The following is a 71,298-nucleotide window of genomic DNA, read 5'->3' as shown; positions in this document are numbered from 1 at the left end:
GGGAATTGGACTCTGGATGGGAGTACTGGGATAGAAAGTATGGCCAAAAAGGCACAAGCCCTACACCCCTACTCATCCAAAGCAGCGGCAGTATCCAGCTCCCATGGAAGATGGCCCAGTTTTCCCAGGTGTACATGAGGTCACCCAAGCAGACCTAGAGCTTTTCTAACTCTCCCCACTCTGGTTCTTAGGGAAATGCCACTGGAGACCCTTCCTGAGGCAATTCCTACTTCTCACATCTGCTGGCTACAGAGTCACAGACAATGAATCTCAGGAGGTGGCTGGTGCACATGTCTTTAAGGATCCAAAATACTGATCTATGAGGTCTAGTCTGAGCCTTGGAGTACTATAGTTGAGACCAGGATGGAGAGTCAAGAAATTTGTATTTTATTTCTGATTCCATGCCCAGAGAGCTGCATCATCTTAGGCAAGTCCCTTCCCATTACTAGACCTCAACTGACACCATTGTAAAATTAGGAGGCTCAATTAGACACTCTTATAATTCCATTCCACTTTTTATGGTCTTAAACAACGAACCATCTCAGTAGAACAGTGTCAGGGCAATCTCACAAGTCACAGAGTCTCCATAGCAAGGGAACAAATGAGGAGAGTGGAGTGAAAGTTTGAGGGAATGACTTTCTGAGCACCTGGTTGGATCAAAATGGAGATATAGTCTCTCCTGCTCTGGAGATTGCTAATGACAGCAGGAACTTTCCTCCCTGTCTGAGTTGGGTTGCCACTTTTCCACTTAAGAACTAGGGGATACAGAGCCCAGGACCCCACTTGTTATTACATGCTGACTGCAAATTGCCAGGGGCTCTTGAGGAATCTCTCCTCATCTCCCCATCTCGCTCCTCTTCCAGGGCCTCCAACACCTGGGGTTGGGGGGTTTGGTTTTGTTTCTCCAGACTTGTTACTATTCCATTCCAAGTTCTTGGTTCAGAGGAGACTCAATTACCGGCTCCTCTCATGAAAATTATCTTCCCCACCCCCCTTCCTGTTTGTGAGCGGTTAACCTTGTGGCTTCTGTTTCAGGCTCTTCTCTTAGAGACAGGTTATCGAGCTAGCCATCTCTCCCTAGGCCCTGGGGGCGAAGAAGCCCTCGGTTCACACTTTTGGCCTTAGTTTCCCCCTTTGTACCTCGTTCTTTGATGCAGAGGGGCATTACTTATCACCGTCACTCCAGCCACGCTAATCTGTTCTACCATTACATCAGAATCTTGCCATTGTTGGATGCCTCCTTCTCACAATTATATCCCTCCTCTTTTTCCAAATCCAGAAGTGTTCCCTTTTCCTAGAATTTTACCCTAAGGCCACTCCCTCCACTGTTTTTTGAGCCTCAGTGGACATCTTTCTTTGTACCTCACTTTCAGTACTTAGACTAGGGCCCTAGACATAATTCTTTGCTATTTCTTGATAGCAAAGAATTCTGAGTCAAACTGAGAGATGGGGCAGCATGAGCCAGAGGAGTGATGGGGTAAGAGATCCTTTATCAATGTCCCTAAATTACCCTGTGACTTACAGGCTCCTGTGGACAATAGCTGATTATGCTGGGCCAGAAGGGAAGGCTGCCATTGCATCATCCACACTTTCAGCTGCCTCCCTCTGCTCTATTGCCCCTGCCACTGGGGCTCTTGATCCTTCTTTCCTTCCTCCTTCCTCTGCCAGGAATCCAACAATAGGGAAAACCCCGACAATTAGGGAGGTAGGAGGGGAGAGATGGGGAAGATACCCAAAGGGGACTTAAACTCCACCCCCATCTCATCATCACTGAAAGTAAGAAAGACTCATACTGTAAAGCTAAAACTCTCCAAGGGCCCCCATGAGGAGAGGAGATATGCTCCATTTCCAAACTAGAAACCACTATCTCTGGAGGAGGAGAACAGGGTTGTGTGTTTGATGCCTTTTTCCATTCCCCTCACATAAGGACAGATTACAAAACCACAGTAAGAAAGAACTGAATTCCAGATCCAATTGATCAATGATGGACAGAATCAGCTACACCCAGAGAAGGAACACTGGGAAATGAGTGTAAACTGTTTGCATTTTTGTTTTTCTTGCCAGGTTATTTTTACCTTCTGAATCCAATTCTTCCTGTGCAACAACAAAAAAAATTTTGGTTCTGCACACATATATTATACCTAGGATATACTATAACAGATTTAACATGTATGGGACTGCCTGCCATCTAGGGAAGGGGGTGGAGGGAAGGAGGGGAAAATTCAGAACAGAAGTGAGTGCAAGGGATAATGTTGAAAAAAATTATCCATGCATATGTACTGTCAAAAACGTTATAAAATTAATTTAAAAAAAGAAAAAAAAAAGAAAAGAAAGAACTGAATGGGCAAATCACTTAACCTTCCAGTTTTCTCAGCTATAAAATGGAGATAACACTTTAAGGATTAATCTTTTAAGGTTCTTGTGAGAAGCAAATGAGATAATAGATTAAAAAAACCTCCAAGCACTATTCCTAGCTTCTTAAATTATGGTTCCAATCCCATATGGAATCTCATAACTGAATGGGGGGGATTGTGAAATTATGATTTATTATCAATGAATTTTTTATTTATATACTTATTTTATATACCTCTATACCCAAGTTCATGTAAAAATTTCTCAGATAGAGAGGGATTGTGGGTGGAAAAATTTATTAACTATTATGATCCAAGTGGTCAGTTTGTTTTACTTTTTTTTTTTTTTTTTTTTTTTTTAGGTTGCCCTTGAAGGAAAAAATAAATCACAAGATGTTGATCTGAGGTGGGAATTGCTAGCTCATCCTCCTCTTGTTCTGGCTTGGTTGTGTGTGTGTGTGTGTGTGTGTGTGTGTGTGTGTGTGTGTGTGTGTGTGAATTATAAATTGATAACATACTTTTGAATCTCATTGCTTTTTGGGCCTCTCTTGGTAGGCCCTTTCTCTTCCCCTGACTATGTTATGAGAAAAGCAGCAAGGGATAGGAAGAAGGGCACTGGCCTGAGGGTCAGTCTGGGAGATGCAGATTTTAATCTTGGCTTTGGTTCCTAGCTGTATGATTTGAGATCAATCATTTTTCTCTAGACTTCTATTTCTTCTTCTATAACAGTCAGTCATTCAATCAGTAAACATTACTAATACTTACTATAGACAAGGCACTATGCTAAGTGTTGGAGATAGAAGATGGAGGCTGTCTTGAATGAGAACATAGTCTAATGGGGGAGACATTGGGGCAAGTTACTTAATCTCATTTTTAAAATCTCAGTTTCCTTACCTATAAAATGAAGGGAATCTATTACATAGCCTCTAAATTTTCTTCTAGCATTATATTCAAACAAGATAGATGAAGAATAAATTGGGAATAATCCACAAAAGGAAAGCATTAGAATTAAGAGGGAATGAGAAAGTTTCCTATAGAAGATAGAATTTTAGCCAGGACTTGAAGGAAACCAGGAGGCCTAGATTAGATGCACTCTAAGCTTCCCCATTTCAGTTGTTCTATGGATCTCCGATTCCCAAGCTTCTAACCTTGATTCCTAAAAGAGATGTATGCACAGGCAAAGTAGAACTTAAATCCACTGATGGAATTTCAGTAGGTTGAGGAGAGGAAGAGAGGGAAAGAGATGATAAGATAAGACTATGCAAAAAAAGCCAGAGAAACCCTTCACTGAAAAGGCCACCTCTCATGCCAGTGGCTCAGTGCTGTGCTGTTCTGCAGCTTCAGGAAGTTTATTGGTGAATAACTATAACTGACATTATACATTTTGTTCAAGTTTGCAAAGTACTTCTCAAACAGGTGTTTGGCTTATATCCGTTACAATTCACTTACATTCTAATCATTTGTTTCTCACAAGACTGTGAAGTAGTTACTGTAAATGTTATTTTCCATTTTCTACTAAGGGAAGTACTTGGATGTCTCATAAAGGATAATATCACAAAGGACTGTCACTGGAGAGCAAAAGTGATCAGTTAAGGTTGGGTTAAGGATGGAGACACTTGGGTAGATAAAGTGCCCGGCATTAGGAATTAGGAAAATTTGACTTCAGAATTTGTCTTCAGAAAATACTAGTTGTATGACTTTGGGCAAGCCACTTAACCCTATTTGCCTCAGTTTCCTCATCTATATAATGGAAATACCTTGCAGGGTTATTGTGAAGATCAAATGAGATAATAATATATTTTTTAAAATTTTAAGTAGCTTTTTATTTTTCCAAATACATACAAAGATAGTTTTCAACATTCACTCCTGCAAAATTTCCACATTTTCTTTCTCTCCCTCCTCCTCCCATACACAGCAAGCAATCCAATATAGATTAAAAATTACAATTCTTCCATATGCACTGTGCTGCACAAGAAAAATCAGATCAAATGTTGGAAAAAAAAACCAAGCAAACAACAAAGTAAAAATATTAAGCTTTATATTCAGTCATTCAGTGTCCATAGGTCTCTCATCTTGTGATGGCATTTTCCATCACAAGTCTATTGAAATTGCTTTGAATCACCTCATTATTGAAAAGAGCCAAGTCCATTGCAGTTTATGAGATAATAATTATAAAGTACTTAGCATATAGTGCTAAATAAATGATTATGATTGGGAGCAACTAGATGACACAGTGGATAAAATGCTGGATCTGGAGTCAGGATGACAAATCTTTCTGAGTTCAAATCTGGCTTGATATACTTACTCTGTTTGCCTTAATTTCTTTATCTGTAAAATGAGCTGGAAAAGGAAATAGTAGACCACTCCAGTATCTTTGCCAAATAAATCTCCAACAAAGTCATGGAGAGCTGGACATGATTGAAAAATGATGTGTATTGATGATGATTATTATTTCAGAAGCCTGGGGAAAGGAATGATTTAATTCTGGGAGATTTGAGGTGGCTTCTTTTGTGGAAGGGCAGCCAGATCCACTCTAGCCCCTCATTTTAACTTTCTCATTGCTATTTTATCACTGCTTGTCACTGAAGTATGGCCTATGTAGTGACTCTGATTCATGATTACTTAACAGTGCATGAGTATCACTTTTGTGTGTGCTTCTGCATGTGTTATATACATGAATATCTGTATAATTCCAGTTGCTCTGAAAATAAGCCATTCCTGAATAAGGCTGAACTCCTAAAATTAAATTCCTTTGAAACAAGACTTATAGTGATAGACATAGAATTTCCAATCCCTCTAATTTTGTCTGCCTGCATTTTGGATTTCCTTCACAGGCTAATTGTACACTATTTCAAAGACTGATTCTTTTTGTACAGCAAAATAATTGTTTGGTCACGTATACATATATTGTATTTAATTTATACTCTAACATATTTAACATATATTTGTGACCTGCCATCTGGGGGGGGGGGAAAGGAGGGGAAAAATTGGAACAAAAGGTTTGGCAATTGTCAATGTTGTAAAAATACCCATGCATATATCTGGTAAATAAAAACTATTAAATTAAAAAAAGATTTATAGTAATAGATATGTAATATATTATATATATATAATGTACATTATATATGGCATATATATACAATATTATATATATATATTTTATATATATATATATATATGTTATATAGTTAGGAAATCAGTCAACTAGCATTTATTAAGAGCTTATTATGTGCCAGGTACTGTGTAAAGCACTGGGCCTACAAAGAAAGGTAAAAAGATTGTTCTTGCCTCCAAGGAGCTCACATTTTAGTGGAGGCAAAAATATACAAACAAAATTGTACATACAAAACAAACAGAATGTAATTTCAGAGGGAAGACCATATGTGATAAGTGATGGGAGAGAGACCCAGAATCAGGGAATTAGAAGAGCAGAAAGTGGGATTTGAGTTGAGTCTTGGGAAAAGCCAGAGATAGAGAGGAAAAGAATTCCAGGCCAAGAGAACAGTCACTGAAAAGTCTGGGACCAAGAGATAGAATAGTCTCGTGGATAGAGGAATATAAAGAAGGCCAGTGCAACTGAGTCAGAGAGGACATGATGGAGGGAAGTAAAGTATAAGATGACTAAAAAATTGTTGTTCATCCTTCATTTTCAAAGAGGATCAGTAACATCATAGATGATATCTTGATTTATGTCTGAAGAGTTTAAGTGAGGGCAGGGCCATACAAAGTCATTTTATCAAAATACAATGGCAGGATAAAAGTTAGAATGACTGGCAATGGTCCAGGATGCACTGGATGACCTTGGCATCTTCAATGTACAGGTAAACTCTAAGAGCTCTACAATACCTACTTCAATCCATTCCAACCATTGGAACAAATTGTACTCATTTGCCCTTTCTGCTAGGGGAAGTCTTCACATGTTTGGAGTAAATTCTAGCCCTAGCCCCAGACCTGTAAACTAATTCACTGATAGGTTTGAAATCTGCCATTTACCCTCAACTTGGTTTAGCTTGGCTGTTGAGACAATTTACTGGGGTGTATTCCCTGAAGGGGACAGATTGTGAAGGGTTTTAAAAGCCAGAGCATTTTCCATTTAATCCTGGAATTGATAGGGAGCCATAAGAGTTTTCTGAATAGTGGGGCTGACAAAGTCAGTACCTCAAAGAGAGAGCATGATTTCATCAATGTGAATATTTTCATCCAATGTAGAATCCTTCTGGACCCTTTCATGAGTTCCACTGTCTCAAAGAATCATTCACCTGGTGGCCATTTTTCAGGAAAGAGGTTTCTTGCCTGAGGCTAGGTAAAATCAACCAGACTATACCTCAGGTGACAGACATACTTGTCCTGAAACTTTGATTAGAAGGCTAGAGCAGTATGTCTGGGAGATAGAATGGTGGGGTTGGAGTCAGAGGAACTAAGTTGAAATTCTGCATCTGCTACTTAATAGCTATGTGCTCCTGGGGAAAGTCATCCCTCTGAGCCTTAGCTTTTGCTTCTTTTTTAATTTGTAAAATGAATTTAAAAAAAAAACAACTTTAGTTTATGATCCTTAAAGTCTTTTCAGACAAGAAGGAGCTGGCAAAGTTTGGACTCCACTGGCCTAGGCTTTGAGAACACAAGCTCATCACTATGCTGTGATTCAAGATGAGAAAAAGACTTTGGAGGAGGATATAGGGAAATAATGACTTTTAGTGCTGTAGGTTTGAATAATTATCTTTTTGTTGCTTTTATTTTTTGTTATTTTTTTTCAATAGTATTTTATTTTTCCAAATAGGTGCAAAGATAGTTTTCAACATTTACCTTTGCAAAGCCTTATGTTCTAAAAATTTCTCTCTCTTTCCCCTCCAGCCTTGTCCCCAAGACAGCAACTCTTCGGAAATGGGTTAAATACCTGCAATTTTTCTAAACTTATTTCCATATTAAACAATTATCTTAAAGAATGATGGAAACTAAAACTGTAATTTCATTGATATAGAAATCTCCTGGATAAAAAAACAAACAAACAAACAAAAAAAACAAAAAACAAACAAAAAAAAAAACAAAAACAAAAACAAAAACAAAATTCCCTTTATTAATGTAGGTCAGCACCTTCTTTGTGATTCATAAATCTTAGAGTATTGCCTAAGGCCTTGTAAGGTTAAGATGACTTGTGTAGGGTCACACAGCTTATGTGTATAAGAGGAGGCACCTGGACCCAGGTCTTCCTGATTCAGATGCCAGATTTGTATTGAGTTTGTTCTGATGGCATCTGGCCAGTTGTCCATTGAATAGAGACATTGAATGTAAGCAAGGTTGCACATTCAGATAAATGAGATCTATTATTGTGTCTGTTACTAAAACCATATGATGCGGAAAAAAAAATAAGGTTCCTAAATGTAGATTTGTATGGGAAAGGTCAAAAAGTACCTGAAGAAAAATCAATGCCATTCTGTTGACTTAAAACTAGTTTCCTCCATTTTCCAATTTTTAAGTATACACTAAAAATTATTATGTAAATTCACTTTACTTAAATAATATCTCTGCAGTAAATTAAAAAAAATTATATTCAAATAAAAAGTTTTATTCATTTCACTGATCTGCATGTGGTTAAGATGAAAAGGAGGGATTATAAAAATGAATAAAGCCACAAATGCAATTATCAGCCTACCTAGATTTCCTACAAGCCAAATTCTAAAGAAAAATGGAATTGGCATTCTGACCATGGTGGTACTCAATTATGTGATAGTATGTGTCTTTGTAGGACTGTATTGAATATTTCTGTGTGTTGATGTTTAAGATTGTGTCCCTAATCTAGATGCTCCAGATTCATCCATGAGCTAATCTTGACCATGACATCCTAGGTTAGGGGATTCATTAAACCATATTTGAGACTTCACAACTCCAAGCAGGAGAAAAAGAATTGACCTGGGCCTGTATACCAAAGATATACTCCACTCTGTCTTCTTCATTCATTTATTTATTCATACAAAGAAATATATGTTAAGTGTCTAGTATATGAAAAACATTCTATCCTCACTTGGAATCCTCATTAGCTTGGTTGTATGCCCAACTGAAGTTCCTCTTCCTCATCCTTTCTCTCTCCAGCATTGTATATTCATAGCATCATAGATGGTTAGAGCTGGAAGGGACATAAGTCCAATCCCTTCATTATACTTATGAATAAACTGAGATTCAGAGAGAATGTCTTGTCTAAGAAAGCACAGGTACTAATGAGCACAGCTAAGATTGGAACTCGGGCTTTCCTTCCCAAAGCTTAGCACCGTGCCTGGCATTTAACAGGTACTTAATAAAGGCTAAGGGCCCTAAGTAGGGAATAGGAAAAGGTCCTATGAGGAAACTTAGAATCCAGGTTGTATTGGACTCATATGAACTGATGCTGGATGAAGTGAGCAGAACCAGGAGAATATTGTACACAGTAACAGCAGCATTGGATCAGCTATGATAGATTTAACTCTTCTTAGCAATGCAGTGATTCAAGACAGTTTCAAAAGACTCATGATGGAAAATGCTAAGCACATCTAGAGAAAAAAATTATGATGTTTGAATGCAGATTGAAATTACTATTTCTTTTCTTTTTTTCTTTTTTTGTGGCTTTTCCTTTTGCTCTGTTTCTTTTTTCACAATGTGACTAATGTGGAAATGTGTTTACATGATTGCACATTATAATCTACATCAGATTGCATGGGAGGGAGAGAGAAAAAATTTGGAACTCAAAAACTTTACAAAAAATGAATGTTGTAAACTATTTTAACATGTAATTGGTAAAAATAATTGGATCTCTAAAAAGAAAGAAAAAAATGAGAGAGAAAGAAAGAAAGAAGGGAAAGAAGAAAGGGAAGAAAGAAGAAAGGAAGGGAGGAAGAAAGAAAGAAACAAACAAATAAAAACAGAAAAAGAACCTGGCTTTTGGTGGGTCCCTTACTGACCAATTTCCTTTTCATTCTTAGTCTCCCATAGAGACAACATGGTAAAATTCCTAACAAAGCCAAGGAAGGGTGTGGGGAACTTCTGCAGGGAAAGCAAGCCTCAGTTGGATCCGTCCTCAGAAAATATGCCCAAGGTGGGGAAGTAGAGTAGTGAGAACTATAAAGTGATGTGTATATTGAAGAGTCAATGTCTCTTCCCCCATCCCAAAACAACCCAGTGCCTATATTCACCCTGGTGATGTTGTAGGACATCAGAAGTGAAGATAGAGAGTAAGGATGATCCCTGAAAATTAGTGAATGTTAGAGGAAATTTAGACTTCAGGAGAAGGGAACTGTTCTAGATCACACAAACTAATCAGTGTCAGAGCCAAGATTAGAATCCAGAATCCCATAAAAGTTTTTACATAGATTTCCGGATATCCAAGAGCTGTGATTTTATCCGTTAGAGTCTTTCTTAGACAACTTTGTGAGTTGAAGTTGGAAAAAATTGTGCATTTGATGGCTGTTCTTTGATAGTTGGCCAAGCCTTGGCCATCAGACAAACCTAAGGATCTGTCCTTGAAGTTAGTTCTACTTTGTGGAACCTGCTGCAGCAAATTGGGCTAGGTTACTCTTGAAGTCTCTATGTCTTCACCACATTTCTCTAATAGAGGAAGAGAAATTGAATAGAAGCAAAAAGAGTCAAGTTGCAAAGAGAATATTACAGTGGAAAGAATGCTGAGTTGGTAAGTCTCTAGAAGTTAAGTCAATAAGCAGGGATGTTCTGGTAAATGTTTAACAACCAGCTTGGGGGGTAGAAGAGTGGGAAATGTGATACAGGAAACACTTTAATCTGCATTATTAGCATTTTCTTCATCACATTAAGTCTAGACAATCAACAACCACAAAAATAAAATAAGCTCTGATTTGAACTGTTTGGAAATTTCCAAAAAGTAAATAATCACACTGAAAATTTAACAACCACCTCTCCAGAGCTCCATCATACCAGGTTAACAAGCTTGTTGTCTCTAGAATTGTGTTTGAATTTTGACTCCTGCTAATTAGTGTATGAATTTAGACAAGTCTCTGACTCTTACCGGATCTTTGCTGTTTTTGTCTGTAAAGTGGAGGGGTTGGACTAGATTATTCCTAAAATAGATATCTCCCAATTCTGGCTTCCTATGGGACTCCTAGACCTGTGCCTCACTTCAACTTTTTTGGGGACCCCGTCTAAGGCAGTACTTGGGGTGGAGGGAAGCACTCTTTGGAGAGGAACAAGAAGTTTTGTTGAGGGGAGCTGAGGTGATTCCCTGAGGAAAAGAGATGCTTCAGAGAAAGAGTATCTAAGGGGGGTGGGAGTGCAGAAACCCAGGTTACTGTGCAAACATGATACTCTTATCCCCCCTTATCACTCCTTGCAGCCACTTCCCCTCCACCCAGGATCTGGAGTAGGGAGTGAGAACTTTGGAGAGGGGGTCTCTTAAAGGAGCTTTGCCCTTTTTCTGCATATCTGATTTTCATTCGTGATCTACTAGCCTTACATTTTTTTTTCTTCTTTCTCACCATCATCCTTTCCCTTGGCTTGCAAGACCGGAGCTGACCTCTGTCCAATTAAGAGATGGCTAGATGGAATGGTGGAGTCAGGAAGAGTTGGTTCAAATACTGCTTCAGATACTTACTAGAGCTATGTAATATGGGGAAAATAATTTGACCTTTCTAGAGCCTCAATTTCCTCATCTATAAAACGAGATTGACCTCAGTGATGTCCAAGGTCACCTTTAGATCTAAATCTGTGATTCTGTGATCCTTCCATGTCTTAATTCCTCTTCTTCTCTATCCTGCTGTCTTGTTCTTTCACCTTAGGCCTCAGGAAAGGGGTGATGCCATAGATATAGTGACTGTGGGGTAGGGTCATCGAGCTGGTCGATTCTCTCAGCTATATGTGTGAATGAGAAACCTCTCAGGAAAAGGAAGTGGGGACTATGAAGCTGACAGCTGAGGTGGAGAGGCTCTGTGGAGCTGGCAACCCAAAGCGTGGCCCTATGGACCCTTGTGCAAAGTAGCACTTGATCTTTCTAGGGCTCCCCCATTTCTCTGGATCCTTAGGGACTCCTACTTTTTCTTGAAGATCTCCCCAGGATTGATTCCTCCCAATTCCACAGATGCCCACATCTTAAACTTAAGTGTTTTGAGACACCTGGGATAGTCCAGGTAGCCTTTGTCAGCATGGTGGCTGGGTCCCTTGCTCAGCTAAGATCCCCATCTCCTTCCCCCTTCCTGCTCTCCCCACGCTTTGGGGGGCCCTGCACTGGGGCTGTTTCCTGCCTCCTGTACTCTTCCCCACCCCCCACCCCTTCCTTGAGAGAAGGGGGTGGAGTGAACAGGTGGGCGGGCCCTCCAACTTGGTGCCCACATCCGCAGTTTTGCCCCTCCTCCACCTGCTGCTCCCCTGAGCTCACTCAGGAGTCTCTTCCTCTCTGCTTTCTTGGGGATGGGGAATGGGGAGTCTTCTCACTTTAGTGACCCCAAACCTTCACCTACCTTCCCTCTTGCCCACTTTCCCCTTTAAGCACTTCATCTTTACTACATTTGCCTTATAGACCCCTTAGAAGGCCAGTTAGAACTGGGAGCTATAGGGAAGGAAAGGAGGTAACAAATTCAACCATGTGCTGTCCACAGGGAAAATGGTGCTATTTTTAAGCCCAGTCTTCTACCCCACACCTGTCTCAGATATCTATGCCGACCCTCATCCTCTTTCAGCAACAACTTGGATCATTCCTCCTAAAGGGGAAAAGATGTACACTGGACTGGCTTGGGAAGGGGTGCTTTGGGTAGGAGATGTTCCTAAGCTAAGATTCCTCTGGTTCCAGATCTAGTCAAAAGGGATTGATCCCCCAGAAGTTACAAAATTAGAGACTCTTGATCTGTACCTCACACTTTCCCAAGAGCTTCCAGTCACCCTTCCTGCTCAGGACCTATCCTGGTCCTATTCCAACTATAATTTGACTCATCTGGCTCTCTTCTTCCCTATTCCCTCGAAATGGGGTAATCTGTCCTTTCTTTCCCCCACCCACCTCAGGCACCAGTATGATTGCTGGGAGACACCGAAACCCAGAGTGCTGAATCCTTTGCTTAAGGTTGCCTGGCAGACCTAGAATTAGACTTCTGGCTACTCAGTCAAACCTTGGCTCTGATTGTCAACTGGCCTGGAGAAGTGAGAGATCTCTCTGGTATCAAGGCTGGAGAAGCCTGTGTAAGAGAGGCATCTTCTCTTACTGGGGGCCAAGATTTCTATCCCACTCTAGGATTCATTCCACCATGAGAACATGTGCCTTCTGGTACCCTTTCTCCAGCTATATATATATATATATATATATATATATATATATATATATATATGCAATACAGAGAAAAAACTAAGTCCCTGGGTGCTGGCCAGATCCCATGAAGGGAAGGAGCAGGGTCCAGCAGTCTGGGGTCTTTTGATGCCATCTACCCAGAATATGTTGCATCCTTTGCTACCCTCCCCCTCTCTTTCCTTGTTCTCTCTAGGACCAAGCATTGCTACTGGTTTCCTGTCAGTCTGTCTTGCCAACCCTGGGACTAGGGTGGGGGTGGGGGAAGAGTTCTCTAATCTCCTGGGGCCGCCTGCTTGGTTGAGGGGTGGAGTGGACTGAAGCGGGGGTGGAGCCAGTAGCCCTGTGGGGTGTTTGATCACTCTGTGGTCAGCCCCACGTGGTATCACGTAGGGTTATAAGCTGTGCCCGCTTAGTAGAGGACCCCATTTCAGCGCTTGGAGCACACCAGCGGACTCCTAACCCACTCCATCATGGTAGTACTACCCGGTAAGTGTCAACATATAGCCCCTTCTCTTCCTTCTCCCTATCTCTCAAACATTGGGAAGAGATGACAGGGACAGGCCTTGAGGAGAGAAGGAAAGATCTGGGGAAGGAGGAGTAAGGGGGGAGAGATGATAGAGTGTAGCACCTGGAGGTGCTAGAAGTTAGGGCCGAGAGAGGGTGCAAGTCAGGCTGGCAAGAAGAAAAGAAAAGGTGGGCAGTCTTGGCTCCAGAGAAAGGGGGCCTGGGAAAAAAGATTTCACACTAAGACCTGCAGTTTTGAATTCTGGCTCTAACTTTTGGGGGAGGAAGAAAAGATTAGAGGAGGAGTTATCCCTTGTGTCCAGAGCTTTTGCTTTTTTACTGCTTTGGACAAGGATGGGAAAATTCCTCAGCCCTTTTCAGCAGAAAGAGGTGACAGAGACCTTTTATCGAAGAGACCCACTGAGGCCCAGGACCTGGTGCCAGAAAAAGGCTTTGAGATGGGAATTGGAAACAGCAGAAGGGTACATGGTCCCTCATGGGACAGACCCCTCCATTACCATCTCCACCCAAGATGGCCACCACCCTGACACCCAGGATTCACCATTAGTGGGAGGGCCCATGGGGGAGCCACAGGGGATAAGGGACAATGCGCTTCCTTTGGATTGGGATTTGAACTATAGAGCCAGACAGGGAGGTCTGGTTGAGGAGGAGGCCTTGAAGAGAAGGCTGTACCCTTCATACTGATTAAGGGAGGATAGGTGGAAGGGGAATGTTCTTGGGGAAAGGGACAAGTCAGTAAGAACTACAGAAATGGGGTGGAAATTTGTTGAGATTGGGGTATATTGTTATAGGATCCACTGTCCACACCTGTTTCTGCCAGAAAATGGCTGAGGCTGTTAGGGGTGGGGGTTGCTTTGGAGGACAAGAGATGTGCCCAAAGAGGAAGTGGCGGGTGAGGTTGAGAGGAGGGGAGGATGAGCGCCATGCTGAGTCACCGCCCATGAGGTTCAGGGCGGGTCCCCTCACTGTCCCTGCTTTACTTCAGGGGGAGTCCCAGAAATCTGGAGGTAGGGTAGGGAGACTGGAAATAGGAAGGTCTAATTGGAAGAGGGAAAAAAAGGGTTGGGGTAGTGGTGGGATCTCTCTCAAAGCAGGTGGCAGAAGGAGGAAGTGGGCAGACCCACCATCTGGACAAACACAGACAGACAGACAGTGCAGTCACCCATAAAGTAGAAAGCACTACTAACAGCAATGTAGGGTGTAGTGTTTCCTACTTTATGGATGAGTGTACTGTGGGCTTCGGAGACACGCCATCCGTCACCTTCACCATCCGTCTTCTGGACTCTTAGCCCTAGTGGCACCAAGGATCAGGTAAACTGCTTCCCCAATGACCACCACTGTCCCTAGACCATTCTGTGCTCCAACCTGGTTCCCCAATGGCAACATCTACTAAGGGTTGAATAAGAAACTCAGCCCCTGCTTTTGCTGTCAACTGAATAATAACTCCTTGGGGGGCAGAAGAGAGCCCCTAAATTTTAGGAGTCCTTTCCTTTTACCTCTGGCAGTACTTTGTGATCCCTTTAACAGCATTGTGGGGGGAGAGGAATAAGAGCTGGGAGGATGGGACAGATCTGAAATTTGGAGACAATTGCCAGAAACTCGGAAATGTAATTCTCCTGGATCTGAGGCCCAATGGAGTCAGAAGCCTCAAGAATCAAGAAGGAAGAAGGGATGAGGGGGGTGGGGAAGGAATCAATGATTGTGTCAATGACTTGCAACTAATAAAGAGCTGATTTCCCTTTTCCTTGTCATCTGAGAATTTTTTTACTGGTAGTTCAATGATAAGTGGTTGAATGGTTGGGGATTGGGGAAAGGGGGGTAGTCCAGAGAAGTGGAAGCAACATGCATAGAGGACATTTTAGGGTCTTTGATTATATTGGGGCTGGGACCTAGAAGGAAGGGCAGAGATGAGGGCAGTTGACACCATGGATGCCCAGCAGTACCTCACTTTCTCTCTGCCGACTCTAAAGAGAGTGGTGATCACTGAGTGGGGTTGGGGAGGGAGCTAGGGGACCCTGGCCTGAGCCAGCCCCTTGCAAGGACAGAGTCTATACTGGCTAGGTACAAGTGAAAAGCTCAGGACAGTAGGGCAAGCAGAAGAGCGGGAAAGGGACAAGGCCTAGAATTCAAAAGGTCTATGTCTTCCTGCATGCTAGCACATCACTTCCCCCCAACGCCTTACCCAATACCTGACCACCCAGGGTCTAGGGCTACAATGGCAAGTGAAAGCATCCACCCCCGCTAGGGGTTGCTAGTTCCCTTTCTACCTTCTCTGCCCTCCCCCCACCTCCAGCCCCTAGCTTTCATGGCAGATCCCCAAAGGAAATAATAAAATACTGGAAGCTCATGTTCAGAAATGAAACTCTGGGGTTAAGAGAGAGAGGCCTCAGAGAGCATCTGGTCCTCCCTCATTCCCTTTATTATACAAATGAAGAAATTAGAGGGGGAAGCCCCTGCTCTGTGCTGTACCAGGACATTTCTGCATATACACGGACACACATGTACACATTGACCCATACACAGATAACCATTGACACACACGAATAATATGCTGACACATGTGTCCACTGGCCCTTTAACACACATGGATACATATGATGATTCATGTAGCCAGGGCTCTGTTGATACACATAGATACATGTTTTGACACATGTATCCACTGGCCCTTTAACACACATGGATACATATGCTGATCCATGTATCCAGTGCCTTGTTGATAACCATGGATACATATAATGACACATGTGTCCACTGGCCCTTTAATGCACATGGATACCTATGCTGACGCATATCCAGTGCCCTGTTAACACACATGCTGATGTTCTCACACACGCAGACCCTCTTTCCCAGGGACCCTGACATTAGTTGGTCAGAATCACTCATTCTGAAAGGCTCCCCCCAGCTGGTCATTGTCTGTGCCTCTGAATGCCACAGGAGGCGCTTGAAAAGGGAGGAGAAGAGGAGACCCAGGGCACAGGGTTGTCCCCATTATAGGGGATACTCTTCTAGACCCCCAAGGACCCCCTGCTGCTCTGAACCCTGCAGCCCTGGCTAGGTACTCGCCTACTCTCCTGCCAGATCACTACAAGTGATATGCTCCTCATTCCACATATGGGAAGAAATATATTCCCGGGTCCCTGACCTACCGGGACTTCTACCCTGAGAAAGATGGAGAACAAATAAGAGGGGAGACTTCCTGGAGTAGGAGGTGAAAAGGGCATGAACTGAGGAGCATGTGGGCTTTCTCCAAGAAATGTAAGGGATCTAGGAGAGGGGCACAGACACAGGGAGCTGTGAAGCTTCCTGGGTGACTCTTTCTCCCTCTCTCTATCTCTCTATTTCTATTTCCTTTTCTCTGATAGTTTCTCAGCCTCTTTGTCTGCCTTTTCATTTCTCCATCCCTCCTCTCATCTCTCTCTCTCTCTTTCTGTGTCTCTGTTTCTCTGTCTCTCTTGCCCTCTCTCTTCTCTTGCTTTCTCTGTCTCTCCCCATTTCCTTGTTTCCTCCCTCATTTTCTCCAGCCTTCTTTATCCCTTTCCATCTCTCTCTGTCTGTTTCTCTGTCTCTCCTACCCTCTCTCTTCTCTGGCTTTCTCTGTCTCTCCCCATTTCCTTGTTTCCTCCCTCATTTTCTCCAGCCTTCTTTATCTCTTTCCATCTCTCTCTGTCTGTTTCTCTGTCTCTCCTACCCTCTCTCTTCTCTGGCTTTCTCTGTCTCTCCCCATTTCCTTGTTTCCTCCCTCATTTTCTCCAGCCTTCTTTATCTCTTTCCATCTCTCTCTGTCTGTTTCTCTGTCTCTCCTACCCTCTCTCTTCTCTGGCTTTCTCTGTCTCTCCCCATTTCCTTGTTTCCTCCCTCATTTTCTCCAGCCTTCTTTATCTCTTTCCATCTCTCTCTGTCTGTTTCTCTGTCTCTCCTGCCCTCTCTCTTCTCTTGCTTTCTCTGTCTCTCCTCATTTCCTTGCTTCTTCCCTCATTCTCTATAGCCTTCTTTATCTCTTTCCATCTTGCTGCTGTCTCTCAGACCTCTCTGCTAGGAGGGAGGAGAGAAGGAATAGGTATGTGGTCACATTCCAATTCCTTCCTCATGCCATCTCATCCTTCTCCTTCTGTGTGCTCTGGAAGCAGCATTGTGAATGTATGTTATATGTGTCCTAGGCAGCGCATCCCAGGAGGAATGGACTGCCCAGTCCCCCAACCCCCGATCCTGCCCATCTATCCTGCCTACCATTGCAGCGCCATCACCATGGAAACCAGCAGCTGGCTTTCCATTGGCTGACTTGTGAGGAGGGGAGAAGGGCGGGGGAGGGGGGAGCATTCTTTATCCCCTATCTCCATGCACACCCCAATGCTTGGACCCTCTTCCATACCAAGAGCCTTGGGGCACAGGAAGCTGTTGGGAAACCCAAGATTTCTTAGAGCTGAACCATTGACTTCTAAGCGAGAGACTATGAGGAAGGCGGCACATCGTCCCAGGCCTCCTTAGGACCCAGAAGAGCAGAGCCGAGACAGACTGGGAGAGTGAAGGGGGCCGGGCAGGCAACCAGCGACACCCCCGCCCCCAACCCAAAACAGAGCCTGGTCTGTGCTATGGAGAAGGGATGGAAGCTTATTCAGATGGATGACCAGCTAGAGCCAAAGACACTGAACTACATACATGGAAGGGGATACATGAACACTGTCATGCAGAGACACTGACACATAACAAATACAATTAATGATAGCGACATCCACCTACTAATCCATACCAACAAGACAGATGCACACACACACACACATACACACACACAAAGACACCCCCTCCCACATACTCCCCCCCAACATCTCCTGTCACTTATCTGCACACAGAGATCTATGCTTTCATTTAGTTAAAACTGACTCTGGCCTCCTCACATTGCCCCCACAGGGACACCCTCTCTTGCTCACACACGGCAACTGGCGCACACTCACGCGCAAACCCCAGCATCGGTGCTAGCAGCTCGGCTTGTCTTTGTAGGCAGGAAAGCTCTCTTGCTGCCGACCTTGGATGGAGTGAGCCGGAAGGCTGACCGGAGAAGTGATTCTGGCCCAATATGACCCTATGCTGTGTCCTCGTTTGGGGAGGTGATGCCCCTGGTTTTTGGCCCTGGGATGCTTCAGCGCCACAGATGATCTGAGCCCCGCCTCCCCATCAAGGGAGAAAGGGAAGCAAGGAGCAATGGAACCACAGGCATTGCCTACCTGGCCTGACTGGGCCCCGAGCCCAGGGGGTGTGCCAGGGAGCACAGCTCCAATGTGGGGTGATGTCCTGGTGGCTTTGGATGCTGAAGAGCTGGACCCTGGGGAGAACCTAGAGCCTGGGGAATCTGGGAGCCCTGGACAGATGGAGGATGCTCCATCTGGAGGGGAAGGGGCTGTGTCGCCCAAAACAAACAGCCTCCTGAGTGCCACCCAGCTCTCAGAGAGTCCTGGATCCATCAGGAGGATGCTACAGTGTTGGGATTCTGAGAACTCCCCTCAGGTAAGAAGCTCATTTGGAGGGTCTGGGATTAGAGGGACTCATAGCGGGTAGAGAGGGTGAAGGTTTGGGACCCCTAACTGATGCCCATTCAGTCTCAGCACATGGCATTAGCCAGAGCTGCAGCCCCGCTGCGTCTCCTTCTCCTTCTCCTTCCTTGAACGGGAACCTGGTTCTGCATCTGTCATTCCTTCTCTGCCTTAGGCCCTATCTCTCTGGGACTCTGTCAGTCTAGCTCTGTGCCTGACGAGGTGACGCTATCTGTCCATCGCTGCCTTTCTTGATGTCAGCCTGTCTCTTTGGGTTTGACCCTTTCCCTGACTGACACTGTCTCTGCCTCATTCTTTCTTTGCAACCCTCACATTCCCTACACTTCCTGCCTTCTTCTCTTTAGGGGTGCTTTGCTTTTGGAGGGAGGAAGAAGAAATGGGGAGGGAAGCTTACATGGAGTTGGTCTTGTGGGGTGTGTGTGTGTGTGTGTGTGTGTGTGTGTGTGTGTGTGTGTGTGATGAAGTATAGGAAGCAGTAGGGTATGGAGGTAGATCTAATAGAAGGCAGAGAAAGCCACGGAGTCTGGGACTGGGGGCATCAGGAGGTTGGGAGGAAGGGCTGGAGTTTGTCAAATACTAGCAGTGTGTGAGAGAGCCATGAAAAAAATAGAGGTTGGATTCCCCATGCCCACCCCAATTCTCACATTTTTGGCCTTCCCAGGAAGGTGGAAGTGAGCATGAGATAATAATGGAAGGAAGGACCCGGGAACAGAAGGGGCCAGTACTGGACCAGGAGGATAGAGTAACTAACCTCTTTCTTTTCACATGTGCTCCTCTCTTGAATTCTCCTGAGAGGTCAGGATTCTTGGGGAGAAGGACCCACTCCTGCCCCCTATTTCTCTAACTCCACGTGAGGAGTTCTTAACCATTTTTGTATCATGGACCCTCTTGGCAGTCTGCTAAAACTTAAGGGCTCTTCAGAATCATGTTTTGAAAGAATTGAAGGAAATGCTAAATTTTATTGGAGATTAGTAAAAATAGAAATGCATTCCCTTCATCCTATTTCACAGACACCCCCCCCCCCTATCCATTCACAACAAGGTTAAAAACTCTTATTCCACAAGTAAAAGGTGGTGGTGGTGTTTGGAATGGGGAACAACCTGGCTGCTAAGGGAGGGGCTCTCTCTGAGGCTTGCATGCCTTCTCCTCTCCCTCTGTCAGACCTGGTTGGATTCAGATTGTGGGGTGAGGCCTAATATGGAGCTGCTGAGGGCTCTGGGTGAAATGCAGCGACAATGTGCCATCTTGAAGGAAGAGAACCAACAGCTGGTGAGAGGTTGGAGGAACCTGAGCATGGGGCAGCACTGGGGAGGAAGGAAAAGGCTTTGAGGGGGGAATGGGTGGCAGGGAGTAGTGGTGGTGGGAAATCAAGAATAGGCTTTTTAGAATAGAACTTTTTAGTCCCCATCTTTTGGAGGGATGTCTCCCTTTTGAGACAGTTGTTTCTTCCTTCTTTTAAGGCCCAGAGAGAGTGAGCTGTTGACTCTAACTCCCACAGAGCCTTGGAGCTGGAGGTGGGAAACTAGGGGATTAGTATAGGAGTCAGTTGGCAAGTCTGGATGGTCAGAGACCTCTCCATTCTATTCAATCTTGGATCTATTCCCAGCGAAAGAGCAGCTTCCCTGAGACAGAGGAGAAGGTGAGGAGATTGAAGAGGAAGAATGCAGAACTGGCAGTCATTGCCAAACGTCTAGAAGAGAGGGCTCACAAGCTTCAGGAGGCCAACCTACTCATGGTGAGGGCAAGTGGCTGGAGGAATAAGACAGTGGATGGCTGGGGAGCTGGGCATAGGAGTGGTCTTAACCCTGGAGATTGGAGGACTAATAGAAAAATACAGGCATTAGGACTGGGGGATACTAGAGAAACCCAGATAATGAGAAGTAACAAAACTGAACAGTGATACTGTAGTGTCAGGGGGCTGGGGGCATGGAGGATGGCCTAAGGGATCAAAGAGAATCTCTTCCCCCATACAAGACTTGGAAGTAGGGTGCCCAGATTCTCATGTGAGTTGGTTCTGATGCCGAGGCCTGCTGAGTACTCCTCCTGAATATGTGTGTGTATTTGTGTAATGGGGTGCCCATCAGTGTGGCAGTCCTATTTTAGCTGTTCTAGCTTCCCAGCTGTTCTCAAGCTCAGTTATTGCTTCATTAACTCTTTTGATCCTGCTTAGCATGTGGGGAAATTCTCATCCTTAACATGGAATTTGAGTATTATCCTTCTGGGAATTCCACACACAACACACAACAATAAGAATTCATTCTGGGGGAGCCCGTGGGGCAGCATTCTCATATTGCCTCTACCTTTTCTCTTATTTGGGGCTTGGGGGTGGCAAGCCCCAGGGCAAGGGAGAGAAGGAGCCAGATTCTAACATGAAAATTCTTGGCCATATGCCTTGCTCCTGCACAGGTGAATGCTCCCATGCCCCGTTCAGGTGCCAGCCTGGAGCTGGCCAGGAAGGCCCTGGCCAGCCAACGAGCCCGTGACCTCAGTGAGACAGCTAGTGCCCTCTTGGCCAAGGACAAGCAAATTGCTCACCTGCAGAGAAAGTGTCAGGAGCTTCAAGCACGACTCAGCTCTGAGGGCAAGGTATAGTGGGCATGGGTGGGATGAGCACAGAATAGACCCTACTCCCCTGACTGGCTCTTCAGCCTTTTACTGTCATGTTCCCACTAAGAAATGTCCTCTCTTTCCCTTAACTCTGCTTAGGGTCTATTTTATAATTAGGATGCTGATGAGATGCTAATGAGATGCAAAGGTTGGTAGAAGATGGAGAATGCTGGGGAGGGGGTTCTCCCAGCAACAATCCAAGTGGAAGGGGAGAAAAGGAGGGCCTTGAACCATGAGGGAATAATGAGCCTCGCTCCTGGGGGGTTGATAAGCATTAAATTTTCTGGATACATGAGTATAAATTCATGCATATGTGTATTTTGCAGATGCCTATATATGAATGTTGCCAATGTAGCTAAAAACAGAATGTACATGCAAATACATGTATATAATTAGGACAAAATTATAGCTATACATTTATACACATACAAAAGCATGGATAAATACACATATATGCATATATATATATGTGACTATATTTACATATATGGATGTGGAGGAAGCTATATGTAGATGTGAACTTAAGAACACTCCTTCCCCTCATTGGGCAGAATTCTGGATCACCTGCCAAGCTTTCCTGTCTTATATGGCTTGTGAAAATCAGAGTGGGGCTCTCAGCTGTGAGAATCCTTCCTGAGACTGGGGAGTGTCAGTTGAATTGAGATGCCTAAAGGAAGGCAGAGTCTTAGGGTATGGGGATAAGTGAGACAATGGACTGTGGTGTCTGGCAACTGGAGTAGAATTCATGAGAAATGAAGGTTTGGAGGGTGAGGGGTGGGCAGGCCTGAGACTTGGTCTGCTCACTCTGCTGATGGTACCTGGATTCTGTGTGACAGGAGGGCCCAAAGTGGCTGAATGTGTGGGACTTTGACCGTCTTCTGCGGGAGTCCCAGCAGGAAGTTCTGAGGCTGCAGCGGCAGATCGCCCTGAGAAATCTGCAGGCGGTCCCCCTGACAGGATCTCCCAGCCCCGTGGACACTGCTGTGCTGCCCCCTGCCCCTGGGGCCCCTGGGGAGGTGAGAACCCTGAGCAGGAGGCGGATCCTGGGGTGGGATGTCAATAATCTCCTCAGGTAAGAAGACCAGGTGGAAGAAGGGGAGAGCCCTGGGATCCTGCCAGCCTCCCACTTTGGAGGCAAGAAGAGATGACATCAGCTCCCTTAAGGAAATGGAGGAGGATTACAAAACAGGACAGAGTACATGCTCCAATGCAACAATACCCTGTTCACTCCCTCCTGTCCCCCTTTCCCCCAGGCCACCTCCAATATCCTCAAAGGACTCTGGTTTTCATTCTCTGATATCTTCCCTGCTTCTATGTGGTCCAACCTTATAATTCCAGCTAGATCTTCTTTTTCCATCTTCCCATTCCTAGTTACTCCAAGATTATTTGCTCTAATGAACCCCTCTGCGGCTAGCTTTACACCAGGTGGGGAGAAATCCCAGACATCCTCCAGCCTAGATTCTCCCAGTTCAGCCATGGTTAGAAGTTGCTCATTCCCAGCCTTCCAGTAGCGGAGCTGAATTGTACCAGTCAGGCCTCTGTCCTTCTTCCTCCTCCCTCCCCCCCTCACCCCCAGCTGAGTGGTATAACCCAGTAAATCCCTCTGGTTGCCGTGGTAGCCACTCTCCGGGGCTGAGCCCGCTGCCTTGGACGCTTCCTTCAGCACCAGTGGCCTGGCTCCCTGCAGTTGCCCAGGCATCTTTGGCACAAGTGCCCCGAGGGGCATTCGCCCTGTGCCCCATCCTATCCTCAGTCGCAGCTCCAGGTAGGAGCCGATCTCCCAGGAACAATGATACCAGCTCCCCCGCAGATTCAGGAGCCTGTGGGGCAGGTCCAGTTGTATGGGGCTAGGGCTAGGCAAACGTGAAGGGTACGAGATAGTGATAGGGAAGGAGCTAGAGAGGTTAAGGGGTAGCTTGAGGGGGCTGGAGCAGGGCCTGAAGCCCCATATCAGATTCTAGCCCTTTTTAAAAGCTTGAGGGTTTCCCCTGCTTCCATGCCCCACGGGAGCTGAGGGGCAAGAAAGGGACATAGTTAGGACCAAAATCTTTGGGGACCTGATGGAAGCTAAAGGGAGGGGATGTTGCAGGCTCCCCAAAGAAAAAGTCCAACTCTGTTTACTCTCATCTTCTTACCGAGTTAGACTTGGCATATCATTAACCCCATGGTGATCAAGCTGGGTGAAGATAAAATAGATGCTTAACCCAGCTCTTCACTCCCTGGGTGTTTGATTAGGACTGGACCTGTACTCTGGGGAAGTAGGGTAGTGGTCCTGAATGAGGGGAGATCTGATTCAGGAAGGGATGTGGAGTGAGGGGGAAAAAGAAGTTGTGGTGGAAGGCAAGGATTGGAAAGTGAGCAAGTCTAGCTATGTCTTGGATAGAATATGGGACCATAATCAGAGTGACCTGAACTTGAGTTCTGATTCAGACAGTTACTATCAATGTGACTTCAAGCAGGTAACTTCTGTAGCCTCAGTTTATTCATCTGTAAAATTAATAATAATAATAATACCTACCTCTAAGGCTTGTTGTGAGGATCAGATAAATTAACATATATAAAGCACTTTGCAAGCCTTAAAATGCTACATAAATGGTAGCTGTCACTATTAATTGACCTTTCCATTTGCTGTCTGAATGATCGATCTCCTTCAACCAGGGTCCCAAAGCTTTGAAATGGCAAGTGAATCATCCTCCAAATTCTCTATTGTTTGCTGAAGGGCACTTAGGAGAGGACAGAATCCTATTTAATACAGGTTAGGGGGCGGGGACAAGAAAAAAACAGCTAAAATGGGAAACAGTGGCCTGGATAGCAAGAATGGTCTCTCAGGACCCAAAGTACTTTTCAGGATCTCAAAGCACTTATGCCTCCTCCTACTTGATCTGGGAGAAAGAGTAGGACATCCTATTCCGGGGAGGTGGGGAATATGATATCCAAAGAAGAAATGTGTCTCATTGGAGGTCACACAAACAGTAATGGATGAAAACTAGGAGAGGATGAGGTTTTCTTCACTTTCTCTAATCCCAAAAGGATGATCTCATGTTGCCTTTAGGATCTGGTCAGAACTTTCCAGGTTCAGGCTGGACATGGACAGGACAGACTGGTTAAAAGACCAGCCTGCTCTGCAGGAAGGGTCAAATTCTTCTGGCCATTTCCAGGCAGTGCCTTTGGCTAGACCTCAGGATGACGTCGATATCCTGCTGGAGGGGGTCTCATTAGCAGAGCCAGAAAGCCAGCAGAGAGTCAAGCAATTGGTGAGCTTTGTGGGACCCTTGTGAACTTTGGGGGTGACTCAGGTGGTCGGGTCTAGTTATATTGATTTTTTGAGTATTGGGAACAGAGCTCTGACTTTGTTTTTCCAATCCCAATTCATTTGGGGTTGGAAGTTTAGAGAGGCACTTGTAATAGGGGATAGAGTGTCTCAGAATTTTGATCCTGGGTGCTATGTCCTGCTTCTGACATGCTGACTGTGTGATCTTTGAAAATCACTTAACATTTCAGGGTCCCTGAGAGCGTATCTATTTATCTGAATAATGGTATAGTGATATGGGGTCCATCATGGACCTCATACTTTTTCTTGTCTATGGCAACATGAATGCCCACAAGCATCTGAAGCAGGGCCCAAAGGGGACAACTGTATATTCATTCAATCGGGATTTTAGAAAGAAAGACTCAGCTGTCATCCATTTGATAATCTTGCGTGGCCAACTTTCTCTGAGGTCCCTGCTCTTCTCCTTACCTCTGTTATATCTTTTCTCTACTCCAACCTAAAAAATGACCTTAAACAGAAATAGGACCAGTCTCTAGTCCCAGTCTTAGATCATTTACCATACCTGCTGTTAGAAGTGGGAAGAAAAAACCGTTGTTCCAGTGAATCTGAGGTTTGGTCCTTTTAGGTAATAAGGGAAACATCAAGGAGAGTAGCAAATACTTTTGGCTTATTGTGTGAGGTTCAAATTAATTTATTATTTTGGTAGAGGACTATGTAGTTTATTTGTTCAAAGTTATGAGGTACCAATCAATGTCAGGAAGTTTCCACACTAGGAGTTCCTTATGAGGTCTAGACTCTTTTTCTCTCAGCTCTGTTCATTCCTTCTTTCCCCTAAAAAGGAAAGAGCAGAATTCAATATGAAGTTTGTGTCAGCGGTCTTAGGTTCAAATTCTGCTACAAATTTGAGTTATGCTATGCTGCTTACTTATCTACGTGGCCCTGGGAAGTTATTCAGTTTCCATTTCTCTAAGAGAGATGGGTAGACTCAAAGCCTTTGAAAGTTTTTTCTAACTCCAAACAACCTCTGATACTATTTGAGAGAAGGCAGATTGGTATATTGGAATAGGTGATAAAAATCAGGAGCCTGAGTTGGAATACTGCCCCAGACTCCCAGTAACTATGTGAACACGAGCACATTATACAGCTTCTCAAAATCTCAGGTCCTTACCTGAGGATGCAAGATGAGGATTGTCATGATAGTCCTAAAATTCAGTTCTTATGGACTTACTCTTCTCAAAAAGCTTCACTGACTCAGATTAGCCTGTAGAGTAATAAAGCAAAATCAAGTTTGATGTTAGAAGCTACCCCACTCTGGCCCCTATATTTCCAGACTGATTTCACATTAAGGTAACAGGATTGTTGTGAGGGAAGTGTTTTACAAAGCTTAAATTGCTATAAAAGCCCACATATAATTTTTATGATCAGAATTCCAAATGGGACATCTACAATTGTAGAATTGGTAAGTACAATTGTGTACAGTTATCCCTTCCATATCATGAGGGGTTGCGGTATTCCTGCAATCTGGAAAATCCATACAAATTTTTTTGGCATTCCTTTTATATTAGAGAATAATTCTGAATCATTAAAAAATAAAATATGTTGATATTATACAATTCTATACTATATTATGCATTTCTGAATTCTAAACTTTTTTTCTGTACTATTTGATCTTTATGTGTCATTTGCAACTTCTGCAAAAGTCTTTAAAAAATTCCCATTTAAATTCTTATGTTGAACCACAATATATTGAAACTGCTACATGGAAAGTTGCAATGTGGAAAAGATAACTATAGTAGCTGGTTTGGCTGAAGTAGGTCTAAATACTACAAGTCAAGATTCTGTGGAGAGAAAAGGGACCATGATGGAAACGTCCATTATGGACATCTAAGTTTCATTTAAACCAGGAATTTTTTTTACCTTTTCTGTGTCATGTACTCTTCTGGCCATCTAGCAAAGTTTGTGAGCCCCTTCTCAGAACCATATTTTATTGTCTACATTCATAACTGAAGGAAATGATTACTGGTCAGTTATAAATTAGTGAAAATAAAGATGTAATGGATTTCCTGAAATCTATCCATAGACTCTAGGTTAAGAATCCCATCTTACCTATATTGCAAGAGTCTAATGACCCTTAGATCTTTCAGTGTTGGCAAGAGTCTTTGTAGCTTACACACAACAACTCACACAGGTTTTCTTTGAAAACAGGAGTGTGTTTATTTTTCGAGACTGGGCTTGTGATTTCCCTGCCTATAAGGAACTCCAGGTGAGGTAACTCCCTCCACTAAAACAGATCAGCAACTAGCCTCTAATAGAGTCTGAGAAAGTTGCCCTGGGTGGCTCTTGGGAGGTTAACTGTTTGTCAGGATCATGCAGCCAGTATGTGTTAGAGAAGGTACTTGAATAAAGGATCAGAGCTTTGAGACTTCTGTAAATTTGTTAGACAGAGGGAATAAAAATATACATCATCATATTGGGGAAATTTTAGGCAAGTATGCAAACTATTCTCCAAAATGAGACTTAGATCTTCTTCCTTTTAATAGCTTTTAATAGAAAATGAAGCAGATCTCAAGTTAAAAGAAGACAAGAGACATGGGGCAGATGAATAGGATTCATCAAAGGGAGAGAATACACAAAGAATATTGGGACAGATATGGGATACTATAGTTGGCTGTCTAAGTACCTTGTGGAAGATAAAGGGTAGATCTGGTTTTTTTTGTTTTTTGTTTTTTGGTATAGAGATTTTGCTAGAGGAAATTCCTTCCACCAATACAGATCTTAAGACTGTTGCTTGGGGCCCATGCCCAGAGGTTAAGTGATGAGGAAGGTCATACAGCCAGTATGTACAAATAGAAGCTAAATGGAACTTTTGTCTTTTTGGCTTTGTATTTAAACACTATACCATAATGTCTCTCAGCAGAACAGAGGACAAAGCAAGGAAGATATTTATCTAAGGGCCCCTCTAGCCCATTCTTGCTGATCACATTCAGCTTTGGAGATCCTATTCAAGGGGGAGAAAAACAGCAAGAAAGTTTCATAGCTTTAGAAAAAGTAAGAAACTGTTGAGAAAAAGAAAGACTGTTGGGGGGGATAAAAAGAAAAGAAAAAGAGAGAAAGAGAGAGGGAGCAAGAGACAGAGACACAGAAAGAGAGACAGAGAAGTAGAGAAAATGAAACAAAGGCAGGGACAAGACACACACACACAAAAAGGAGGAAAACAGAGACAAAGACAGACATGGAGAGATACACATACACATAGACAGACAGACAGACAGGGAGAGGGAGAGAAAAAGGGGGAGAAGGAAAAGGAGAGAGAGAACAAAAATCACACACGAATGTGTCCCCCCCCCCAAACAAGAAATAGCAACAAAGAGAGCAGGAAAGAAATAAACCCTGTAAAACATAAAATCATCCTTCTCAAAACAAGAAATATCAGCAAGAGAAAGGAAACTGATTCTATTCAATGTATGTTGACTGCAGAAAACATAGATGTCATTGTCCCTTTATTGTAGTAGAGATGTATACAAGAATTCTTGGCAGAGACTATCTCTTTTAGGTACAGTATATTTGGCCTGGACAGTTTGTTACTTCCCTATGTACTCATTAGCTGTACAAAAGATCATTATAGAGCACTTGGGTATTTTCAAGAAGAATTTACATTTAGTTTGGAAAAGGACATGAAATAGGGTTGAACAACTATTCAAATAACAGCTCTACTATGAGACTCTGTTTTGCCAAATTCATGGTCTGGGATTAGACCAATCTCAGAGATTTTTTTTCCCTCCTTGTCTAATTTATATTATAATATATATTATTATGTCGTTTAATTCTAGGTGAAACTTGGTTTTAAAGTTGTTAATTTGTCCATTGTATCTTCATAGTAACTAAAGGGAAAAATAGTCAGGCTAATTAGGCTGCTCATTTCAAGGTAGGAAGAACTATAATAGCATTTTCAGCAAAGACCAACTGCTGCCTTCAGAGGCCTGCTTTTCCACTGCCCTTATATACAGATATTCCTTAGTAAAATGAGAGTTTGGATTAGGTGGCCCTGCTATCCCTTTTAAGCCTTCATTTATGATCCTATGATCCATCTGGGACAGGTCGATAGTTAAAGATGCCATTCAGGGCTATTATCATAGCTTTGATATGGCTCCTTTTCAGAGAAAGGGAGCATGGGAATATTGGATTGAGGAGCAATCTTAAAATCAGGAAGAGCTGGGTTGGGGTCTTGCCTCTGACTCATGACGATTCTGGGGAATGGTTTAATGTCTTAGGGGCTCAGGAAACTCTCTGTAAGAGACAGAGCAGGTACTGACCTGAATTAGTAGATGGTATTAGTAGAGGATATTCTTAATGGGAAAAAAAATCCCAACACAAAATTAACAACACAATGTCTTTCCTGACTATGCTAGTAAGTAATCTGCTAATGAAAGAAGAAACCTGATATCCCAGGTCTCATCCCAAGTTGGGTGCTTCTTTATAGTAAGGGTATAGTAGGAGTATTAGGAGGTAGGACTAACCCTAAGCTTATGGTCAGTGCTAATGTCCTCCAGGGATATTAATCAGAGGGATAGGTCAACACAGAATGTATCAGGGTGGGGTCAGAACCTCAATGTTTCAGACTGTTCAATCAAAACCGAGGTGGCCAGGGCTAGGGGTGATCAGTGAGAAAGTGGGTACTATCTGAGACCCTCAGGCGGGAGGTTTCCAGGTGCTGCTGGAGGTAGAGCCTATTTTTGATTTCTACAGGAATTAGAACTTGGCAAGAAGCGGAAGAAATGGGAGACCCTTGAGCATGAAGTGAGGAAGAAGCAGAGGCGATGTGAGGAGTTGGTGAGCAGGACAACAAGGCAGGGCAGCCTGTCCTAGCCAGTACATGGGAATAAGTATTTTTAGTGGGAAAGTCTTCAGCCCATCTATCCCCTGCTTCCTCTAAACCATCTTCATCTTTGGATGTAGAATCAGAACTCTGAGTTTGAGTCTTGCTTCTTATCTGCTTCTCTGGATTTCAGTTCCCTTCTTTCTAGATCTGTCGGGCTGTGGGTGTGGGGTGGGTGGAGTGGAGTGGACAAGAACTGAACTGGAATGGGGTGGGGGTGGGGGGGAATTTTACTCATGAGAGTTCATTAGTGAGAGAAGACTAATGCAAATGTGTTTGGGGTGGGTGGGTGGCTAGAAGCCCCAACGGGTGGCCATGGTTCTTTGTCTTCACTTCTACTAGGAACTCCAGCTGCGGAAGGCACAGAGTGAGAATGCCCGCCTGGTGGAGGAGAATTCTAGGCTCAGTGGAAGAGCCTCGGCAAAGGAGGAGGTGCCAGCCTTACATAGGGGAAACTGGGGAGGCCTGAGCGTCTTTCCCCTTCCTCTCCATGTCTCCTTCCAGGCTAGGCTGTTGAGCCATGGGAGAATAAAGCTGGGGTGTTGGGAGAATTGGGAGACTATAGAAGCCATCACCTTACTTCTGATTTGGCCTCCCTGGATTCCTACCTCCACTGAAGGCTCAGGGTCTTTCTGTCTCCCCCTCCATTCAGGTGGAATCTGAGAATGCAGAGCTGAGGGGCCAGCTCCAGGGGGTGACAGAAGAGAGGGACTCAGCCCTTCGGAAGAGCCAGGGACTCCAGAGCAAGCTGGAGAGCCTAGAGCAGGTGCTGAAGGTAAGCTGAGGAAAATAATAGAGGAGCAGGAGAAGAGGGAAAGCAGAAGTATAGGGAGTGAGGAAAGGAAGAGCTGGGGAACAAGAGGAGTATTGGTGTTCAGGGAGTTTGAGAAGATGGTGGTAGATTTTTTGTAAGGGGAAAAAAGCCTAGGGCTGAGGGGGATTGAGGATTGGCAAAGATGGTAGAGTAGGAGGAAGCAGTACCATGGTTTCATCTGAAGTAGTCAAAGAAGGACAGAACATACACACACAAACACAAACACACACACACACACACACACACACACACACACGGGTTTGGTGTAGAATTGAGTCAATTCAGAGAAACAGTGAGAATAGAGACAGAAGAAGGGAAAGGAAGAAGACTTATTTAGGGAAAGATTAGTCATAATTTAAAAAAAACACTTTTAAAGATTTTAAAATGAATGGGGATTTTTTTTGTCCATAAATTGAAGTTATTTAATAAACTTAATGCAGAGTTCATTTAAAAAAAATTTCAATTGGTACAGGCACATACCCATAAGGCTGCATACTCCAATAGCAGTCAATTTTATATGCAATTTCTCTTTTAGTTTTCAACATTTATCTTTATATGATTTTGATTTCTATTTTTTTCTCCCTCCTCTCCTCCTCTTCCTCCAAGAAGGCAAGAAATTTGATATATGTTATACACAAGCAATCATATTAACCATTTCCACTAAAATGAGGTTTTAAAAGTAAAAAGAAAAGACACTAAGAAGCTATGAATGGATGAGGAGAAGAGAGAAGATGGGACATACATAAAAGCAGATTATATAAAGAATAGAGCACAGTAGCTAAGCTCATTCTTCTCTCGCCACTTTCTTCTTGGTCAAAGTGGGGGTGGTGGTAAGAGATGAGAGATTTCTGGAGAACAGGATGGAGGTAAATAGTACCATAAATAAGTAAAACTGTGAATGTGAATGGGATGAACTAACCCATAAAATGGAAGTGGATGGTAGATTGAATTAGAAAGCAGAATTCAATGAGATATATTGTTAAGAAATACATCTGAAACAGATTCACACAGATTTAAACTAAGGTGCTGCTCTTTGTTGTTTGGCCTTCCTTCTCAAAGAGGAAAAATTTATTTTGCTTCAGTTAAACTAAAAAAATGGGGCATGGGGCTGGGGGCCAACAGGGATGAACTTGGTCATGGGGGCTCTGTGTGTTTCAGCATATGCGAGAGGTGGCCCAGAGGAGGCAGCAGCTGGAATTGGAGCATGAGCAGGCCCGGATAGGTTTGCAGGAGAAGCAAGAAGAGGTCTTGAGGCTGCAGCAGGTAAGGAGAAGGACCTCTATGATGAAGACTGAGGCTAGACTGGTTAAAAAGCATCACTTAGGAAGAAGGGAATGAGGAAAAGAGAAAGCTAGGGCTAGGAAGGAAGGAAACAGTATCAGATTGTGCCATAGAGCTTTGATGTATTTCCTCCATCAAGCAAAGGGGAAAGAGCAATTATCTCCCTCTGTACCAACCTCAGGTGTCCAAGAAGAACTTTACCCCTTGGGATGGGGTTAATATAGGTAAAGTTGGGGTCCTGGACCTGGTTATTAGATTATGCCCTTCCATCTTCTGGAGAGGATATGTGGGTGATATTAATTTTCTTCAGACTATCCTTTTCCTCTCTTCCCCCTTCCTGACTTATTCTCTCTTTTCCCCAGTTCCCTGTTTCTCCCACTCTGTGCCTCCTTTCTCCTTGGTTCCCCCCTCCATTCTCCTTTTCTCTTCTTTTTCCCTTGCTCCCTTTCCCTAACACCTCTATAACCTGTGACTCCTATCCACAGGCCCAAGCCCAGGCCAAGAGAGAACATGAAGGGGCTGTGCAGCTCTTGGAGGTAATGGGCATCTCAGGGACTGTGGCTGGGAGTGTAGGGGAAGGGCAGGGAGAACTATGGGAATTCCCTGGTAGGATACTGACTATCAATTCTAGGAAATAATGTTTCTGTCCACTGGGGCCTGAGGCAGGGGTCAGACACAGAAATATGCTATCTGATGTATGGGGGGGGTTGTACTGGGGTGAGGAGGGAAAGTCACCTGATGGGAGGCTCAAGGATCCATAGGCTTCTCAGAGGAGGGAGATGGATGTTAGCTCCCACCTGCAAGAAGAGAGAGCTCCTACTACAGTCTCACCTGAGGTGCCTGGAGGGTTCCAAGCTGCCTCCCCTCAGGGCTATAATTCTTCCACCTCCCCTTATGGGGCTACCCTCACCTCTGGGCATCTCCTTTCCTTTTAGGAGTTGCTCTCTCAGTCCTGGGAGTTGCCCTGCCTGGAATTGCAGTCTGGCCGATTCCTTTCCATTCTCCCCTTTTCTTTCTCCCTCCTCCTCCTTTCTCTTCCTGCCCCATGGGGCTAATTAAAAAACGTGTGGGCCAGAGGGGTTCTAACCTCTCTTCTGCTCTTTCTTTTGCTGCCTCAGTCTACCTTGGATTCTATGCAGGTATGCCTTTTTCTCACCTGCTGGCTCCCACCTTACCCTGGAAATTTTCCCTATTCATTTACCACAAGCTGACTTTGAGCATGTTCTCTCGGGGTTCAGAGAACAGGTCATAATAGTAATCAGAGGTGGGGGTGGGATTACACAAATCATCAGAGAATCTACTGACTCCCTCTTCCTTATCTGAAGAAGAAGCTACTTGGTTCCATCCTATTCCCCCCAACTCCTCCCTCAAAATCTCCCTCCCTTCCCCCCACCAAAAAACAAAACCCAAGACATCCTGTTTTTTAAGACTGGTTGTCAAAAAGTTCATGCATGATATCTCATTATTGGATTTGGAAGCAAATCTTGCTAGGCAGTGTGCTATGCTTTGAAAAATGTGTTGGACAGGCAGTCAAGGGACTTGGTCTTAATCCCCAATCTCTGTTTTCTCATCTATAAAATGAGAAAGTTGGACTAAGTGGTCTCTAATTCTTTCCAGTTCCAGAGGTCTTGATTCTATGCTACAGGCTGTAGTCCTCCAAGGGGAAATTTAGGAGTAGCATTTGGTTTATTATGATCTTTATGAGTCATCTTGAAGATGGAATTCCCCACCCCTCACCCCCAGGTCTCCAGTCTCTCTCTTCCCTCTCCCCTTTCTGTGGAAGGGGATTTGGGTCAGTAACAGTAGGAAGGTGAAAAGCTGAGAAAAATCCAGAATTAACACTGATTGGGATGAGGGAGATGCAGGGAAGGTGGTAACAGTCCCCAAGAACAGAAGGCACAAATGTATGTACAAAGTATCATTACCGTTTCCTAGGGTAGCAGCATGAGGATTGTGAATAAAGGCGCCATAAGATTTTTTATTTTCTTTTTTTATTATTAAAGCTTTTTATTTTCAAAACATATGAATAGATAATTTTCAACATTCACTCTTGCAAAATCTTGTATTTCAAAATTTTCTTCCTCCCTTGCTTCTATCTCTTCCCTTAGATGGCAAATAATCCAATATGTGTTAAATATGTGCAATTCTTATATATATATATATATATATATATATATATATATATATATATATATATATATATTTCCACAATTATGCTGCACAAGAAAAAAATCAGATTAAAAAAGAAAAAAAAATGAGAAAGAAAACAAAATGCAGGCAAACATGTTGTGATCTGCATTCATCCCCATAGTCTCTCTCTGGGTGCAGCTGGATGCCATAAAATTTTAAGATAAGATAAGATAAGTTTTTAAATCTAGAACTGGAAGTCTTAGGAGGTCATGAAATCCAAATTCCTCATTGTACAGATGGGGAAACTGAGGCCCAGAGAGGTTATGTGCTCAAAGTCACACAAGTAGTAAGCAGCAGAGATAAGATTTGAAACACGATTCTTTGACACCAGAGTGTGTACTCTCCCCTCCCTCCCCCAGTACATCATTCTACTAAAAGTCTAGAGCCCCCAAATTCTACCCCCAGCCCTCATTCCTTGGTATCTGACCCTGAAGGGAAAAATGGCATTTAATCCTTTGAGGAACAGTTTTGGGGAGGGATATCATCTTAACTCTGGGGGAGAGGAGACAAGAAAAGGAAGGGATATTCCTCTTTGGGGGTGAGGCAAGGGAACAGAGGCTGCCCTTCCCCTCTGGGGACTGGGGGCTCATGACCTGTGCTTCCCAGGCCCGGGTGAGGGAGCTGGAGGAGCAGTGCCGCAGCCAGACAGAACGCTTCAGTCTCTTGGCTCAGGAGCTCCAGGCTTTCCGAATGCATCCAGGCCCCTTGGATCTGCTTAGCTCAACCCTGGGTACCAGCAGCACTGAACTACCTCCTGTTCCTTGCTGCTGCTCCACCCCACAGCCCTTCAGGGGGCCCAGCCCCAAAGGTACAGGACTGAAATCATGGTATGAACTACCCCATTGCTTATTTTGGAATGTTTGAGACTCCGTGGCACAGTGGTTAAGGGCTGCGCTTGCCCTCTAAGCCAGACAACTCTGTGAGACTATAAGTTGCTCTAGAGAAGATGGTGATTTCCTCACCAAGTGCTTGCTACATCCAAGGAAACCACAGGTTCCTTCATCCTTCTTCAGGGTTAACAATATGATCTCCTTATAATAGCTCTATGAAGATATATTCGATGGGCATTCTACCCATTGTAAAGATGAAGCTGAGACCCAGGACAGTTGAAACTTGGCCTCTATCACTGGCACAAATCTCTCACTTGTTCTTTTGCAATACCCTACTCTTTTGCATAAGGGAAGTTATGGAGCTTGTGGTGTGTATAGATAGATAATTTGTTAAAAATCACTATTGGGAGTTAAAGAGGAATCATTGGATGAATAGGCAGCGTGGGAGAGCTAAGCCACTTCCTCCCCTCTCCCAGTAAATGTGGGAGAGGGAAGGAGCAGGAGAGTTTGGATTGAGAGGGAAGAATTTTCTCAAATGCAGCCTGGGAATTCTGGTAAATATTCAGGCCACAGGAAAGTTGTGAACACAGACTTCTTAGCTCATAGAGCCACACTGAAGGGAAAGTGTGGGGCAGATAGGCTATTTTCTTCTCCCCAGCTCATCTCATTGCTTTTTGGGGGAATCCTGAAGTGGTTGCCGCTTTCTTGGATGGGAGTCCCAGGGTGTGGAGAGACCACAGCCTGCCAACTGTCTTCTCTCTCTCAAATCTCCTATCTCTCCTCCAGATGCAGACCTCCTGCCCGGTTCTCCCAGGCGTGGTGCCCCAAGAGCTCCAGATGCAGTTTCTATCGCTCACTCTGGGGCCCCACGAAGGGCTGCCAAAAAAGCAGAATCTCTCTCCAACTCTTCCCGCTCTGAATCTATTCACAACAGCCCCAAGTCATGTCCTACGCCAGAGGTCAGTGTCCATCCCACCCCAAGTTGATACTCAGGAGAGGGAATTTAGCCTGGCTACCTCAGTCTGGCATCTAGCCCTAGTTCTGTGAAGGAGACCCTGTGAAGGGTCCCCTATGATTGTTCTTCTTCTGGGGGTTCCCTGAAGGATAGGTTGTATACTGCCCCTTGATGCACTGCCAGAGGGCTGGGGACAGAAGCCTTCTATGTCCTCAGGGTATGAGAGAGGAGCTGAGCAGAGCTCCCTGTCCTCAGAGGTTGGTTGTAGCCCTGCCTCAGGTTGCTTTTTGCCCTGATCCTTGGGGGACCCCCTGAGACCTCAGGGGACTACACTGGATAGAGACACGTTGGCGCCAGGAATACTTGCAGAGAGACTATTAATAAGAATAGCTATGCACATAGAGGGGCATCTCCCTGTTCCTAGGACGAGAGTAAGTAGAAAACTAGGTCTGGGATGGAGATGAGACCTAAACTTCTGGCTTCTTTGTTCTGAGCTCCGAAATTCCCTCTTGGTGCAGACTGTCCATTCATGGCAGTTATCCTATCTGTTCATTCCATTTGCTGCTTCCTTTGTCTTCCCAACATACAGTCCTTTTCCCCTCAGGGCTTTTAGTAGAAGACAAAAGTTTCCCAGTTACCAATCTCATGCCAAGCTCAGGAATAGGTGGCAACATCCTACTGTGGAATGGTGGGGCTTATGGAGCCATGGCAAGCCAAAATCACTTCTCTCCCGCTTGATTTTTCTGCTCACCACATCTATGTCCACCCAGTCCTGTTTCACACAGAGAGAAATATTGTATAACTCCAACTATGTCTCTTGTCAATATGCAGCCTCTCATTTCATCCTTTCCCTTTTGAGCCAGGTTCTTTAAAATAGGTTTTATAACCTAGGATCCATGGACCTCCCCCTTTCCCACATACATAGAAGGAGTCTGTGGATAGTGAAAAAAGTTACATTTTTATTTTCAGTAGTCTGTAATTAGGGTTTCTAAAACTTGGAATTTGTGAACTTGTTTTTAAAAAAATAATTATACTTCATAATTATTTTTAATAATTAGATATTTAAAATAAATTATATTTTTTATAAATTATATAAAAGTAATAAAATAATTATATATATATATTATATTTTTCATAATTATATGATTGGTTTCTTTTGAGATCCTGTGTATTCTATTTTATACATAGGAAAGGAGTCTGTAGGTTTTACTAGACCATCAAAGGGAAGTCCATGACACAAAAAAGATTAAGAACCTTTTGGAATGGGATGGTCCCATTTAAAATCCACACCCAAATTGTCAATGAAAATGTGTTCCCACATCGGGTCTTGTCCCTGTTACTTCCAGTCCTTTCTTCCTAAACTCAGTTCTCTACTCTCATGCTCCCAGCTTGGTCTAGTTCCCTATAACCTCCCACCTATATTATAACACGAGTCTCCTAATTGAGTTTAATTCCTTAAGTCTCTTTCCTTTCTGAATCGATATGCATATTTGCCAAAGTGATATACCCAAAGCCATTGGTGCATCTGGTATCACATATAAAGTCCTCCACTTGACATTTAAAGCCCTTCATGACCTGGATCCACCCTACATTTTCAGCCAGATATTATTCCCCTTCAGTGACTCTACAGTTGAGCCAAATTGTCTTCTGTTTTTCACACATGACATACCTTTGCACACCCATCTCTATTCTTCCATGCCTATAATGCACACTTTGTTCCTCATAAAGCTTAGCTGGACCATCCCCTTCTACATGTCTTTTCTTTAAAAAAAAATTTCCCTCCCTGCATTGTGGTGCCTTCCCCTCTCAAGTGCCTTCCTTTGTTTATATTTGGTATCTAGAACATAAATGCTGAATAAATTCTTATCGATTGATTGGTTGGAGAGGAACTCCCTCTGCTGGAAAGATGATGGAACAGGTCAAGCTGAACATTGACTAGGAAGCAGGACCTCAGGACTGTGATTGACCCAGAACGCTCCAGCTATTGTTACAGAAAACAAAACAAAAAAACACCCCCCCCAAAAAAAACCCAAAAGCATAGGATGCATTTGAATCATGCTATGTGCATATTTTAAAATGTTTGAGGCAAAACGTTTCATGCAGTCTGGGAAAAGCTTCTAATTAGGTTTGGCCTTGGGTTTATTCTCCTTCTCTGCCTTCACCGAATCCTAAAGCAGCTGATTTTTCTGTCTGTTTCCTCCTGTCATCCATTTAGGTAGATACAGCCAGTGAGGTGGAGGAACTGGAGGCAGACAGCATGTCCCTACTTCCAGAGACCGAAGGTGTCTTCAGAGGAGCCAAACTGCAGGTTTTCCTAGCTCGGTACAGGTGAGCATCCTTCCTGCCTCTCTTGCCACATCCTCTGCCTCTCCCCTCCTCCCTTCAAATGATCACTAACCCCTTCCTACCAGGCAAAGATACTGAGAAGAGGTGAGCAGGGAAGGCTCTGGAAGTGGGGCAAGCTCAGGAGGGTTGGGCAGAGAGACCTGAGCTGAGGTGTCCTCTGTGCTCTCTAAGCATTTAATACGCTTGATCATGTGTGTGTGTGTGTATGTGTGTGTGTGTGTGTGTGTGTGTGTGTGTGTGTGTGTGTGTGAGGGGGGAGGGGATTAAGGGAAGCAAACCTTTGTCTCTATTACAGGGAAGAATTTAGTTGTCTAAGATGGAGTGGAAGGTCAGAAATAAGGGAGAGGGAAGGAAAGAAGTGGGAGTGGGGAGGTAGTGCCCCCCTTTCTTATCTAGTGACCTTGCCTCTCCTACCACTCCTACCAGCTACAACCCCTTTGAAGGTCCCAATGAGAACCCAGAGGCAGAGCTGCCATTGACTGCAGGCGAGTACATCTATATCTATGGCAACATGGATGAGGATGGCTTTTTTGAAGGTAAATAGAGCAGGAAGATATTTTCTCCTGCTTGCCTTTAAAAGACCCCCTGTTCCTGAAGATTTTTCAGCAGCTGATCCCTCTTTTTAGATCAACCCACTTCTGTCTAGTTAGCACCATGGTGGCTAGAGCACTGGACGTGATGTCAGGAAGAACGGAGTTCAAATTATTTAGAAGTTCAGTGACATTGGACAAGTCACTGTTTTAGTTTCCTCAGTTATAAAATGGGAATAATAATATCTACTTCTCAGTTTTGTTGGGAGGATTGAGATAATATTTGTAAAGTGCTTGTCAGTCATCCAATCCACAAGTATACGCACTATGTGCGGTCTGGTGCTGCCCATTGGCCTTTCCAGTATTTAGAAATGGATGGCGTATTACACCCAGCGTCAACATACCCAGTCTTTTAACCGATCCCATCTGAAAAGGCACATGGAGAGAATTCCAGTTCCCTTAGCATTATAACTGCAGTTTGTCCAACTTCTCACCACCGCTTTTGGGGCTTTCTTGGTAGAGACACTGGAGCGGTTTGCTATTTCCCTCTCCAATCCACTTGACAGATGAGGAAACTGGATCAACAGGGTTAAGTGACTTGCCCAGGCTCACACACAGCTTTTCTGACTTCAGGCCTGGCATTGTGCGCACTATGGCATCCCCCAGCTGTCCTATGGTGGATTAAATTGCTTCAGATAAAATGCTTCAAATTCTCCATTGTTAGGACATTTAAGCAGTAATTTTCAGCTAGGGTGAGCCATTGGAGTCTCATAGTTCCCCTTCTTCGTTTCTCTGCTCAGGGGAGCTGATGGATGGCCGTCGGGGCTTGGTCCCCTCCAACTTTGTGGAGCGAGTCTCCGACGACGACCTCATGTCCTCGGTGCCCCCAGAGCTGATGGACCTGTCTCACAGCTCAGGCCCTGAGCTCAGCTTCCTCAGCGGGGGTGGGGCCGGTAGCAGCGGGGGTCAGAGCAGTGGAGGGGGCAGCCAGGCCAGGCCTGAGGAGGAGAGGAACGACCTCAGCCCCAGCCCCCTGCTGGAGCCCCCTGCTGTGCCTTATCCCCGACACCTGGCTGTCCTAAAACAACTGGCCCACAGCGTGGTGCTGACCTGGGAGCCTCCTTCGGAGGGGGCTGATGTTCAGGGCTACCATGTCTGCGTGGATGGGAAGCTGCATCAGACCCTGGGCCCAGGGAAACCCCGAAAAGCTGTGCTGGAGCATCTAGACCTGCAGTCAGGGTCCTGCTGGGTGGCTGTTCAGGCTCTGACCAGCCAAGGCAGCTCGGACCCGCTGCGCTGCTGTGTTATGGTAGGGGCAGGGGCTGGGCTGGCCCCCAGCCAGCTGCGGGTGCGCCGGCTGACTGCCACATCCGCAGAAATCACCTGGGTGCCCAGCAATAGCAACCTTGCCCATGCTGTCTACCTCAATGGGGAGGAGTGCCCACCTGCACGTCCGGGTACCTACTGGGGCACCTTCTGCCACCTGCGTCCTGGCACACCCTACCAGGCCAGGGTGGAAGCCCGGCCCATCTCACTTGGGCCCTCGGAGCCAAGCTGGGAGAAACTACAAAATCGAGCAGCTGTCATACATTTCACCACATTGGCAGCAGGTAGGAAGGCCGAGGAATGGCTCAGGGCTGGGCAACTTGGGGATTGCAGGGCAGATTGAGTTGTTCCCAGGAGAGAAGAGAGCCAGAGGCTTGGAACGACTCCCCCTTCCCTGGCAATGAACAGCGGAGCTCTTTGTCTCTTCAGGAGGTCCTAAGCTTAGATATGGTGGGACCTTAGATAGCACTCAGTTTACAGATAAGGAAACTGAGACTCAGAGAAACGACTTTGTCCAAGGTCACAGGTAAATGGCAGAAACAGGATCTGAATCCAGGTCTTTTATTCCAAACCTCGTGCTCACTGTTCCCTCTTTCCAAGGATTGTGTGTGTGTGTATGTGTGTGTGTGTGTGTGTCTGTGTGTGTGTGTGTGTGTGTGTGTGTGTGTACCCCTGACTGTCTATTCCCTCCCTCCCTCTAGGTCCCCCAGATGCCCCCCTGGATGTGCAGATTGAACAAGGCCCCTCTCCAGGGATCTTGGTCATTAGCTGGCTGCCAGTGACCATCGATGCTGCTGGATCGTCCAATGGCGTCCGGGTCACAGGTTATGCCATTTATGCTGATGGACAGAAGGTATCCCATTGGGATTCTGGGAGTTACAGCCATATTCTAGACTCTCCTAGGGAGGGAAAGGTCACTGACCCCTATTGCAAATGAAGGAGAAGACCCTCATCCCTCCCTTTCTAGTAACTCACAAACAGCCGACTATCCCGTACCTCATATAGTGATGTTGCAGTGGATTCTGGGGAGTCATTGTTGCTTCCTTGTGCCTAGGGATTTCCTTCCTTCCTTCCCCTGGCATTGTGTACTCTATAATGCTCTCCCCCCCCCCCCCCAGCTCTCCTATGGTTGGATTAAGTTGTTTCAAATAAAATGCTTCAGATTCTCCATTTTAAAATGGATTAGGAGATTTGGAGAGGGGACCTGGTGATGAGAACATGTGCTTAGGATGGTTTTTGTTATACCTCAGATTATGGAGGTTGCCTCCCCAACAGCAGGCAGTGTGCTGGTAGATCTGTCTCAGCTCCAGCTGCTACGGGTATGTCGGGAGGTGGTGGTACGTACCATGTCCCCGCACGGAGAATCGGTCGATTCCATCCCAGCCCAGCTTCCTCCAGCCTTGGCTCTGGCTTGCCCATCCCCTCTGGTTCTCAGAACGTCTGCTGCTGCCTTGTTGCCTTCCACAAGCCCAGAGGCCAAATCCCCTCCTTGCCCTGCCTCTCTGGGCCCTGGGGATCCAAGTCCCGTCCCTCAGCACCATGATCCTCCTGGAAGCCGAGACGTTTCAGGAGACCTCCCCGACAGCCCCTCAAAGACAGCAGAGAGAATCCCCCAAGAGGACTCCGCCCAGGACAACATGCAGGTGGATATTCTTCTGCCAGGCCGAGATCTTGGGCAGTTCGGAGTGATGCTGAGTCTCAAGCTTCTCCCTACTCATGGCTTCCTTTTTCAGGAGGAGACTGGAGCCCTTGCAGCAGCAGGGTTGGCCGCTGGAGGCAAGAGAAGTCAGAGCCCAGGGCTCTCTCTGTTGGGGAAGAAGGAGGAGGAGGAGGCAGCAGTGGTGGCAGTGAAGGGACCGGGAGAAAGTCCTGCCCCAGGAGCCCCAGCTGAGAGGATGCTGGGGGCAGAGGCTGGGCGAGGAGAAATTGGTCCTGGACCCCGAGCCAGAATCGAGGTGAGCACAGGAGGGTCATAGCAACTTTAAACTAAGGAGCTCTAGTTCCTCGTGTGGGACTCTTGCCCACCTTCTGTGGCAGACTAGTACCCTCTCTTTCTCTTTGTCTGTATGGCAGAATCTGACTTTTTCTCCCCCATTATTTAGATAGTGGAGCCCTATACCTATATGTGATTTCATTTTTGTCTCTCACAGTAACCCTGTAAGGTAGGAGGAGTGAGACAGTAGAATCTCAAGAAGGAAGAACACTGGCTTCCAAGACTTCCTTCTCCCTGCTTTACTCCATCAGTTAGTGCTTGAGACATGTTTTCATTCATCAACACTTTTGATGAGCTTCAACAATATTCTCCAACCTGTTTCTCTCTGGGGTCACCCACATTCTATGAAAAGGGGAAAAAGTTCAAGAAAGGAGGAATGGCTTACTCTACTGAAGATTACTGTGCAAAAGTTGGCGCTTACTATTGGCAGTGTGCTTATTTTTACTCTTTACTCAGAATAGGGGTTGAGTTTTCCTTAAAAGACTTTATTAATCTCATGGGGGAGAAGGGAGAATAAAAATCAGCAGAAGACAAGAGTGGATGAGTTCCAGAGTGCTAGGGTGGGACCCAAAAAGATTTATCTCTTTTATTCTTCTTATTAACTAGCTTATTTCTGATCCCTGAAGAAAACAGCAAGAACTTTGGGGGGGGAGGTGGTAATTAGAGTGGGGGACCCAGATCCTGTTGGGGGAGAGATCCTGAGACTTGAGTAGAGACTTCAGGATATCCCAAGACCTGGCAGTGTAGGCTGCCATGATTAGAGTGAGAAAGGCAGAGGTAGAAAGAAGCCATTTGGGGAACTTCCAATTTTATTTAATTCTTGCTAACTAGGTGCTAAACTCATGAACTTTCCTGCTAAAGGAACACTACTGTTGTCTATGCTTTCTAAATTCTGGCTCCCTAAATACTGGTTATTCTGTATCCAGCTATCAGTTATGTCTGCCACCATGATGGGGAAGAAGGTAGGAGGAATAGGGAATGGAGAGAAGGGCAGAAGAGGGAGGGACAGAGGGGAAGAGGAGAAGGAGAGGGAAAGATATAAGAGAGACAGAAACAGAAAGAGACAGAGACCACGAAAGAGAATGTTTACCTCCTTCCCCACAAGTTCTGGGTGCTTTCCTACCCCTACTTTCTTTCACATCTAGTACCACCTTCTGATGTCTGAGTCAAACTGACTGTCGTCAGTTCTTTCAGAAATCATTGTTAATCTGTCATAATTGCAAAGTTCTTCCCAGCCATAGAAAGGAAAAGACTATTTCTTCTTGGCTGAGATTATTATTCTGATTATCTCAGAAGAAGAAACTGAGTCCCAGAGAAGTAACATGGAAAAAATGCTGGCTTTGGAGTAAAATGAGGCAAAAATAGCTGAAATTTGGTGAAAATTCAAGCCTTAGCACTGACATTTAACTAGATAAAGTGACTCTAAGCCATTCATCTACCTTCTTTGAGCCCCAGTTTCTTCCTCTGTAAAATGAGAATAATATATATTCATACTACTTGCCTCACAGTGCTATTATGAGGAAAACATCTTGTTAATCTTAAAAAATACTATGTAAATGTGAATTATTCTTAATCTTATTGCTACTAATGTAAGTAGCAAATGCCACTCACTGCACTGGGACTCCATATCCCTTTCCCCTCCCTCTTCTTAGTTCTTTCTCCTTCTCTTCTAATCTCTTTCCTCAATTTCCTTCTTGTCCTCTCCTCATTTTCTTTCTTTCTCTTTCTCCCATCCACACCTTTCCCTATTTCATTTCTCTTTTTTTCTCTTTTTTCCCAATACTTTTAAATTTTTTTCTGCCTTTTCCCAACATCTTCCTATTTCTATTTTCTTTTTCTTCTTTTCCTCCATTTTCCCCCTTTTGCTGTCTTGCCCCTTTCTCTCCTTTCCCTTTTTCTTTCTTCATTCTTTTCCCTAAGTTTCTTGGGGGGGGGGGGGGGAGGAACTCCTTCCCATTTCATACATTTATGTTTCCTCTCCTTTCCTTTTTTCTCCTTCTTCATTCTTTTCCCTAAATATCTTGGATGGAGGGAAGGAACTCCTTCCCATTTCATAAACTTGTGTCTTCTCTCCCTTCTTTCCTTCTTCTTTCTTTCCCCTAAGTATCTTGGCTGGGGGAAGGAACTCCTTCCCATTTCATACATTTATGCCTGCTCTCCCATCCCTTTTCTGCTGCAGAGGGAGGATGCCAGCGAGGTTGGGGCCCGCCTGACAAACTCTCTGATGGACCACGGTCGAAGCTCCGACCTGTCAGACATCCAAGAGGAAGAGGAGGAGGAGGAGGAGGAGGAGGAGCCAGGTGCAGAGTGTCTCTCTCCCCTCCAACATGAGCAGACCATCACCAGGGAGACTGGTGCCAAGGTAATGGGTGTGAGGGAGTATAACATTGAGAATGGTTTTTCCTGGGCTACTTCTATTCCTATTCACCAACAGTTACTCCAGCATCTCTTGACCTAGTCACCTTGTTGAGCTTTAGGCAAAGAAGACCAGTTGGGTGAGATTAACTTCATGACTCCTCTTGGGAGTTTTTATTGCTTCATCAAGGAATGGTGTCTGGAAGAGGTCTTTTAGGATTGAAAATACTCTAGAGAGGGTAGACACAAAGCGCAGACTAAATGGCAGAAGGATAGGGAGGGGTACTCAGTGAATCTGGACTTGGATAAACAGAGTCGGATATCCTCAAGCTGGGGACTGGTGGTAAGGGGATAGAAGGAAGGAAGCATTCTTATTCAACCTCCATTAAGATATATCTATCACTCAACCTCACTTTCCCATTCTGGGGCTCAAATATCCAGTGAAGCCCAAGGATTGGAATGTGAGGAATCTCCTCCTGGCTCTGCCTTCCACGTGCTGTGATCTTCGGGAGGTCACTGACATTCTCTGGACATCTTCTCTCCTTTGATAGAACAGGGAGTGGTGTTCAGAGTACTTTAGAGGAAGCTGAGGGAGGGATATGTGATTGTCCCATTGCCGCCCTTGTAGCCCCAACTTCTGGATGGTGTTAACCCCTTTCTCCTCTTTCCCAATGATTCCTGCCTATTGCCCATGTCTTCTCCCGTATCCACACCCCAGCTGGACTCTTGTGAGACAGACAGTGATGAAGAGATCCTAGAGCACATTCTAGAGCTCCCTCTTCAGCAGTTTTGCAGCAAGAAGCTCTTTAGCATCCCTGAAGAGGAAGAAGATGAGGTGGAAGAAGAGAAGGAAGAAAAAGAGGAGGAAAAGAAGGGGGCAGGTGGCTCCTTGACTTATGCCCGCTTGCCAGAACCCCAGGGGGTGGGACTAAATCGCTCTGGCAATAGCCTCTGGGAGCTGAGGCCTCCCCTCTCAACCCCTGACTCTTCCCTTGGAAGAGACCCCTCAGAAGAACTTATTCCCTCTCAAGCTGGAGGGAGCCCCCTGGGGAGCCGGCGGAGGGGAGGGGGTTCTCCTGAGAAGTTATCTGCCCGCAAGAGACCATCTGACCTCCGAGAGCAGTGCAGTCGTCTCCTTGGCAGTAGCGGAACCCAGGGGTCTGGAAAGTCTGCTTCTTCTTGGGATAGGGGTGCACCCTCCTCCAGTGAGGGAGTGAAATGTGGAACAGAGACTAGTGGGAAGGGGTGGCCTGGCTTATCCCGGAGATGTTCCAGGGGCCTTGCACCTGACTCAAGTCTTGCCAGCTGTTTTGCCCCAAAGTGCTTGGAGATCAGCATCGAATATGACTCTGAAGATGAACAGGAATCTGTGGGCAGTGGCAATAGCATCTCCTCTTCCTCCTGCTGCCCTCGAGACGGGGGAGGCCGGGGCACTGAACCAGAAGGTGTCCCCTTAGGAGGGAGGCGTGGGGCACCCGGGGCAAACCCTGCCCCCAGCCACTGCCTTCGCCTCTCCAGCTGTGAGAAAGGGGAGCTTGAAAGGAAAGGCCGAAGTCTGAACTGTCGCGTGAAGGAGCCATGCCTTCGGGTCTGTGTCTGCCTGCCTTGGGCTTCTGCTGTGGTAGCTGCTGTTGTGCCTCCCTTCCCTGCTTCCTGCTGTGCCAGAGTGCTTTGTGGGCTCCACTGCTCATCTGCCAGGAGGTCCCATTCCATGCCATCTCCATCTGCAGGGCTGGGAGGCAGGCCCTCCCTCCCACCTGCCTCCACCCCACATGCCCTCTGTAGCTTCCCTGCTTCTGCTGGCTAGGACCCTCTTATTCTCCTGTCACTTGGAGGCTGGTATCAGGCTCTTCCCTGCTAGAGATCATACCAGACACCTGTGGCCTCTTGGCAAGGTGGCCGCTTGCCTTTGGACAAGGTAGCAGAGCACCCAGCTGGGAGGGGTTCACCAAACAAAATCTGAGGGGAGGAGTCTTTCTGAATGTTTATTCTCAGCCCTCAGGGCTGCAACTCCAATTCATTTATTTAGAGGAGTTTTAGAGGTCAAGGGCTGCAGAAGTGAGATAAGACTCTAGATCCAATTCTAGGATCCATCTTGCCTGACTCAAACAAAGTATTGGTGCAACTTAGAGGGAATTAGGAGAAGGTTCGAGGGAGAAGCATGTTGTGTCTGGCTTTTTTTGTAGTGTGCTTGGCTGCTGGGAAAGACAAGGGTGGTGAGAGGGAAGGGGGCTGTGTCAGGCCTAAGATGGCCTCCTGGGCACCAGTGGAATGGGGGATGATTTCTGACCCTTTTGTCTACAGACACCAGAGCCTAGAGAGCTCAGGGGCCAGGATGCTGCTGGACAGAGGGGCCCCCCCAGGAAAGGAAGTCGGCCTTCCAAGCTCGGGGCAGCTGAGCTGGGTGAGTGACTAAGAAGAGACAGAGATGGAGGAATGTTGGTTGGTGTGGGGGTAAATCCTTCCTTTCCCATTTTCCCAAAGCTGATCTTGTTGACCATGAGAATCATCAGGGCAGCAAGGGAAATAGGCTGGATTTGGATTTCAAAGGCCTGGATTCACATCCTGATTCTTCCAATTGCTCTTGTGCAAGGTGGAGTGAGGTTGGACTAGTTGACCTTAAAGCTCTTGATGGATGCTCTTTTGTCCCTTAGCCTTTCCAAGAAACCAGGCAAACCCTCCAAATGAATCTGTTCGAATCTTTGTGGCTCTTTTTGACTATGACCCTGTGTCCATGTCACCCAACCCTGATGCTATGGAGGAGGAGCTCCCATTTCGGGAGGGTCAGCTCTTGAAGGTAAGCCAGAAAGCTCTGCTAGCTGGTCCCTAGACAGCCCTAGTGGGTACTAGTACAAGAGGGGATCCCGGGGGTTTCTCCCAGGCCTGATCTCACTGTCAAACTCATCTGTGGAATGATTTGTGTAGATACATTTAGTGTTCACATACACACACACACACAGAATCTGTCCGTCTGAGCTCTTCTATGCTTCGATAATGAGATCATTGAGGGTTTCATTTAAGCTCTCCCTCCTTTTGGTAACAAATGGCTTTTCCCTACTGTCAATGTACATTTTATGTGGGTGTAACTTTACCCATGCTCTAGGTGGGGGTGGCAGTGGAAACTGTGAGGGGGAGTTGAACTAAATAGCAAGCAGCCTGAAGCCGGAGAGGTGGGTGGAACCCAGCAGACAGCCTGGTAAGGTGGAAAGGGCACCAAATTTGGAATGCAAGGACCTGGGTTTAAAGCCAAGCTCGGCCACTTGCTGCCTCTGTGACTCTAGGGAAATCTCTTAGCCTCCCCAGATCTTAGTTATTTGTAAAATGAGAAGGGAGGGTTTGGATTAGATCATGGATTCTTAGCCTGGAGTCTCAGAGGGGTGGGGTGAGGGGAAGGATAGTCTGTGAACTTGGATGGAAAATCAAATATTTTCACTGACCTTTAACTGATATTTAGCATTTCTGTTACATATGAGTTTAGGAAACAAACATTATGAAGAGAAGGGGCCCACCAGATTTCCCAAGGGGATTGTGACACAAAAAGATTGGCTTTTAAAAAGAATACCTCGGAGAGCCAAGCTCTGTCATTTGATAGTGTATTTTTTTTTAATCCACAAAGCAAAAATAAATAAATGAAAAGATGAATTTTTTTCCCCTGAAGTACATAATAACATTTTTGTATCAATTGATGTACTTGCTCTTCTAGCATTTAAGGTGCAATTCTAAATTCTAGAATTCTTTGAAAAAACTCAATCTTTGCCTTAGGAAACTTTGAGGGGAAGGAAGTCAGGAGAGCCTAAAGAATATGGGGAATTGAGAATATCCTGGAGATCTAGGCATGAACTGGTTCCTTTTACTCTAGTATGGGGTGCCAGTCACTGAAGGTCAAGTAGGGCAGAGAAGAGGAAATGATTGCTTTTGCATGAAGGGAGACTGAGTTAGTCCAGTTTTTTTGAAGTCTGGGGACCCATTTATTCATACATCACATCACACACATTTCTTCTCTTTTCCCCCATTTCCTCATCATTTAAACCCCCCTTCTATCCACTGTTCCAAAGATGTCGTGCTAGTCCTACAGTATGGGATGGGGGAGGCTGTGTTTGGCTAGCTACTAAGATGGATATGGTCTTTGTCCTCAGGTGTGTGGAGAAAAGGATGCTGATGGTTTCTATCGGGGAGAATGTGGAGGTCGAGTTGGTTATGTTCCCTGCAATATGGTGGCTGAGGTAGCCCGTGGGCAGCCCTGCGGTGAAAAGGCAGCTGCTCCAAAGGGGCTACATCCATCCTGACAGCCCTAAGGAGGGCTTAGGTATGATTTTCATCCTATTTCACACCACCAGAGAGCTGGCTAGGAGGTAATGGAGTTAGGGTCATAAAGAGGATATGCTTATTATTTTGGCAGGAGGTAGACAAGGGACCCTTAGCATCAGGCATTTGAAAATACACCCAGAGTTTCATTATCTAGAACATTCAGATGTTCCCAGCATGATTTAGTTAGGTAGGAGGGAAAGCCTCTGTGCCTTAACCACTCAGGTCCAGTTTAATTCCACAGTGGCCATAGAATCCCCAATGAGGAACTCAAAATGGCCTTTGGGCTATTTCCTCTCCTTTTCTGTCTCACTTTTTATCTCATGCATCATCTTCTCTGGCTTTGTTTAGGGAATGGCTCCTTCCCACTACTTGCTCCCCATCCAGCTGGGCCACCTCCCAAACCCCGGAGGTCCAAGAAAGGTAGGCAGTTGTTTTGGTACCCAATGAAAGGGGGCGTCAAGAATAAAGGCACTGTCTGACTTCCCAGGAGCTACTTGGAAGCCCAGAGGTCAACCCTCGCTGGGAGTAGTATCTGGAAAGAGAATTCGGACTGAGAATTAGGCATTCTTGATCCTGATAATAGTAAGCTCAATGATGTTTGGCAAATCATTTGACTACTTTTAGTATCAGCTCCTTCATCTATACAATAAGGAGATGGGCTAGATAGTCTCTAAGGTTTATTCTCATTCTATGATTTTCTACTAATTCTTTTTTTAAATGATATTTTATTTTTTCCCCAATAGCATGTAAATTTTTGTATGGTTTTTTTTTTTAAAGTTTTGAATTCCAAATTTTCTTTCTCCCTCCATACCTTTCCCCATATAGTAAGCAATTGTTAATGTTTTATACACACACACACACACACACACACACACACACACACAATCATGCAAAACATATTTCCATATTAGTTTTATTGTTAAAGAAAACACAGACAAAAACATGAAAAAGTAAAACAAAACATATACTTTGATCTAAATTCAGACTCCAACAGTTGTTTTTTTTTTCCTCTGAACGTGAATAGCATTTTTTTCATGATGAGTCCTTTTGGAATTGTCTCAGATTGTTATTGCATTGCTGAGAATAGTGGAGTCATTCACAGTTGATCTTCATATGATATTGCTGTTATTGTGTATAGTGTTCTCCTGGTTCTGTTCTGTATTAGTTCATGATGATGCTTTTAAAAAATATCTGTATAGTATATTCTTTTTTCCAATGACATGTAAAGATGATTTTTAACATTCATTTTTATAAGATTTTGAGTTCCAATTTTTTTCTTCCTTTCTTCTTTACTTCCTTCCTCCCCAAACTTGCAAACAATCTGATATAGATTGTATATGTACATTCATTTTTAACATCTTTCCATATATGTCATGTTGGGAAAGAAAAATCAGGACAAAAGGTGAAAACAGTATGCTTTGATCTGCATTTAGTCTCCTAGTTCTTTTCTTTGAATGTGGATGGCATTTTCCATCCAAAGTTTATTGGAATTCTCTTGGATCACTGTATAGAGCCAAGTCTATCATAGTTGATCATCTCACAACTTTGCTGTTACTGTGTATAGGGTTTTCTTCATCATGAGAATCTTTTTAAAAAAAATTAATTTTATATATATATATATATATATATATATATATATATACATATATATATATTTATTTTTTAAATCACCTAAATTTCCCATTGTATCTTTCCCTGTCAAGGAAAAGCCATTACATATAATAGAGAAATTGTTTTTTGATTCTGATCTAGGAGAGGTGGGGTCAGTATCCTACCTGAGCCTGAGGGAGGAGGGAGAAGGAAGAAAAGAAGGGACTAGAGAAACCTAGGAATCTTGCTTATGGCTGAGCCAGAGGTGGGCCTAGCCCTATCCTGGTTAAGGGTCCTAATGAAGCAAATATTCAAGCTTTGCTATCTAATAGCAAAGGAGATGGAGTGAAGGACAAAATGATACAACCCAATATGCAGTAGGTAGAATACTGGGCTTGGAGTTATGACAATCTTGAGTTCCGCTCCTGTCTGCAGACACTAACATGACACATTGCATGTAATTTTTAGCCAATGCCAGCCTGTTTCCTCATCTATAAAAATGGGGGTAACAATAACACCTACCTACATCACAGAATTTTTATAAGAATCAAATGAAATGTAATTGTAAAGTGTTGGCAAATCTTAAAGTTCCATATTAATGCTGTTATTATTGTCATTATTATAACACCTCTATGATGGACCTTAAATATAAAAATGAGGGATATATTTTTGGACATGGTCAATGTAGAAACTTGCTTTGCTTATTTGTTATGAGAATTTTCTTTCTTTCAATTACTCAATGCAAGTCAGGAGTGGGAGGAAGAGAAAATAAATTTTTGTTAGTTGAAAAAAGAAAGTTAAATTTAAAAAATTGTTATGCTCTAACCTCCCCTTAAGGAATAATGCCTTGTAGAGAAGGCCAATCTAAGCTTCTGATCACCAGCTAACGGGATGGGAGGAGGGGAAGGGGTAAGGGAGCTTCAGGTAAAAAGAAGAAAGGATTTGTACTTTGTTCCTCTTCAGGCTCCTCTTCTCAGCCAGAAGCCAGGGCTAGCCCCAGCACACCCCGTTCTATGGTGGCTGCCTTTGATTATAACCCTAGAGAGAATTCTCCCAATGTGGATGTGGAGGTAAGGTATCTTTCCTGCAGAGAAAAACCCCTGGTTGGAATTCTCCTAAGGTGGGTTCCCTGGGCACTGCCTTCGCCCAGGCCTCTGGAGTTTACCTGGGCATTTCTTCTACAGGCTGAGCTGTCCTTCAAAGCTGGGGACATCATCACAGTGTTCGGGGCTATGGATGATGATGGCTTCTACTATGTGAGGGGTGGCAGATAAGGACTTTATCTTTCTCTCTCTCTGCTCTCTAGTTTCTGGTTCCTTCAGGGTTGGGCATATGGGGTAGGGGGAGATACCAGGGAAAGGTGGGGAAGGGGAATCCCTGAAAACTGGGAGGGTCAGGGCAGGAGAGATCTAGCTTTAGACTCTTATTTACCTCCAGCAGTATTTTACTGATAAAGTAGCCAAGGTGGTTGGTGTGGGCCACATGCCCTGCTCCTGGGAAACTTAGTTAAAGGGAGAGAGATTTGGGATTTAGGGAAGGGGTCTCAGAAATCTGGTCCACTAGGAGAGAAGGTTCCCTGTGATACTGCATGGCGCCCCCTCCAACATCCTTGGCGTATTTCTTACAGGGAGAGCTGAATGGACAAAGGGGCCTTGTCCCATCCAATTTTCTGGAGGGTGTAGTCACTGGGGAAGACAAGAGGGTAGCTGGACCACCCAAGGAAAAGGATTCTGGGGTCCATACAGCTGAGAACCAGGTAAGCACAGAACCAGTATATCAGCCTCCTCTATCTCCCCTTAGACATACAGAAGGAGACAGGGTACCTCAGTTGTTGGGGCAGCAAGACTAGCCCCCAGACCACAGTCTGCTATCACAGGGTGAATGGTCAGGGCCCTGGACAGTCTAAAGCGGAGAGCCTGACCCCAATCTAGGGGAGGGGAGGGCAGAAACTATTGTGACATAAATGACCAGTAAATTGGAAGAGATGGGTAATAAGGAGTCTGGGTAACTAACAAAGTGGAGAGTGAATCCTTAGATATTCCAGTCATCCATATGGGGTTCAGGCTCTCCAGATCTCTGGTACCAACCATGACTCACCCCTACTTGGGCACTGGCTGAGGGCGGAAGCTGGATTAGCGGGTAATCCCACTGTTGTGGGAGGGTAGGTTGAGCTCATGTCCCAAGGACTGTTTACCCTCTGTATTCTGCTGCCTGCTCTGCTGGGCCAGCATCCCTCAGGAGGAAGATCTGGTCAGATCTCCACTTCGTCTCCTAGGACCTCCTGAGAGGAGACCCTTTGAGTGAGAAGATACCTATTTTAGCCCTTTGCCAAGCAGGCCCCCATTTCTTCCTTTTATCTCCATGGGACCTTTTTGGGGGACATGGCATTAGCTGCATGAATCTGAGGGAGTGAATGAAGGGCATGATGTGCAAATCAGGAGCAGCCTCAGGACCGGGTGGGCTGGGTTTGTGCGTCTGCCAGTAGTAACCCACCGCCTCTGTTTATTCTCGGCTCTTCAGAGAATGAGGAAGAGAAGAGTCCAGTGCTAGATGGACATAGATATGTAGAGTGACATGTAAGTGGGGGAACATGTCCATCTCCCCCAATCTCCCTCCATTCCATGTACCTTTCCAGATACTTCACTTCTCACCCACTCTTCTCTTGTCCCTAGCCTCTTTCATTCAATAGAATAGCTCCCCTAGGTCAATACTGTATGTTTTTAATCCCTAGTCCCTTCATGATTGTTGGTAGTAATAGTGACCATAATATATGTCATCCATATTATTAATTAATGATTTGTTTAATTCTATCAAATCAATCATGTTATGACATCACATATATGACAATGTATTATGACATTGCATATATGACATAATATATTATGACATAACATATATGACATAATATATCCTGTATCAAGAACATTTTATGATATAGGATTCTAGTATTATAACAATGTGCTTGATAATAACTAGAAGAACCATGAATACCAATTATGGATTCATCTCTCCAGTCACAAATACCATTCTTATTAGCAATCTCATTATAATCTTATAGCCGGTGAAAATGACTGAGCTTTTTTTTATAGCCAACTCTCAACCTTGAGGGATATCCTGAATATTTAGATCATGTATAACCTCAAAGCTTTTCAACTGAAGAGGGTTTACTTCTGTCTCATCTTAGTTTAGGATTCCTTTAGTTTAAAAAAAATCCTTTTAAAAAAGTCTAAATATTGATGCCCTCTGATTTTTTTCCTCCTCTCACTCCTGCCCCTAAATAGCACCCTCCTTTGTAATTAACCATGGAGCATAATTAAGCATAAACAAATCACCTGTTGGCTGATTGTGACAATGTAGCTGCATTTCTTACCTATTATCCACCAAGTATCTGGTCAAGAGGCAGGAGCCTTGCTTGGCCATCCTATTTCATTGCCCTTGGTCTCTGTCTTTCCTGTAATTTCTTTAGCAGTTTCCTCCTTCTCTTCCTCCTCCTTCCTCCCCTCATAGGGAAGCAGGAAAGATGAGAAACAAAGAGTCTGAGTGATCTCAGATGAGTTTATCTACCTCTGGGTAACTGAGAGTTGGCTTCCTAGAATACCTAGTCTGAATCGGGTAACCCAGAATATGGTATTAGTTCCTATTCCATGTCACACCATCTGGGGCCATAATGCCATGGGAGTGGGGCATGATGGTGGGAACTGGGGCCAGGTCATATGAGGGGATGAACTTGTTGGGATTGGATTTGTTTTAGGGTGGTGGGTATAGATGTTGGAAGGAAAAAAAAAAAAAACCTTTGAAGGAGAGAAGAGTGAAAAGGAGCCTGGGGCCAACAGGAACAAAGGGGCTGGTAAAGCAATACTACATGTTGTAAAAAAAAAAAAAAAGTCAGAGGGTGAATCAAAGGATATAGATTAAAGCTGGAAAGAATCTCAGAGGACATGTAGCCCAGTTCCTTTACATACATCTGGAGAAACTGAGAGCCAGAGCAGATAAGCCCGAAGTCACACAGGGAACAAATGACAGAAATGGCATTTGAATCCCAATTCCTCTGAATCCATTCCTCCTCCATCGCTTTTGCAAGATTGTGTGTGTGTGTGTGTGTGTGTGTGTGTGTGTGTGTGTCTGTGCCAGATTTGGCAGTTCCTTTGTTCTCTCTCCTTTCCATGTATCCCTTATGAATTCTGTCTCCCAGGGATGAGGCATGACATACAGGGCTAATGTTACAGAAGAAGGAAATTTAGAGAGGGAAGTTAAGTTTTAAGTATCAGTAAAGGTTTAAGTATCACAGAACTGAATTGGGAGTAACTGTATCCTGCTCGAGGGGACTGGATTGAATGATCTCTTATAGTCTTTTCCTAGTGGAAAGAGTCCAGTTTGGACATTCCTGGTTATTTCCAAGACGCCTTTTTAGTGATTTGAAGAGCAAAATAACTTCCTAAAGCTGTGCTGAGATGGTCTCCCCTTTGTCTTTTGGGGCGAGGGCGATCCTACTTCTTTCCTCTCAGCCTCTGGACCAGGTTCTTTGGGCAGAAGAGAAAGGTTCTTCTTGGAGACTCCTCACTTACAAGGAAACCCAAGAGGAGCAGGTGGAGAGGGGGGTCAGTCACCTGTCGAATGACTCTTCCCATGTTTAACTAGCCAGGAATTTGTCCCAGTCAGCACAGTTTCCCTGCATTGGCTCTTTCAAGAATGGGGAAGATGGGGTGACCAGCTTAAATGTTAGAGCAGGCATTAGAGATCTTACTTATGTGGAGGAGAAACCTTAGGAATAATTCATAGAGGAATGGGAATAAAATTGAGGATCCAGGTCTCTTTCCTCTATTCACTCTTTTACCTCCTCTTCACAGGTGGAAGGGGTCTGGCCTGGGCAACCAGATGGGGCAAGAATTGGGATGGGAATCACCACCCCTACCATTGCCTCCTTTTGTAGTTGTAGGGTGGGCAGAAAAAGGGGAAGAGGCTTTAGGGGGCTGGAGCTGGGGGTGGCAGGGATAGCTAAAGGAAGGGGCCTAATTTAATTTCCGTTCTTCTTCTCCTAACCTCCAGCTCCAGTCTGCCACTGCCCAGGATCTGACTGGAGCCCTGCCATGCCCTCCCTGCGATCTGTGCCCATCTCATCCCCATTCCCTTAGGCCTGGGAGCACCCTTCAGACCAAGTCGGGGGAATCATTGGCTCCGGCCAAGAAGATGCGGGGCCTCATCTCCAAAGGAAAGCACCTCCTTCAAAAACTGGGCTCGGGGAAGAAGGAGTGAATGCTGCTGTTCCTGCTTGGCTGACCGGCCCTCCGTCTCCCCGACTGCACCCTGTCTTTCTCAGATGCTCCGGAGAGAGCCCCCGGGGAGGGGACCCACGCCGGAGCCGGGCTCTCGGACCTCCAATTGCTTTCTGAGCATCACTGGTGCTGTGATACCTGGATGGGAATTAATTTTGGCCACCCCCACCCTCCACCACTCCAAGCTCTGGGACTCGGGGTCTTTATGCGTGAGGTGGGAGTGGGAGAAGGAGAAGCTTTTTGGGCTTCCTGTTAACATCCTTTGTTCCCCCCAGGTCCCAGGTCTTCCTTCCCTTAAGGGAAAAAAAGTTTGCACTGAAGTCTCCTTGTGGCCCCTCCCTCACACCCACTCCCCACGGCCCTCTCCGAGGTGGGGGGTGGGATCCTTGTATATATGTATATAAGCAGCCGTGCCTCTGTAGTGACTCTCCAGTTCCATCTTGCTTCCTCTGCACAGACCCCCGCTTTCCCAGCCCCCCCAAGGGGAAAGGTCATGCCAAAGTGTGTCCCCCACCTCCCCCTCCCCCCCAACCAGGGCCACCTCAACCCCCTCTCCCATACCTGCCACTCTCCCTCCCCCAGCAGGCAAAGGTTGGGGGTTAGAGGTCAGGGGTTGAGTTTGCCTTATTTGCATCATTGGATTTGATTTTTGTACCATCTCTAACCTCTCCAGGTTTTGGGCTTGGGGCTGGGACAAGGACAGAATTCTGCACTTATTTTCATACATGCCATGGTTAGCACACAGCAGGGGTCCCATCCCTGCCATCCTTCCAACCCATAGTGTTCCATCCCTTCCTCCCTTTGACCCCAGACAGCTAGGTGGGCCTTTCTGCATGCTTCCTCATGTGTGTTGGGGGTTGGTTGGCTGACCACCCCCCATGCCCGCCTCCACTTCCCTGAGCTGTCCTTGGGTCACAGTAAGGGGTGTATGTGTGTGTGTGTGTGTGTGTGTGTGTGTGTGTGTGTGTGTGTGTGTGTGAGAGAGAGAGAGAGGGAGAGAGATAAATTGTTTAAAAAGACATTTTATTATAATAAAGTCTATTTTTATAAAATCTTTACCAGATTCAGCTTGGGGAGGGGAATGGGAGAATTTATCTTCCTCAAGTTAATTAACTTCTCCTGAAATCTTTCTCTGATGTCACATGGAAGCAATCTTGGATTCCTGATAGCTAAGCAGTAGAGCTGGAAAGGCTTACACCATAGTGGGCTCACTACCCGAGGACCAACTATAGTTAATTTCTGAAACGTTGGTTATAGGACGACATTTTTTCAGCCACAGTTACTTTTTAAAAAAACAGACTTTATCGATATTATTGGATTGCATATTGCCTAGAATTCACCTTGTATTCCTTCAAAGACACAATTCTTTTTTAATGGTATTTTTCCCAATTACATATCAAGACAATTTTTAGTATTTGTTTTGACAAAATTTTGAATTTCAAATTTTTCTCCCCCCTCCTGAAAATGGTAGGCAATTTGATATATATTATACATGTGTTATCATGTAAAATATATGCCCCTATGGGTCACAGGAATACTACAACAATGCTTGAGGAGATTGGCTGAATTGCAATCTGAATTGGTGGAGGGATTCTTTACTCTGAAAAAAATCCAAGTATCTTGAAAGATTTAAGTTGCATCAGTAAGTTCAAACTCTAGGCATCCAGACTCTGAACTTTGTGGTCCTGGTTCTGCCTGAAAGAGCTGGATCATTTTCCCAGAAACTTCAGAAAGGGGGTGAGAAGGAGTTTTCATTTGGATCTTTTTTCATAGGTGAATTCCCTTCCACTTTCCACTTAGTTCTGTGACTTGTCCTCCATGTAATCGTAGCATTACAGCCAGGCTGTAAAGAGCTAGAAAAGTGACTGGGAAGGATACTCATGGGGTCAAGTGGGCTCCTGGATGAGGAAACAAGATAGCTTTCTGGGGCCTTTGGGTTCATAGGGCCTAGGGATGGGAGAAATTAAGAACTTGGAGGGATTACAGCTTTATTTTCACTAACATTTAATTAAAGTTTAGCATTTCCTTAATTAGTTAAAAACATTCTTCTGGAGAGTCCATAGATTTTTGCCAAAGGGGTCCATGACACAAAAAAAGATTAAGAACCTCAAACTAGTCCAACTGCTTCATTTTCACTTTTAAATTTATTTTTAAAATTCTCTTTGATATTTATGTTCTTACATCATTCCCCCCCATTTCCAAATATATCCCTTCACAGCAAGCTATCTTTTATGTCAAAGAATAAAAAAGAGAAGAAAAGCAGTTCAGCAAAGCTAACCAGCACATTAAAAGACACTGACAGTTCCACATCCATAGATATCACCAGCTCTGCAAATAAGGGAGGATAATACATTTTCTTATCTGTTCTCTTGGGCCAGATTTAGTCATTATAATTGCACAATGCTCTGTTACATGATTTTATTGCTGATGATGATGTTGATTTTCCCTATTTTCATTTCTGCAGTAATTTTCCAAACATTTATTTTACAGATGAGGAAACACTTAAGTGAATTGACTTGCTTAGGATCACAGGAGAAAAATAAGCAGAGCTGGAATTTGAGTTCAGGTCTTCTAATACCTTATCTCCTGTTCTTTCCACACAGTCTGGCAAGATAACTCTGGGTTGGGGTGAGAGGTATTGAGAAAGTGGGGGAAGAAAAGAGATGGTAAAAAGATCGGTAAAGCTGGAGCCTCAATTTCCCTTTTTGTTTCTCTTCCTCCCTAGCAGTGGTGGGCTCAGTTATAATTCCTGCTCCCTCAGCCTCCAGTGCATGAAATCCCCTCAGGAAGCTGTGTGTAATTCTAACTGAACTCAAGGATTCGATGTGTTGAAATTATCTCTGGTGAAGGCTGTTAGCCCAAGAGGCAGATGGGCTGGCATCTGTGAGGGAGGAGGAAGGAAGGAGGTACTGGCTCAGCCTGGGGCTCGCTAATCTCAAATCCCTCAACTGAAGTGCTCTGGAACAAAATGACTCTAGAAATCTCAGTGTCATGTTATCCTGGGTCAGGGAAGGAGCCGGAGGATCTGGATTCAGATCCCATCTTTTGACTCACAATTTGTGTAAGTTTGGGCAAGTCACTTATGCTTGCTTTCCACACTGATAAAATGAGAGTTCCAATTCTCATTTTTATGTGGCCTCTCAAGGGCCTCCCAGCTTCAGATCCAAGATCTTATGATTGGGAAAATAGATGTGGGAGAAATGAAGGCAATGAAGGAGTTAATAATTCTGAGCCTTAGGTTTCATAGACCTGAACCAGTTTTGCATTTAAAAAAAATTTTTTTGGGGGGGAATCTGAGTCTCTGTCTTGCCTGGATTGGCAGTGCAGCAGCTACCCAGAACTTTGATCTCACTGTGATTGATTTGACCTGTTTATTTCCAACCTGGGCCATTTTGCTGCTCTTTAGGTAACCTGGTAGACTTGCTCTCCATCTCGGGGCTCACTCTATTAATGCAGACGTCTGATCTGCTTGAGCCTGATTGTAGCTCCTGAGCTCAGGAAGTCCACTAGCCTTAACCTCCCTGAATTGTGTTGGTTACAGGTGTGTACAATCTGACTTTGTTATTTTTGAAACTGCCACTGTTGCCGTTACTAGATAAGCTTTGTCCCCTCCCTCTTGTCCATGATCCCTTGTGCTGACATACTTTAAATGGAAAATTGCAAATTCCAGAACTCTTATGTTCTCAAAGTCTATTCCGGTGGAGAGCCAGTTCTATGATCTGGAAAAATTTGGTACTGGCGACGGGACCGTGGTTGCCATCCAAGGAATGCCTAACTAAACGAAGCTCAGCAACTTCCAAGATGTGAAAAATATTTACTGGTTAATAGCATTTAATTTTATGTGTATATACATATTTTATACATATATAATACACACATGTATATGCATCTATCTGTATAGCTCAACATTAAGTTCAAAATATCATCCTCAGAGGGGGAAAAGGAGGGAGTTCTCTCTTCATTCTTCCAAGAAGCTTTTCCAAGACCAGAAAAATAATAAATGATTTAACTTTTTGACCATGTAAATTATGAAACATATTCTTTGCAGACAAGACCTGTGACTACTTTGTCTTATAGAGGTAGCTAGTTGACTCACAGGATAAAATGTGAACTTGGGGTCAGAAAGATCTGAGTTCCAGTTCCAGACACTTAGGAGCTGTGTGATCCTGGGCAAATCACCTAACACCTCTGTGCCTCAGTTTTTTCATCTATAAATTGGGAATAAAAATAACATCTACAAGGTTGTTTGGACCAAGTGAGATAATATTTGCCAACCTTAAAGACTTGCTATTGTTATTACACTTACTGCTATGGATTCCTAAGAAAGGATTTATTATAAGCAATTGCATCTTGCTCCAACCTGACCTGGTACTGGTATTGTACTGTTGGTGGATCTGTCAGCTGGTTCAACCATTCTGGAGAACAATTTGGAATTATGCCCAAGAGGTTGTAAAAGTGTCCATACCAGTTTAAGCAACAATACCATTACTAAGTCTGTACCCCAGACAATTTTTAAAAATAAATAACCATAACATTTTATTACCTTTAAGACTAAACTTGTATTGAAAGGTAACAAGAACAAGAAAATCAATAACCAATTTAACTATCAACTAGATTATGTTTCTATTACCCAGGGAAGAGCATGGAGCCTTCTGTTGTTCGGTTGTTTTTCCTGTTTTCTGTTTTAAATCTAGAGCCATACAAATGTATTCTGTGGATGGTCAGTGCATGGGGACTGGGAGAGCCCTCCCCACCTCACTCCCTCCCCCAGAAGTTTTTGTTTCCTTTGCTCTGAATTTGTATGTGGGTTTGTTTCTCCCTGATCTGATTTTATAGGAAAAGAAAGATCCAGGGATAATGATGTTTTCCTTCTACTGTGCAGTAAGAAAAAAATATTCACAGCAAATATGACAATAGAGCAAAGGCTATTTCTACATAAATTACTTGATACCTTTGTCACTTAAGTATAAGAAAACATTTTAAGGACATATACCAACAAAACTAGCCAAATGCTACAACTTAGATTAACCCAAAGGAAAAATAATTTTATATATATGAATATACACATTTTATATATATACATACAGGCACAATGAAATGACACAATAACATGCTTCTTCCCGTAGTTTAAATGAACAGAAGTAAAACTAGCTAGATTTGATTTTGGCCCATATGTGTCATTCACCTTGGCAAGTAATAAGTGATTCAAGCAGAAGCCAAAAATATTTCCAATGTACTGACATAGCCCAATTCTATCAGTGTGGGTGATAAAGCCAGACAAATTTTAAAAAAAGGAAAAGAGACCCATATGTACAAAAATATTTGTAACAACTCTTAATTATGATGGCAGAGAGTTAGAAACTGAGGGAGGCCTGTCAATTGGGGAATATATCAATTTGTGATATATGAATGTGATTTCCAGCTGTCTTGTAAGAAATGATGAAGGGGATAGCTTCAGAAAATACCAAGGAAGATCTATATGAACCGAAACTGACTGAGGTGAACAAAACCAAGAGAAAAATCTACATAGTAAGCAGCAATATTGCAAATACATGAACTCTGAAAGACTTAGTAATTTTGATCATCACAATGACTCAATACAATTCCAAAAGACTCATGATGAAATGTTATATATCTACAGATATATAGCTGATGGACTCAGAATACAGATTGAAGCATATTTTTTTTCCTCTTTTGTTTTCCAATCCCCTGACCACGACTAATGCAGAAATATGTTTTGTATGATTTCAAATGCGTAATGGCCATTGTGTTCCTTTCCTTCTCAATGGTCAAGGACAGGGTAAAGGGATGACGAGAATTTGGAATTGAAAATAAAACAAAATTGAATTAAAAAAAGAAACTCTGGACACCAAGAAATGGATAAAGAAAGATATCATCATAGACAAACAGCAATTTGTAGCACAGTTTAACACGTGTAAAGCAACTGCAGCAGTGAGGATACAAAACCACCTCACTAGCAAATATTTGTTCTCCACTAATGCAGACACATGGCAACCATTGGCAATAACAATTTAGACTACAGAGTAATTTTCAAAATCCTGCGGAACAGGATAGTAGGAAATTTGGGGACAGTATCACTTGCTTAAAAAATGGAGTGAAGAATGCTTGGTTTAAGACACAATTAAGCCAGCATTTAAAGATGGAAAAGGAAAGTAAACAGCAAATAGATGAAAGATGTAAATCAGTAAGCATTTCTACAACCCCTCTTTTCACCCTTATTGACTGTAGATCCCCCATATGCTATATGATAAAGTGGGAAGATGAAGATGGAAAGAACAGTTGGATCTGATCAAGATCAATAGAAGATTAGATCAATAGAATTTTTGGTTGGATCTAGAATAAACCAAGTTCTGATATTCCAAGGGGAAACTTCAGAATAACATGAGCCACAAAGATAACTGACAGAGAAACTTTCAAGATCCAAGTTGGTCAATGCCAAGACAAAATTTTGGGATAACACAATCTTGAAAGCAGAGGGAGATTGTCAATATACATGTAAACAGCAAGATATTAATCAGAATTATAAAGATAGGCAATTGAAAAGACTTCTTAGAATTGAGAAGACATCTACTAATCTTAGATTGCTACTTCATCTCTGTAAAATATTTACAAGAATGATCTATACATGTTTTGGGGAGTTTAATTTTTTAGTAATTTATTTTTAACTTTCATTAAAATTTTTTTGAATTCTGAATTTCTTCTCCCACCCAATGAGAAGCAAAAAATATGGTATCAGTTATACATACAAAATCATGCAAAGACATATTTCCTATTAGTGATGTCACAAAAAAAGCAAGAAAAAAGTGGAAAATATATCTGCACTCAGATTCCATTGCTTCTGGTTTCAGAGGTGAATAGAACTTTTTATCATAAGTTCTTTAGAATTATCTTCGATTATTGTATTAATCAGAATAGCTAAGTCATTCACAATAGATTTTTGTTATAATATTACTGTTTCTGTGTACTTCTGGTTTTGCTTACTTCATTTTGTATAAGTTTATTAAAAAAATCGTCTTAAGTTTTCCTAAAACCATTCTGCTCATCATTTCTTATAGCACAATAATATTCTATCACAATCATATACCACAACTTGTTTAGTCAGTTCCCAAGTGATAAACATTCTCTAAATCTCCAGTTCTTTGCCGTTACAAAAGACATATAGGTCTTTTTCTTTTCTTTTTTTATCTCTTTGGGCTACAGCTCTAATAAAGGTATTGCTGGATCAAAGAGTATGTTGTTTATTAGCTCTTTGGGCATAGTTCCAAATTGCTCTCCAGAATAGTTGGATCAGTTTACAACTCCACCAACAAAATATTTTTCTTATTTTTCTGTATCCCTTCCATCATTTGCCATTCTTCTTTTCTGTCATGTAGGCCCTTCTGATAGGTGTGAGGTGGTACCTCTAGCCTTGTTTTAATTTGCATTTCTCTAATTACTAGTGATTTAGAACTTTTTTTGTAGTTTTAATTTTTTTTTCTGAAAACTGCCTGATCATATCCTTTGACCATTTATCAATTGAGGAATGGCTTGTATTCTTGTAAATTTGACTTAGTTATCTACATTTTTGAGAAATTAGGCGTTTATTAGAGAAACTTGCTGCAAAATTATTTCTCAGTTTCCTGATTTCCTTCTACTCTTGATATATTGGTTTTGTTTGTATAAAAACCTTTTAAATTTGATATAACCAAAACTATCAGTTTTATTTCCTTTGATTCTATCTTTTGTTTGGCCATAAATTTGTCCCTGATCTATCTATCTGGCTGGTAAAATTTTCCATGCTCCCCTAATTTGTTTATGAAATCCTCCTTAATGCCTAAATCATGTATCCATTCTGACCTTATCTTGATATGTGTTGGTTTATACCTAGTTTCTGTTGAACTGCTTTCCAATTTTCCCAGCAGTTTTTGCCAAATTGTGAGTCCCAAAAGCTTTGACTTTTGAGTTTTGTCAAATGCTCGATTACTAATGTCATTTAATACCATGTATTGTGTACCTAATCTATTTCACTGATCCACCACTTTATTTCTTAGCCAGTACCAGATTGTTTTCTGCTTTGTGATACCATTTGATCCCTGTTACTGATAGATTACTTTCCTATATTTTTTTTCATTGATTCTTGATGAAAATAGAGGGGATAGGTGGGACTTCACAATTTCTACCAGCTACACAATCAACAGAAAGATGCATAGAATATTATATCCCACTGTTGTATTTTTTGATGATTATTTAAAAAAAATTTTGGCTCAAAAGAGGATCTCCTTCAACAAGGTGTTTCTCAGGTACATGTCAAAAAATATGAAATACCTTGATGGATGCAATAACAAAGATGATTTGTTAGGCGACTCAATATTAGACATGGCACAAAACACAATAACAGGTACTCAAAGCTTGGCAGTTAGGTGTTAAAGTGGAAATGGCCTGGAGCTAGAGCTAGAAAGACTTGACTTTAAATTTGACCTCAGACATTTATTTACATGTGGTGTGATCCTGGGCAAGTCAACTAATCTCTCCCTATTTTAGTTTCCTTATCTAAAAAATGGGAAGAATAATAACACTGACATCCCTGGGTGGTTGTGGGGATAAAATGAGATTATATTTATAAAACATTTAGGATAGTGCCTGGCATGTAGTAGGCACTTAATAAATGCTTGATAAAATTTAAAAATTAAGATAATATTCTGCTATCATGTACACTATCCAGTTAGCTTTTTTTTTTTTTCAATACAAAGTTCAAATGGAAAAGGGATTCCTTTTAAATGGGGAATATCTCCAAGTGCTCCTATTTGGTGGTAACTTTGTGTAATTGCATCAAGCTCTTTTGTTTTTTTTGTTTGTTTGTTTTTCTCTCCAAGACGTTGGAGTTAAGTTACTTGCCCAGAGTCACACAGCTGTTAAGTGTCTGAGGTCAGATTTAAACTCAGGTTCCCCTGCCTTCAGAGCTGGTGGTCTATCTACTGCTCCATCTAGTTACCCCTGCATCAAGCTCTTAATGAGATAAATGCCCACCCAACCAAGTTTGGCCCATGATCCTCATAGCAAATAGCAATGCCTATTATTCACTTTTCCTGGATTACTTCTTTATAGTGAATATATACTCTCCTGCATCCGTTTTGAGTTATAGATCTAAAATGCCATTATGGATAAATCATGTCTTATCCCTGTGGTTGATTGTAAATTTCCTGAGGGCAAGAAATGTTGTTTTCATCTTTGTATCTTTAAGGCTCTGTCCATTATATGTGCTTGAAGTGAAGAATTTAGACCCTGAAGTTTGGGGAATGTTGGAAAGGGTCAAGTTTCAAGGCTTGTAAGCATTGATAAATTGGGGTATTTAGGTGGTGCAGCTGATAGAGCACCAGCCCTGAAGTCAGGAGACATGAGTTCAAATCTGGTCTCAGACACTTAATACTCCCTAGCTGTGTGACCCTGGGCAAGTCACTTAACCCCAACCTCAGGGAAAAAAAAAGAATTGATAAGTCATTTCTCACTCTGGAGTTCTCTCACCTCCATAGAGGTGACTTCTCCCTATCCCTCCTTGGACTGCAGAGTGATTTTTCTGCTCTGAAAGATCTCTAGGAAGCAAAAGAAGGAGAAGAGGGAAGGATTCTCTTCTTATAATTCATTTTCTCCCTTTCCTTATTCTTCTCTAACGGAAATTCTTCCTCAACTCTAAATCCTTCTGCCTACAATTTAAAATCCATGATCTTGTTTCTGAGGTGCAGTTCACAAATATAGATCCGAACAGGTGTTCAGAAGACATGAATTTCAGTTTTAGATTTACCTACAAGCTGTGTGATTTTGGTCAATTCCCGTTTTTTCTGAGTCTCAGTTTCCTCACCTATAAAATGAAGAGCACAATATTTTATTATCTGACAGAATTGTGGGGGACAATAATGACTGGGACTGTGCTTTGTGAAGTTTGAAATGCTTACAAATGAAAGCTATTGCTTCCTGATAACCATAATTGGCATTCATTACACACTTAGCACGTTTCTGAAAACCCACTTTCATGCTGAGTGGGCTTGCCCTAATCTAGAAAGTTGGGATGGGTGGGGGAGGATTGACTAGAGGAGGAGAGAGGAAGTCCAGGGGAACCCCTGAAATCCCCCAGGCTCCTGATCCCATCTTGCGGTGTCTAACCGTCTCGGGCCAGACTTCCTGCCTTATTAGCTCATATTAAAAGCTGGGGCTTGCTTGGCCAGGCTGAGGCATGGAGGGGCAGTCCCCTCCTCCCACTCTGGGAGACCAGCTCCTTTCTACTCCCTGCTCCCTTAGGGGATGATTAATTAGCTTGGTCCTTCCCCCCATTTTGGGGGGAGCACACTACTTCAGAAAACAGGAGGTTGAAATCTTCCCCAAAGAACTCAGAAAGACAGAGACCCCATAAAAATTTATTAAGCATCCAGGAGGCAATGTGGTAAAGTGGAAAGAACCCTGGCTCTAAAATCAGAAGCCCTGAGTTCCAATTCTGACCTTGATTATCTTTAGGATCTGAGGAAAACCACTTAATCCCTCTAAATCTCAGTTTTTTCATCTGCAAAACAAGGAGGAGGACCTTTGAGATCCCTTGATCCTACCATGTGCCCAATCTGGGGAAGAGCTGAGCAGATGAAAATCAGAGCTTTGGGGTCAGCGTCTAAGAGATCCAGACGGGTGACATCTCCATCACGTGGCCCACAGCATTCTTACCAGAGGAAGAGAAGCCGTTTTTCTTTGTCCACTTTGTCCATCTGAAGGGGAGGGATACCTTATCCTTGTACTAAGCAGGTTCTCTGTTGGATCCCTTCCTAGAATGATGATGGAGGCAGATACGGGGAGCTGAACTAGGGAAGGAGTACAAATGTTTCATTTTACAGATGAGGAAACTGAGTCCCAGAGATATGAAAAAAAACTTTTACCTGGGGAAGCCTGTGTATGTGAAGTTGTGGGGTTAGGTTAAACCATGGAGTTAGGAAGGAGTTGGGGGATACAATTCTGGATGACCCCATTCTCATAACAATACCCAGTTCCCTTGAAGATTAAAAAGAGATCTTAGCCTGATAATAGGGTCAAAAATTCAGAACTGTAAGTGACCTCTAAGGCCAGACCTCTTGTTATAGTTGAGGAAAGTAAAGCCCAGGAATATTAAATGACTTGCTCAAAGTCACACTTCTACTGAATGTCAAGTGAGATTCGAACTCAGTGTCGCTGAGTCTAGAGCTCCTGCACCCTGCTTTTTTGAGGAATCCCAAGGCACAGAGTCTCACTCTGCACCCTCCTTCAGTCTCACCCATCATGTTTCTTCTCTTCTCACCAGGATGATATGCCATCCTCTTCCCCAATAGAAAAGGAAGAGTTGCCATCTTTGGAAAGGAAGCAGCTGCGATGGGGAGCTCCTTTGGTTAGGGTTTTTAGGCAATGGTGGCAACAAGAAAGTGGGATTTTTTCCCAGCCACAGAAAAGTCTTTCATGGAATCCAGATCTTTACAAATTGCCTTCTCACAATTCGCGCTCATATTTCATGATTGGAGAGCTTGAGCATGGAAAGAAATGGTTTCAGATTTGTTCAGGGTTCAGGAGACTGAGATGAGGCAAAAAGAGAGTTATTGAGGGGCCAGGGCTATGGGATCGATATGGAGTCTGAGGAAGGATAAGCAGATGTGGAATTAGGGGAGTAGGATTGGGGTAGGGGGACAACATACTCCATATGATAAAGAGGGAACACTACCAGACCTGGAGTCAAAGGCTATGAGTTCCAATCATTGCTACCTATGTGACCAGGGGCAGATTACTTTCCTCTGGGACTCAGTTTCCTTATCTATAAAATGTGGGGGTCGTTGACCTCTAACATTTCTTCTTCACTTCTGTATCTTCTGATTCACTTCTGATATTTTGCCAAATCTGAGTAAATATCTGGTCACATCGACAACAAAGGAATTTTTCTGTTAGATAAAGTCCCTTCTAATGAAATGCTTTGATTCAATGAAGCTCCAAACCCTCTTCCCTGCTCTCTATTTCCACAATTTAGGACTTCCACTCAAAAGGCCTCTCATTCCATGGCACTAACAGAGGTCTTGTTTTCAGGGATGAAACTGCTCTAGTTCCCGGTGGGACTCCTGGAAATCTGATCCTTGTCCTGCCAATAGCAAAGGACTTAGGGAGAAGGGTCCCCATGGTTGGTGGATTGGGTGGCTGAGGCTGGAGTTTTGTTAGTGGGAGATTGACAGTCATTTCTAAGTGTCTGAGAGTCCGTGTAAACTGAAGCAATCATGTGTTCTCTGATAAGGGCTCAGGGGAAAACAAGGCTCAGTTCCTCACCCCAACTTCCATGATCTTTCAACTACATGGTGGTAACCTCTAACTAGAAGAAGGCTCTGAGTGAGAGTCAGGAATTCTTGACTGAGGAAATAAATAGGATCTTCACGTGTGGAGTTAGGAGAGGAGTGACACGGAACAGGTGACAGACCAGGACAGACACACAGAGCTCAGAAAACAAGAAAGGGGGAGCTTCATTTTTTTCTCCCTTTTGATCTGATTTTTCTTGTGCAGCATAATAAATATGGAAATATGTTTAAAAGAATTGCGCACGTTTAACCTATATTGGATTACTTGCTGTCTAGGGGAGAAGGGGAAGCAGGGAGAAAAATTTGGAACACAAGATTTTGCAAGAGTGGATGTTGAAAACGATCTTTGCATGTATTTTGAAAAATAAAAAGCTGTTATAATAAAAAAAAGTTTTTAAAAAGGGGGAGCTTATATCTCCACCCCAAGAGGAGGGGCTACCTTGGACTCCACCCAAGGCCTCCATCCTCCCCCATCTCCTGTGTGAAGATATAAAAGCCTTTTTCCTAGTCTCTTTAGGATGGAAGAGGAGAACAAGGGATGACAGGTGAGTTCTTGGGCCCCTGATTTCTTCAAGGACAAGCTGGAGGAAGAAGTGCCAGAGGCAATATGTTGTACTTTGGCTTTGACATCAGGAAGATCCCAGTTCAGACACATAGAGGTCTATGAGCTGTGTGCACTTGGGCAAATCACAAACTCTCTGAGCCTCAATTTGCCCATCCTCAAAATGAGAATATTAGTAGCACCCACTTCATGCAACTGAATGAAGATCAAATGAGATGCCAGGTGTTTTATAAATCTTAAAGTGCTATATAAAGACAGGCTAAAATATAGAGGGTTCCCACCCAATGTACTAAGTGGGGGGTCAGGGTGGAGGGAAGGATCCCTGGGTTCTAGTCTTGGTTAGTTGGGGGAAATTGATTGTCACTTCCTCATTCTGGGCTTCATTTTCTGACTTTGTAAAATGGGTCCAGGATTGGGGGTTGGGAGAGTAGATTGGATTAGGAAATCTTTTAGCTGTCTTCTAGATCTAAAGTCTTATGATGATTCTGTGGCAATGCTTCTTTACCTCCACAGAAATATCTAATCTAGCTTCTGGGGGGTGGGATGGGGCTCTCTTACAGAAATGAAGCTGTTCCTGCCCCTCACAGCGTTCCTGATGGCATTGATCCTGCCCCCATTGTTAGTGGACACCTTTCCTGGTAACTGACAGAATGGGGGGGGAAGGATTTAATGAGGAGGGAGAGGGAAAGGAAGTCCTAGACAGAGGAACCTTAAGGGGAAAGAAAGTCCTAGACAGAGGAATCTTAAGGGGAAAGAAAGTCCTAGACAGAGGAGTAAGGGGGAGAGAGAGGGGAAGGAGGTCCCAGTCAGAGGTACTGTATAATGGGGGGTGGTCAGAGACCTCAGTGATTTTCCCTTCCCCCAGGGTTTTTTAGGGTGGGGAATGAAAGGGTGATGAAAGAGAGCCAAATCTCCCCACTGGGACAGAGGTTTGGGGTTGGTGGCATTTCTTGGACAGGCTCAGGTGTGTGGTCTGATTCCCCTTTCTCTCTGTATTTCTGAGCAGCCACCGCTGGAGAGGTAGACAGCTCCGTGGTGCAGAGCAGCATGGAGGAGGCAAAGAAATTGGTGGACAAAGCTTACAAGGAGAAACGAGAAAGGTGGGCGCTGAGCTCCCGAGGAGAGCCTTCTCCAGGGAGAGCCTACTAAAGGTGGGAAGGTTCCAAGTCTAGAGATTAGTTATAGATCTTATTTTCTGCTTCATAAAAAGTTGGAAGCAGGGGGTGCGGGTGCAGGGTCTCTCTTGGGTTTCCTATGCCTCAAGCCAGAATGGCCCTTAGCCTAGTTGGATGATGATCCAATCCTAGTTGCAAAGATCTCTGAGAAGTCTCCACCTAATGATCTAAGGACAGAGTAAGGGGGAAGCAGCCAGGTACCCTGAAGTATCTGATTTGGACTCCAAAGATCTGGATTCAAATCCTGCCTCTTCCACTTATTACCTGTATGTTTGTCTGATCTTGTACGAGTATCTTAATTTCTCTGAGTCTGCTTCTTCAGAAAACAAGGGGTTGTGCTGGATGACCCCTAAAATCCTGTCTAGCACTCAATCTATGATCTTATTGTACCCCCACTTCCTAGAGAGTTGGCAAGTTAGGGAGGCCCTTCTTTCTAGCTCTTTCCCTCCTTCACCCCACTTTCTCCCTCTTTTCCTCCTCTGTTTTGAGCAGAATTAAGCAGAAAATGAGGACTGGGACAGCAAGTGCCAGGGACCTCATGTCCTTTTTCAAGCAGCCAGTGGCAGGGACCCGGATAGCTTCTAGAGCCGCCGATTACCTGCACGTGGCCTTGAATCTCCTGGAGAAGAAGCTTCAGCCGTGGCACCGGCACCGGGGTCCCTTCAACATCACAGGTATTTCCCCGAACCAGCCTCATTGACCTCAGACCTCCCAGGACTTTGCTCATAGTGTTAGCTGTAAGGGGAGGGGAGGGCACAGAGAAGGGACGCCATGCCCTCAGCCTTTCTCACAGTTGTTCTCTATCATTTCAGATGTGCTGACCCCTCCCCAGCTAGAGTTCCTGTCCAAAGCCAGCGGCTGTGCCTACCAGGACGTAGCAGTAAAATGTGAGAATACGGACAAGTACCGAACCATCACAGGACAATGCAACAATAGGTGGGAGACCAGAGCTTACCAGCCAAGACTTCATTCCGTCCCTCCCCTGCTCCCCCTCCCCACAGTGGGAGACACGAAAGCCCCATGTCCTACTCAATGAAGCTGCCTCGATTTCCTCTTCCTTCTCTCAGCCTCCTAAGCTGCCTCTGTTCTCCTTCCAGGAGGAGACCCACCTTAGGAGCATCTAACAGGGCCTTTGTACGCTGGTTGCCTGCTGAATATGAGGATGGGGTCTCTCTCCCCTTTGGCTGGACAAAGGGGACAAAGAGAAATGGCTTCCCTGTTCCTCTGGTAAGAGTTGGGTGGCTGATGGAGATGACATCTGGAGGATTTACCTCCTTCCATTGCTTCTTCTCATTCTAATACTCTTTTACCTTCTCGTTTCCAAACTCCTTCTCTGTCTCCCCCAACCCTATCTTCCACACTAATGCCTTTGCCCCTTCTATCCTTTCCAAAACATCCCTGTCTTCCCTCTTCTACCTCCTCTGCCATTTTTTTTTTGATCCTTGACTCTAGGCCCGAGAAGTCTCCAACCAAATCGTCCGTTTTCCCAATGAGAAGCTGACACAAGACCAGGAAAGGGCTCTCATATTCATGCAGTGGGGTCAATTCATTGACCATGATTTGGACCTCACCCCTGAGCCTGCCCTGACTGAGAACTGTGAACACACCTGTGAACAGCAACCATCCTGCTTCCCCCTCAAGGTACCAGCCTGGGAAATGGGAAGCTCAGGGGTTGGAAGAGAATATTTAGAGGCCTTCTAGAACAGGGGCTCGTAATCTGGGTTCCACAGGTTAAGGTTTCTCTGGTTAAATTTCAAGGGGTCTATGAACTTAGATGAGAAGAAAATTCACATCTTTATTTTCATTGACCTCTAGCTGAAAGTTAGCATTTCCTTCAATTATTTAAAAATATTACTCTGATAATTGTATAGAAGAATTGTACATATTTAATATATATTGGATTACTTATTGTCTAGGGAGGGAGTAGGAGGAAGGGAGAGGAAAAAATTTTGGAACACAAGGTTTTGCAAGGGTGAACGTTGAAAA

At 44.0% G+C, this 71,298-nt stretch overlaps 2 protein-coding genes across 4 annotated transcripts in view; both read left to right on the top strand.

Moving 5' to 3' along the window:
• Nucleotides 1-17,464: 17,464 nt before the first annotated feature.
• On the top strand, nt 17,465-53,866 carry TSPOAP1 (TSPO associated protein 1). The gene is given in 31 exon segments (XM_074261896.1): nt 17,465-18,642; nt 19,851-19,958; nt 20,296-20,424; nt 21,096-21,275; nt 22,133-22,312; nt 24,455-24,550; nt 29,314-29,397; nt 29,786-29,875; nt 30,096-30,218; nt 31,416-31,520; nt 32,024-32,074; nt 32,657-32,677; nt 34,335-34,536; nt 35,345-35,517; nt 37,729-37,841; nt 38,286-38,395; nt 39,190-39,999; nt 40,417-40,568; nt 40,966-41,358; nt 41,449-41,670; nt 43,888-44,070; nt 44,782-45,651; nt 46,368-46,467; nt 46,718-46,860; nt 48,200-48,292; nt 48,294-48,369; nt 48,720-48,791; nt 50,925-51,031; nt 51,146-51,217; nt 51,589-51,717; nt 52,482-53,866. Coding segments are annotated over 31 exon segments (5,520 nt in total). The 5' UTR covers nt 17,465-18,339; the 3' UTR covers nt 52,512-53,866.
• Nucleotides 53,867-68,056: 14,190 nt separating this feature from the next.
• The window catches only part of LOC141539312 (myeloperoxidase-like), a 17,271-nt gene continuing 14,029 nt past the window's right edge, over nt 68,057-71,298 (top strand). The window contains exons 1-7 of one of the 3 annotated variants that reach the window (XM_074261898.1): nt 68,060-68,120; nt 68,698-68,775; nt 69,144-69,237; nt 69,805-69,986; nt 70,125-70,248; nt 70,410-70,539; nt 70,765-70,953. In XM_074261898.1, the coding sequence (XP_074117999.1) occupies nt 68,114-68,120; nt 68,698-68,775; nt 69,144-69,237; nt 69,805-69,986; nt 70,125-70,248; nt 70,410-70,539; nt 70,765-70,953 (804 nt within the window). In that variant the 5' untranslated portion in view covers nt 68,060-68,113. Of the gene's footprint in view, nt 68,121-68,335; nt 68,360-68,697; nt 68,776-69,143; nt 69,238-69,804; nt 69,987-70,124; nt 70,249-70,409; nt 70,540-70,764; nt 70,954-71,298 lie in introns of those variants that run through there. The other 2 variants (XM_074261899.1, XM_074261900.1) reach the window with 2 other exon arrangements.

This window comes from Sminthopsis crassicaudata, chromosome 4 (genome assembly GCF_048593235.1).
Source record: "Sminthopsis crassicaudata isolate SCR6 chromosome 4, ASM4859323v1, whole genome shotgun sequence".
Taxonomy (NCBI): Eukaryota; Metazoa; Chordata; class Mammalia; order Dasyuromorphia; family Dasyuridae; genus Sminthopsis; species Sminthopsis crassicaudata.
The sequence above is the reverse complement of the archived record's forward strand: the minus strand, read 5'-3'. Positions and strand labels throughout refer to the sequence as shown.